Here is a 70,665-nt window from a genome sequence, read left to right on the forward strand (position 1 = left end):
AATGCCCCGCCTCTCGGGCCGAGGGTTCTTTCAGAGGCCCTCGGGGGAGCTCCAGCCCGGCAGGATCTCTTTCCAGGCAGTCGCCTTGGTGGCCAGTCTGGTAACACATCCTTGTGTTGACTTTCCCTCCTTTGCTCACCCTTGCCCCCTGGACCTTCTTCCCAGATAAACTGCCGCGTGTTCACGTGACACTCGGCTGCAGGCTGGGGCCGATGGGGTCTTCTCACCTGCCAGACCTGAGCCCTGGGTCTTCGCCTTTCCTGCCAGACAGGAGTGAGATGGGATGGGGTGATGGGGAGGACTGCTATTTCCAGAAGCAGACGGGAAATAAATTGCACACACCAGGAACAGGAAGGAGAGAGTCAGAGGCAGGGCTATTCTCTCTGTATATACACCTGTGGGAACACAGGACATGGTTTACTGAATGGTCAAGCTGGAAGGTCACCCATAATCGTGCTTTAGTGGTATCCCTCTGTGTTCCACCGTCAGAGGGTTCAAAGCGGTCATGTTTTGCAAATTGTTAGCCCTACAGACACACTTACAGAGGAGATGAGGCTACCGTTCTCATCATGGGGACGGAAAACCAAGGCAAAGGGAGCCCTCAAGTTCCCAGAGCCAAGTGGGTGCTGAGCTTCAGATGACGCTTTGGGCTTCCTGCCTGCTGCAGCCGAGCCCCACCTTTGACTGGAACCGAGTCTCAGCAGGGAAGGAGATTTGTGAGGTTCCCGGGAGGCAGAGGTTGGTGTTGGCACGCCCTGTGCCGGGGCCCTTGCCTGGCGTGGCCGGGGGGATGCTGCGAGAGGCGAGCCTGGGAAAGGGAGGGGAGAGCCGTTCTGAGCGGCCAGCCTGGGATCAGCTGCGTCATCGCTGCCGCCTGCCCATGACTGGACCTGCCATCGCCGGGGGACGGTCTGACTCCAGCCATGGCCGCTAAGGACAGAGCAGAGCTCATCGCTCTGCAGACGTGAGCCGTGCCAGCACGCGTGTGTGCATCCTCACTCACTCAGTCTTGACCCTGTGGACAGCAGCCTGCCGGGCTCCTCTGTGCATGGGATTCTCCAGGCGAGAATCCTGGAGTGGGTTGCCATGCCCTCCTGCAGGGGATCTTCCCGACCCAGGGATCGAACCTGCAGTTCTTAACGTCTCCTGCGTGGGCAGGCAGGGTCTTTACCACTGAGCCACCTGGGAAGCTAAGCCTATTTATTTAGCCGCATTTCCTTTTTATGCATGTAGAAGAGTGATACACGGTTTAAAACATTCTATGTTCAAATAGGTCCAAGAGTTCTTTTAACATGTTTAAAATAAACATTCTAAGTGCTTAGACAGCACTGTGACATGCGCAGTGAGCAGCCAGCATTTTCTCGTGCGTGGTGCTTTATTTAAATAACCCTGTGTCTTACACTGATGGAGTCTCAAAGTCCATGAAATATGGCAGTATTTATGTTTTCTGTTTCAATTGTCATCAATCTGTTTCTAATCTAGTCATGGAAAAATATGTGAGCCATCTTGCCATGGAACTATTTTCAAAATCTCATGGAAGCCTACCAAGTTTTCGTAATTTAGCTATGGAACTTTCTTGCTTTTCAGAGAGGAGGTTCTGGTACCGTAAGGCTATGTTTCTGGGTGCATATTTGGTTCAATTTTGTTAATCCCGGCTTTTGTCTTAAATAAACAAATGAAAAATATATAAATAGATGGCATTAACAAATAAAGAATATACATGTAGAGAAAAACGAAAACGTCCGTATTATAAAACATGCAGTTTGAAGAATGAACAGTCATTTGTGCAAAGTCGATGTGTCTTCCGTAAAAAGGTTTCAGTTGGAAAGCCTGGCCCATCTGTTCTTGTACTGACTGACCGTTAGGTAGAGATACGTGTGTCCTTGAGTGCCTTTGGGTTTGTTTACTAATATAGTTAAATAGAAAAAAAAATTAAACATCATGGGTGCAGCAGGTGTATTTATTCGCAGTATCTTTCCTTTTAGAAAAGCACTATGATATCACGAAAATATTCAACTTTAAATGACTTCCCGCAGGCCCCGAGTTCCATGCGGGACTCGTCTGGACACACAGGGAAATCAATCTATTCAGGCCTGAAGGACGATGAACTTTGGTTTTGTCCCACGTGGAGAGACAACGAACGCCTCCCAGAAAACAGACCCTTCTTTCTGTCTTGCTCCATCTTGTCAGTGCTGGCGTGACCCCACGGGCGCTGGGTCTGGGCTGGTGGAAATTTCCAGGCTGGGAGGAGGCGAAATTTCCAAGGAAGCAAAACGCAGACTCCCCTAATTGTGTACACCTGCTGCCCGAACTAAAACAAGCCCCCCGACCTCGGATTTGGTGGGTTGTTGGCCTTTTGAACAAACAACCCCTCCCCCGCTCTGCCCCCCAATACTGAAGCCGAGATCTCAGGGTCCCCCTCCCTGCCCACCGTCGGGGAGGAGCCCAGGTCCTTCCTCCTAAGCACATGCTCTTCCCTGCTGAGTTTGCACCCACCTTCCAGTCCCGAGGGGAGAAGGGCTTCACTCTGTGGTCAGGGGGTTCCCCGTGGGAGAAACTCCAGATGGTGCCCCATTGCCCTTGAGGCAGATCCGAAGTCCTAAGTGGCTTCTGGGATCCTTCCTCATCTCCCCGATTTTCTGTGTACCTTTCCTCGCGTCCGTCCCCGTTCCCTGACCTCTCTTGTCAATTGCCCCCCCAACTCTGATCTTGGTCTTGTCCCCCAAAACTTCTCAGGCTTTACCCGACCTCTGGTATCCACACGAGGCCTAGAAAGGGTTTGATCTCCTTTAGGGAGTCCTACACACGTGCAGTCCAAGCCCCCTTGTCTTGATGGGAAACCTATTTCAAACCAACTTCAGAACCACATTCAGGATGTAGGATGCGGCAGGCTGGGGCTCAAAGGTTCTGTCACACGAGTCCAGCTGCACTAGGAGGTCTGGGCCTGGCAGCGGCCCCTGGTCCCGGGAGACCACACTTCGGAGGTTTGGCAGTGTGGACAGGGCAAGGCGACCCATTTCTCTCCTCCCCATTCGTCACAGGAGGGCATCTGGACTCGACCTGGGCCAAGGCTGAGCTCTACACGTGTGGTTGTCCCCGGATGCCAGCAGGAAGAGCCCGCAGGCCCTGTCACACTCCGGGTTCTCCTCCGAGGGACAGACTCCTGCCTGGGCTGGCAGGCGGAACGCAGTGTTTTTCGGGGCGGGGGGGTACATTTCCCCACGAGGCTCCTGTGAGGGGCCACCTTCTTCCTAACCTCGCGGGACACCTTCCCTTACTGGTGATTCTAATGCATGAAGAACCTGGGCTTGGCCTCAAGCTGACTGATCCTGCAAGCTGTCTGATTCCCTCAAGGTGTCTGATCCTACAAGGTGTCTGATCCCACAAGCAAACATTTCTATCAGCCAGCAGGTGACTCGACCCTGGCCACGGAGGGGAGTTGGCCCTGAATGGTGGCCAGAGTCAGGACCACCGCAGAGGGACAGAACCCCAGGAGGCTGACCCCCAGGCGGGCCCTCCAGAAGCAGACCCAGGCAGATGGAAAAGGGAGACCTGCATGCACTGCTGAGGAGGCAGAGAGCTCAGAGCAGACCTGGGTGTGTGTGAGGGAGCAGGGGCCCTCTGTGCTTCAGTGTGTGTGTGTGTGTGTGCGTGTGCGCGTGCAGGTGTGTGTGTGTGTGCGGGTGTGTGTGTGGTGTGTATGTGTATGGTATGTATGTGTATGCATACAGGTGGGTGTATATGTGTGTGGATTGGTGTATGTGTGTGCATGTGTGTGGGTGTGGGGGTGTGTGTGTGGTGTGTATGTGTATAGTGTGTATGTGTATGCATGCAGGTGGGTGTGTATGTGTGTGGATTGGTGTCTGTGTGTGTGTGTGCATGGGTGTGGGGCTGTGTGTATGGTGTGTATGTGTATGCATGCAGGTGGGTGTGTATATGAGTGGATTGGTGTGTGCGTGTGCATGGGTGTGGGGGTGTGTGTGTGGTATGCATGTGTATGCATGCAGGTGGGTGTGTATATGAGTGGATTGGTGTGTGCGTGTGCATGGGTGTGGGGGTGTGTGTGTGGTATGCATGTGTATGCATGCAGGTGGGTGTGTATATGAGTGGATTGGTGTGTGCGTGTGCATGGGTGTGGGGGTGTGTGTGTGGTATGCATGTGTATGCATGCAGGTGGGTGTGTATATGAGTGGATTGGTGTGTGCGTGTGCATGGGTGTGGGGGTGTGTGTGTGGTATGCATGTGTATGCATGCAGGTGGGTGTGTATATGAGTGGATTGGTGTGTGCGTGTGCATGGGTGTGGGGGTGTGTGTGTGGTATGTATGTGTATGCATGCAGGTGGGTGTGTATATGAGTGGATTGGTGTGTGCGTGTGCATGGGTGTGGGGGTGTGTGTGTGGTATGCATGTGTATGCATGCAGGTGGGTGTGTATGTGTGTGGATTGGTGTCTGTGTGTGCGTGTGCGTGGGGGTGTGTGTGTGGTATGTATGTGTATGCATGCAGGTGGGTGTGTATATGAGTGGATTGGTGTGTGCGTGTGCATGGGTGTGGGGGTGTGTGTGTGGTATGCATGTGTATGCATGCAGGTGGGTGTGTATGTGTGTGGATTGGTGTCTGTGTGTGTGTGTGCGTGTGCGCGTGCAGGTGTGTGTGTGTGTGCGTGGGTGTGGGGGTGTGTGTGTGGTGTGTATGTGTATGCATGCAGGTGGGTGTGTATGTGTGTGGATTGGTGTGTGTGCGTGTGTGTGCGTGGGTGTGGGTGTGTGTGTGTGGTGTGTATGTGTATGCATGCAGGTGGGTGTGTATGTGTGTGGATTGGTGTCTGTGTGTGCGTGTGCGTGTGCGTGGGGGTGTGTGTATGGTATGTATGTGTATGCATGCAGGTGGGTGTGTATGTGTGTGGATTGGTGTCTGTGTGTGCGTGTGCGTGTGCGTGGGGGTGTGTGTATGGTATGTATGTGTATGCATGCAGGTGGGTGTGTATGTGTGTGGATTGGTGTGTGCGTGTGCGTGGGTGTGGGTGTGTGTGTGTATGGTGTGTATCTGTATGCATGCAGGTGGGTGTGTATGTGTGTGGATTGGTGTCTGTGTGTGCGTGTGCGTGGGGGTGTGTGTATGGTATGTATCTGTATGCATGCAGGTGGGTGTGTATGTGTGTGTGTGCATCCACAGGTGTGTGCGCGCGCCTGTGCAGAGTCTATAGAACCGTGCATGCATGGGATGAGCCCCAGGGCTGGATCGGCACGTGCTGGCGAGCTTGCTCTGCCTCGTGGCCGCTTCCCCGGCGGCCCGATCTGTGGTACCCAGCTCACGGAGCACGTGTCCGCTCAGGTGCCGTCCTAAGGACTGATCTGTCTGGTCTCACTGCACTCTCACTGTAGCCCCTGTGGTAAACACTTTCGCCCCCACGTAACACATGTGGAAACTGAGGTTTGAGGGCTTCTGCTACGTCTCCAGATCCTGAAGCCTGGTCCCTCTGATGCCACTGCCCATGAGCTCTCCTGCCATCACTTGAGTCTCCGGACTCAATGGAAACAGCTATTTTTTTTGACAAAGATGAGGCAGAGGAAGGAACCCAGGAAACACCTCTGCTCGTCTCAGCTGCTACGAGAAGCACGAGAAGATTGACAGGATGCTGAGAGTCAGGGACGGCGGAGAGCTTCCTCCGTCTGCTCCCGTTCGCCTCCTCTGTGTTCTGCCCCATCTGCCCTCTCCAGCTGGAAATCTTCAACTGGCGGCCACTGGGTCAGGTCTGGACTCCTTAAGTGGCTTTCCCAATCCTCCCAGAACCCTTCGCTGTCTGAGCAGCCGACCTAGATCTGTAGCTAGAGAGGTGGCGATGATGCCGGTTCAGTGATCGCCTCTTGGGAAAGACCACGGGACCTGTGTCTGCATGAGGAAGGCACGCGGGCATTACTGGTGGGAGAGGACTTGGTGTGAGTGACTCAGGGCGTGGGACCAGCACCGTGACCTCAACACAGCAGCCGCCTGGCTTCTTGTTATTTCCTGCAGAATCCTCCAGCTGCTTGGCCTTCCCGGGGCTGGGATCAGTCTGGCAGTCTGCGAAGCCCGCCCCCTTTGGACTGCTTCTGATAAGACGGTGGGGCTTCAGGGAGAGGCCTGCGCCCACCCAGCTTCCCATGACGTTCCAGCCTCTTGCTGCTGGGAAAGTAGTTACTGAGGGTCTGGCTAGAGCTAAGAGAGCTTGTGAGGCACAAACAGTCTTTATCTGCAGGATGAGGTTAGTTTCTGTTTGGGCCTGATGTTTTCGTAAGAAGGAAATCGCTTTCATAAGAATCAGATTAGGTCCAGGAAGCATCCACCGGGCAATGAACAGCTGATAGAGGCAGAGCCGCAGGATTTTCTCATTGGTCACGACTGCCACCTCCTGGCCATGCTTGTGAACTACACAATTTGGACTTCTACAAGCGTGCCAAGTCCCTTCAGTCTTGACTCTTGGCGACCTCATGGACCGTAGCCCGCCAGGCTCCTCTGTCCACTCCAGGCAAAAATACTGGAGTGGGTTTCCATGCCCTCCTCCAGGAGATTTTCCTGACCCAGCGATCAAACTCGGGTCTCCTGCATCTCCTGCGTTGCAGGCAGACTCTTTACCACCGAGCCTTCAGGGAAGACTTAATTTGTTATGTGGGAAGAGGTAATTCATACAGTTCTCTAGCTGGTGTTCCCCGTCAGAGAGGTTGTGTGAATACAACCAAGGGTACCTTAGTATTACTGATACACCCAGGCTGGGGCAGCTTGCGGGAAGGATGACCTCCCTGCAAACGCAGTGACGGATTTTGGAACACAGCAGCTGGGGACCTCCAATGATTGTACTCCCTGCAGTCAGAAGTCTGAGAGGCACATTCGCCTGTTGCTGCAGACACACCAGATCGGAGATCACATTCCTCATCCTCTCTTGAAGCTTTGAAGGCCTTGTGTTGGGCTCTGGTCAGTATGGCATTTATGTAAGCTGTATATACAGCTTTTAGGAAGAGTCCTTAAGAGAGGGCTTATTCCTTCCCTGCCCTTTCACCTCTTTTGTTAGCTGGAATGTGATGAGATGACTGGATCTGGGCAGCCATTTTGGTCCACGAGACAGAAACCATCTGGGGAGGGTGATAAAGTCACAGAATAAGACAAACTCAAGCCCTGCTGATCACAGACTGTTTGGGTTGAGAATTGGATTTCTAACTTGTGTAAATCACTACTTGATTTTCTGTTCCTTGAAATGGAACTTAATCCTCATACATTTCATAGGTTCTTTTCAATTAGGATAGTGAAGTCTGAAGGTTAAAGAGGTAAATGTTTCCCAGAGGCTCAACTGTGGCACAAAGAAAGGTGTAATTACCCAAGACTACTGCTGGGAGGTGGTCTTTCTTCCATCTGTTGAGGGAGGGGACAGGTCTCCCCTTCCTATTGCTGGGAAGTCATCTCTCTAGGTTCTCAAGGACAGGAGAAGGAAGCCACAGATACCCATCCTGGAGAAGTCTTTGAAAACAGCATGTGAGAAAGCAGCTGCCCTCAACCCCCGCTGTGTGCCCGGCTAACAAGAGTGGCCCCAGAGGCTGGCAGAGTTTGCCCCATGACGGGACCAAAAGGAAACCAGCTTGATTTTAATCATCTGTCAGAAATGTTGAAAATGAACTTTCTCTCAGCTAATTCTTTCTGAAGCTTTCAAAGCCTGAGAACATAATAAAAGCTACGCTTTGTCGTGTTTTTCATCCATTTTTCTGGCCATGGCACAGGGAGGTAGCTTCTGGAAGTATACGACTGTCCTCTCTGATGACTTTCAAAACATGGATTTGCTCATCCAAACTTTTTTGCTCTATCATCCATAGCATCTTTTTTCTTTTTTTTTTTTTTTGGTATCCAAAACTTGTTTATTGGGATGGTCTCCTGTTCATCTTGATACAGGGTGTTTTTAGTGCTGCTTCCGTCTGAAAGAGCATCCTTCTGTAAGCCTTGCTTTTCCTCCTGTAGGTTGGCAGAGGACAGTAGAGCAGCCAACACACAAAACTACTGTTTGTTCATGGCTAAAGATGGTAGTGATTTTACAGCATCCTGGGCATTTTACATCCATGAAATAGGAATTGGGGCTCTGCACCAGGCGCTTCTTCTTGTGTTTCCTCTTCTCCTCTTCTGGAGAGGGATGAAGAAGATCCTTTGCGAGTTGTCCTGGGAAGTGTGGAGGGCAAATGAGGGCCTTCTGTGATCCCAAATCAGCGTGAGAGGAGCGTGCAGACAGAAGAATGAGATCTCCACGGAAACCTAGCTGGAGGAACCCATCCATAGCATCTTTAACCTTTACGTGCATTTTTGATATGTGACTTCTCAGACTTAGCAACTCCTGTGCTTACTAAGTGTTCCATAGGTCAGGGCGCAGGGCAGACGAGTGGTAAGTACAGTCTTTCAATCTCTGAGACTGTTTCCTCGTTTGCAACATGGGGTTAACAACAGTCTCTAGCTTGCGGGATTGCTGTGAAGCTTAAGCTTATTAGTGCATGAAAAGTCTCAGAGGCTCAGTAGAGTCCTGGGCAAGTGACAAGGACATCGTCTCCACTAGTTACTGTTACTATGACTACCCCGCCGCCTGTCCTGTGCTGTCCAGGGCGGCAGTCACTGGCCACCTGTAGCCGCCAGGCACCGAGTGAGTTGACAGTAATCCAGAGCGAGGTGCGCTGCCAGTGAAGGGTGCAGACTAGACCGTGAAGTCTTGGTACGAAAACAAGAATGTCAGATACGGTCCTGACAATTTTTAAAAACTATTGATTGCATGTTGAAACGATGACATTTTGGCCACACTGTGTGAAACAAAATGCATGATTGAAATTAATTTTGCCGGTTTCTTTTTCCTTTTTAATTTTGCTTGCTGTTTGCTCTCGGCCGCGGCGGGTCTTGGCTGCCGCGTGCCCTTCCTCCAGCCGCAGTGAGTGGGGCCGCGGTGCTCGGCTTCTCCCGCCGCACACGCGGGCTCTCGCGCACGTGGGCTCAGTGGTTGCAGATCCTGGGCTCCCACAGGCTCAACAGCTGTGCTTGGGCTCGGGAGCTCCGAGATGCAGGGAATCTTCCCAGATAGGGGCTGAGCCCGGGTCTTCTGCTTTGGCAGGCGGATTCTTTACCCCCAGGGAAGCCCTCTTCTTTCTGTTTTGAAATACGGCTTACAGAAGATCTAAAATGTCACAGATGGGCTTCTGCATCCGATTTCTCCGGGATGGTGTGGGTGTTGGCCGACAGGTGGGGCGGGGTGGAAAAAGTGAGCCGGGAAATGGTGGTCCACATGGTCAGTACTGGTGGTCAAGATTCAGACAAAGGAGACAGAGATACAGTGGAGGAAGTCTAATTCCTAGGGCACCGTGGACTCTGGTACGGTTTAATTCCACGGATGACGTCTGGGGTTAAAGGGCAGTCTTCACACTGCCCTGTGAGTCTGAAGACAGGCTGAAAATCTGTGGACTCAGATAAGGGGGGATCTGGAGAAGGCACGCCACGATCTCCCGGGGGGAGACCAAGCCCCAGGGTGGAGCATGTACTTGACAGGAAACCACACAGCGGGCAGTTATCAAGGACCTCAACCGAGGGGGTGGTAGTGGAGGGGTAGGAAGCCCAGCCTGGGGTCTCTGCTGCTACGGATACAATTCAACCCCACAGGTGATGGTCACCGTTCACTCAGGGCCAGGCCCTCTGTTAGAAACCAGACTGAACATAGAGCCTGTCTGCAAGGCGGTCCCGGTGACGTGAGGGGCACAGAGACAAACAGGGGGTCGTGGCCCAGAGGGATTAGTGCCGTGATGGGCTGGGAGGGAGCTCACTGGCGGGAGAGCGAATCCACTCCCTCGGATGAGGGACAGCTCCCGGGAGGCAGCGGCATCCCAGCAGAGACCCTCTGTGGGAAGCAGCCAGGGAAGAAGGGAGAAGCCGGTTCTAGGTTGAGGGAGCATCCGCGCAAAGTCAGGAGAGCTCTGTGCTCCAGGAGGTGTGAGCCGACCCCGGGGAGCCTCACGGTACCGGCAGGGAGGGGTGCTGGCCAGCGGAGAGCGGCCGGCTAACGGAGTCTCAGCATCGCAGAGCAGGAGCCTGGGCGCAGGCGGGAGGCTTTGGAGAACTCGACACAGAGGAGGGTGTAGCCAGGTCTGTGCGTTAGGAACAGCTCTCTGATAACACTCTGGGGTTCCGGTTCTGGTTCCGGGTAAAACGGACAGAACACACATTGCTGCCGTTCTAAGCCGTTCAGTCTGTGTTTTTGCTGTAGCAGCCCTAGCAAACATCATCGCCTTATGTTTCTTTCTTAAACCACTCATTCCCATCTCACGGGCTAAGTCACTTCCTCCCAGTTAACTTGCTAGTCTGAACTTTTGCTGTATGTCTTTTGGCTCATGACCCTGAGGTTGAGATTAATATCTGATTTTTGTGGAGCCTAGAGAGAAGAGGACACAATTTCTCTGAGTGGTTAGCTAATAACTCATAAATATTGTCTACGTAGGTAGGACATTGTCCCCTACACAGTTCACTCTTGTCCTATACATAGTAAAGATCTAATATGCTGTAATACATTGTAAAAAGATGCTTGCTCCTTGGAAGGAAAGCTCTGACAAAACTAGATAGCATATTAAAAAGCAGAGACATCACTTTGCCAACAAAAGTCCATATAGTCAAAGCTGTGTTTTTTCCAACAGTCATGTACAGATGTGAGAGTTGGAACATAAAGAAGGCTGAACAACAAAGAAATGATGCTTTCAAATTGTGGTCCTGAGAAGACTCTTGAGAGTCCCTTGGACTGCAAGGAGATCCAACCAGTCTATCCTAAAGGAAATCATTCCTGAATATTCATTGGAAGGACTGATGCTGAAGCGCCAATAGTTTGGCCACCTGATGCGAAGAACCAACTGTTGGAAAAGACCCTGATACTGGGAAAGATTGAAGGCAGGAGGAGAAGGGGGTGACAGAGTGTGAGATGGTTGGATGGCATCACCAACTCGATGGACATGAGTTTGAGCAAACTCTGGGAGATGGTGATGGGCAGGGAAGCCAGACATGCTGCAGTCCATGGGGTCGGGAAGAGTTGGACACAAGTTAGTGACTGAACAGCAACAAGGTTGTGAATTACCCTGGGTTTGGAGTTTCTTCTGCTGTACTCCCCACCACAAGTTTCCTTTGGGAGGAAGGTGAACGGGGAGCCATAGGGGTTGGGGGGGGGGTGTGGTCCAGACCATAAACAGATGAGAGTCCAGGGTTTCTTGTCGGGAGGGGCTGAAGGAGGGAGTCCAGGGTGAGAGCAGAGCATCCTTCCCGTCGTCAGGGAGACGGGAAAACAACAGAAGGGGGACAGCGCAGAGGTTCCAGGGAGGTCCAAGTGGACCCCACGTGTCTGCGGGGAAACTGAAGGAGCCGAGGTGGGAGCACGTGGCGAGGAAATGGGATTCCAGGCTGGGGGGGCTCTGCAGAAGGGACCCCCGCCCACCAGCAAAGCTGGAATGTCTCAGGTGTCCATTTGTGGGTTCCAGTGAAGACGTTCTGACGACGAGAACTGAATCAAACGTCACTGACGGAGCCCTCGACTTGCATGTGAAGGGATCTCTGCAGACTCTCCTCCTGCCGCCCGCTGGTTATTTCTGGGGCCTCTGTCAGCAGAAGAGCAGTTCTTTCCTCTCTCATTCTGGGGCACCTCCCCCGGGCGCTGACCCAGGCTCTCGGGGTGCAAGAAGGCTGAGTACCGCTGCCCCTGTGGGTCCTGGGGGTGCGTGGCCCCGTGCCCAGGCCTGGCACTCCCCTCCCGGCTTGGCGCTGGGACCCCCCGTTTCGTGGAGAAGCCGTGCGGTATTCTATCCTCCCCATTGCCATGGGGACCCCACAGCATGCCACGGGGGGCCTGGAGGCCCTGAGTGCCTGGCGCGCCAGCTTCTGGCCCAGACTCCCGCCGGCGCGCTCAACCCCCGAGGCCCGGTGCACGTCTGCAGGGCCGGGTGGGGGCGTGGGGCCCCAGGCCCCTTCCCCTCGCCCACAAGGCAGAGCCCTCATCACGACTTCCACCCCGAAATATCCAGAAGAGACGACGCGGTGCCCTTGGCTCCAGGGAGGATCGGCTTCCTTCCACAGCTGTGCTGAGACTCGGCTTCTGATTTTAGGGCCGCTTCTCCAGTATCTGGGAGTGAGCTCCCTGAGTGGGGCAGGTGTGACCCCGCTCCCAGGGCTGACCTTAGGGGCTCGTTCCCAAGTCCAGGGTTCTGGAGCCTGAGCATGGCTGTGAAATAGTGAAGTCAAAGCACGTAAAATATTGAACAGTGAGATCCAATTAAAAAATTGAACAAGAAGCAAACAGCTGCAGACAGCCCTCAGGGTGTGTGAGAGGGAAGGGAAAAAACGCAACTCAGACAAACAAACAGTCTGGTACCTTTGGAGGCAACAAAGGGAAAACCCAGCTCGATGATGAAAAACTGTGGACAGGGAACAAGGCAAGAGTGACAGTACCTTTCTCTTCTAAACGACTGCAGACCAGACGTGTGTCACCCAGGATGGTGGAGAGGGTCATCACTGAGAGTGCAGGCATGGGCAGGTGACCGCGGATGGTTTATCCCTTAATTTTTAAAAAAATCAAATATATTGACATACAACTGTGTGTATGTTTAAGATGTACAAGGTATCAAACAATGCAGCCATGTATTGTAATGATTGCTGTCAAAGTGATATTTACTGCTTCGATCACATTGCATAGCTCTTCTTTCTTTTTGGTGGCTGGGATAATTCATTTTCAATAGGGGAGTTTCATCGTTAAGCTGTCTTCTGGCATCTTCCATTTCATGACCAAAAATGAGGTGGGAAAAGGAAAAATAGAAAGGAGGTGTGAGGTCTGAATGTTTGCATCCCTCAAAAATTCAGATGTTGAAACAGACCGCATCCCTGTGCGGGTGTTGCCAAGGGAGGGCTTTGGGGAATGGTTGGGTCAAGAGGCTGGACTCCCCTTGGGTGTGGAGTGCTTATCAAAGAGGCCAGAGGGAGCACCCCCCCTCCAGCCCCCAGCCCTTCCAGCACTCAGGACACAGCGGGAAGACAGCCATCATCCGCCTAGGACCAGGAGCCAGGAGGGCCGTCCCCAGACACCCCGGACTTGCAGCTTCCAGAAATGTGAAAGGGGCGTTTCTGTTGCTCCTAAGTGGCCCATCCATGGTGTTTTTGTTCCAGCAGCAAAACGAACTGAGACAGGGGGATAGGCTACAAGCACGTGGCCCTTTTCTGGGGACAGGCGTGACTTGGAGTGTTTCTGGTCTGGCTGGAGGAGTAAGCGCGGGAAGGAGCCGGCGGACCCCGGGCACCCCGAGGACCCCACTGCTCCTGTCGTGGGCCGCAGGGCCGCTACTGGCCCACCGATCCCTGACGGCACAGGGCTCTGCTTCTTCACCTCGCGAACCCCGACTTCCTCGTCTATGAAGTGGACCATGGCATCATCCCCCATCGGCTCACTAAGCATTGAGACGGAGGTTGGGCTCCCCTGGGGCACAATGGTGAAGAATCCGCGTCCCAATCCAGGAGACGCAGGAGACTCGTGTTTGGTCGCTGGGTGGGGAAGATCCCCTGAGGTAGGAAGTGGAAACCTACCCCAGTATTCTTTCCTGGAAAAATCCCACGGACAGAGGAGTCTGGCGGTCTATAATCCATGGGGCCTCAAAGAGTCGGACAACGCTAAGTAACTGAACACAGAGTATCTAGCACAAAGCCAACACATAGCAAGTGCTCAAAAAATTGTTAGCTTTTAAACTGACAATATTGTTATTGCAGTTGTTCTGCCTTCTCAAACGTTGTTTTTCTATATCATGTATTTTAACCTTTTTAGTCTACCTTTATGTGGAATCCTTGATTCCTGATGTGAAGAGCTGACTCATTTGAAAAGACCCTGATGTTGGGAAAGATAGAAGGCAGGAGGAGAAGGGGACAACAGAGGATGAGATGGTTGGATGGCATCACCGACTCAACGGACATGAGTTTGAATAAACTCCCGGAGTTGGTGATGGACAGGGAGGCCTGGCGTGCTGCAGTCCATAGGGTCACAAAGAGTTAGACATGACTGAGTGACTGAACTGAACTGATGTGAAATCCTTGCTGTAACCCTTTGATTATTTCAATAATATTCTCTGGCCCCATCTCCAGTTTTCTCCAAGCATTTCTGAGTAGAAGAAAAGGAGGGAAAACCACAATAAAATGATATGAGCTTGTGTGGCATGGACTTTTTCCTTCTTTGCATCCTTGGTTGAGTTTCAAGGAATCCATAAAAACTTCAGCTGGAGGAAGAAATTATTGTTTTCAGCTGAAATAACATCGATGTAAATATTCTTTTTTTTCAAGAGTGAGGGGCCAAGAAATTGAAAGAAAGAATTTGGTGTTATACTACCTTTTAAAGGAAATCTGGGTTTGGGGAGAAAAAAAAAATCAGGTTGGTACATTTGAAGGCAGCTGAGGGCTTCAGCTCCAACCGGAAAAACTGAAGTTATTTACAAGCTAGATGTTAAGTGGCTGATCTCCAAATCCCCTGGGACCCCTGCTTGCCCAGATCAAATGATGGGGAAACTAGACAAAGGAACTTATCTGAGAAAGCTGGCTGAGAAAACTGTAGCTGATTCAAACCTGAAATTGAACTGCTGGGATGATAAGTTTTCCCTCCTTAACAAGTCGGGGTTAAAATCAGCATGTGGCCTTTTCCGTTCTCTCACTAGCTATTTTGGGTGATTTTTTCTGGAGGCAGACGTAATTGTTACATTTGCAGATGTTACATTTAGTTCTTCACATCCCCAATGTGTATCTGTTCTTTCTTTCTTTTTTTAAACAGGAAACACGTTTAATTAAAAATTACCTGCATTTTCTTTCCTAGGCCTTTTTTTTGGGGGCCTGGAAAGTTTCTGTTTCAGGGGAAACTTGTCCCTGAATGTTTCCTTCAAATTCTTTTCAGGGTTTATGTAGTTCAGCGAACATGTGCCTAACCCAGATCTACTTAAACCAGCCACACTTAGAAGAAATCAAGGTGCCAATGAAGCGTGTCAGGGCTTAAAAGGCACGCGGGCTTCTGGGTGAGGTCAGGGCTCAGAGACAGTTTGCACCCGGCGATGTCGAAGGGAAATTAGGAACCAGGCCTTCTGCTCCAAGGTGAGTACCCATCTGCTTTGGACTGAATGTCTGTGTCTCCCCTAAGCTCATAGGCTGAGATTCTAACCTCCATCGAGATGCTGTTAGCGGGTGGATCTTTGGGAGGTGATGACATGATTCGTGCTTCTATAAAAAGGGACCCCGGAGAGCTCTGGCACCCCCCCCCCCCCGCCCCGTCATGTGACGACACAGCAGGAGGACAGCTGTCTGTGGTCCAGGAAGCAGGCTCTCACCAGACATCGAATTTACCGGCAACTTGGTCTTGGTCTTTCTGAGCTCCAGAAATAAATGAGAAAAATGTGAGAAACAAATGTCTGTTGTCTGTAAGGCACCCGGCTTATGGTATTTTTATTACAGTGCTCTGAACTGACTCACGCACCTCCTGAACAGAATAATAACTCACATTCATTGAGCTGCATGCCTGGCACTGTTCTTTCATTTACTTCTCAAGGTGTTTCTGTAAGTAAGGCAGCTGTTATTACTGTTGGCACATGCAGATGAACAGGGAGGCTTAGAGAACCTGAGGTTCTTGCCCAGTTAACAGCTGAAAAGATGGCCTAATTCTCGACGCTTCTTCCACAACTCTTTCCTCTCCGTACACTTTCTAACCTCCCCGGTGTCCACTTAGGGGATGGTGTGGTTCCAGCGGGACTAATGCCATTCCAGCGCTCGGGGTGGGTCATGTGACAGAGGCAAGCCAATCAGCACGGGGCAAGGTGACTGGCCAGGAGCGGTCACGTGACCCAAATCATGCCTGCAGAGAAAGTGCAGGGCTTGGGGAGGAGGCCACTCTCCCCTGTGCTTTGGACAAGCGTGAAACTGTTTACTGCTGTGGGAAGGCCTGTGGAGGGTGAAGCCAGTCTTCGGGGAGCCCAGAGGTAAGAGAACCGCACAGAGATAGAGGAGACGTGCTGGTGACCGTGTGAAGCTTTCCAGCGAACCGTGGCTGAAGCCTGAATTGCGTGGCCTCAGCAGTGAGCGCTGAGCCGTGTGTAACCAGACGGAGCTGGTCTCCGCTCCTTACAAACGTTCCAAGCGGGCCGATCACACTGACCCAGTGGATCTTCAGCTTTCTGCCTGAACCTCGCCGGGGGAAGCTCTCCTTGGGCACCGACGTTCCCTTAAAAATAACACACACACACACACACACACACACACACACACACACACACACACACACACACACACACGTGCCCTTAAAATATAAGGAAGGGCCTACAGACACCAAAACGACTGGAGCTCATTTATTTCCACTTGAGTCCCTTGGTTTGGAGGCATCATAGCATAACCTTAAACCAGGGAATTTTCTTTTTTTTACAGAGAGGTTTATTCAGGAGAAATTTTTAGAATACTTGATGGGGATTTTGAAACACTGGCAAATCACTGATAAGAAATAATTAAGTTAAATTCTTTGGCAGGGCCCCCGCTCCCCTCCCCCCACCCCCAACCCTGCCCGCTGGGCACACATGGGTGACCAGCCTAAGAGAGCTTGCCGTGGGTTGCCCACCTGCCCCCTAATACCTCCTGCCTCCTGTGTTGGCAACTCCAAGCTTCACCCTAGTTATGATGTTCTGCCTGAGTTATGATAATTATCCTGGCATTTCTCCTACCAGGACGGTTTGTACTTTTTAATAGGAGAGTCATAAACAAGGAAAAACTTTCTCAACTTGCAGGAATGAAACTCGGTGAAATGTAAGGGCAGACATATCTGGGGGCCGAGAAACACTTTTTGCTCCTCAGATCACACCCTTAGTGCAACTGCTGTGAACTCCTGTGTGCTCGGCCGAGGCAGGGTCAGCCCACGTGTGTGCGGGAGTGTCTGTTTAACTAAACCTAGAGCCTCGAAATCTCTTTCTTTCTCCCCCTGCCCTGTCTCTCCGGTTCTCCCTCTCCCCCCTCTCTCTCTCACACACGCATACACACACACTGTCAATGAATTTTAAGAAGAGAGCAAAGAATTGAAAAAGGAACAGCTAAATAGTGGAAGATGAGACGTGCACTGCTTCTTCTTCCCCGTCCCCGTATTTGGAAGGCGGCGACAGCTGACCTGAGCCATCCATGGAACATGTGAATTCTTCGACTCCACCCGGAGCCCCTGCTGGACGTGGGGATGTTTCTGGAAAGGGAACGGGAATGTCTGGCTGGGAGGAATGGAGAAGGACCAGCAGTCCAGTCTGCCGTCTGGATCCACAACAGTTCCCCACCCTCCCCCGGCCACGTGTGTGCCCTGAGCTTTGCCCCCGAGCCTGGCATGGCCACAGCAAGCCTTTACCCCGGAGCGTTTTAGGCGTCAGCAAGAACACTGCTGTAATTTTGTCTCTCCACAACCCAGGAAACCTCAGATGCTGGGTTTAAGGTTTTGATTCACCAGGCATTTATGGCCTGCTATTCCGGGTAGTTCAACTACAGACAGATGGTAATTAATAGCAACAGGCATTTTAAAACCATGCATTTCTTTCCTCTTTTCATCGCTAACACAGTGGCACCTTGACGGTTGTAAAAGACCTGCAAACAAGACGGTCAACCCCAGTCTCCCAACTCCAGCCCCTTCACAGGAGCAAGAGGGACAGAAACAGAAGCGGGGAGCAGGAGGGTGTGGAGGGGGCAGGGCCCTGGGGATTCTGCTTCCAGGGACAGGGGGCCTCTGGGCGCCCCATGGGCTCCGGCAGCAGCAGGCGACCTCGTCGTTTATGGGGGGTGTTGAAGGAGGCGGCTCTGCAGGTGCGTGATGTGGCCCGGGGGACATGTGAATTTTTAATATTTCAGGCTCCCTGAGGGCAGAGACGAGGTCTCTTTTGCCCCCTGGTGTAGCCTAAGTGCTGAGCAGAGGGCCCGGTACGTGGGTGGCCGGCAGTGACTCGGGGGGTGAATTAATGGGGCTCTCCTCAGCAGGAGAGCCGAGGTGCGCTGGGGCCAGGACAGCCGCACTCCGGGATGAAGTTATCAAGAGGTTAGTTTAGTGGAGACTGTGATGTCTGCGTGTGAGGTTTCACCAGCTTCCGGGCCTCATGTCCAGAGTGTGGGGCTTCCCGGAAGAAGGGACGGCTCACCCCCAGCTCTGCCCTTGCAGGCGGGCCGTCACCTTCCTGCATCTCTCAGCATCACTTACGCTGTGGCAGCCCGTGACTCTGTGGGCAGAGGAGCTCATGCAATAGCTTGCAGGACTGTACCAAGATTCTTAAACGAACCACGAGGCACTCCTTGTGGGCCAGTTTCTTTATTTGATCCTGGGTTCCCAGAGCAGGAAAGAGGTGAGCTTTGTCAGGAGAGCACTTGGGGTGAGAGAGGTCCCTCAAGACTGCTGGGTTGACCCCCAGGAGCTCCTGGGGGGCGGATACTCCGGGGCCTTCGTTGCATCCGTGGAGTGCGGGGACCCCTGGTCCTGGGGCTGACATCAGCGCCGACCCCTTCCGGGAGGCTTGCTCTGTGGTCCGCTGGTCCTCCCTCTCGGCAGGGTCCGTGGAGGAGCTGCTGTTGCCGCAGGACAGGTGACGGCGCTTCCAGACGCTCAGGAGTAGAGGACGGTGGCGCTGGCGCAGGCCACGGTGGCGCGGTCCTGGTTGCGGAGCTCCAGCAGGACCTGGTACTCCCCCTGAGGGGCACGGGGAAGCAGCAGCGGTGAGACCGCAGGGCCGTCGCCTCGCAGCGGGCGCTCACCCAGCCCGTCACGGGCGGCCTCCGCGCTCGACCCTGGGGGTTAGGTCAGCGGGACGAACCGCGCCCGCCCCGCGGGCCCCAGGCTGGCCGGGAGAGTGGAGGGCGCCCGGGATGGCTGGCCACGCCTGAGATGCCCGTGCTCCAGACGGCGCTCCCGCGGTGGGTGGGCCGACGGGGTGGCGGGGCGGCTGGGGCTGGTGTGCGGTTTTGAGTAGCGCGCTCAAGGCAGGTCCCCTGAGCAGGTGACCTCGGGGCCAAGACCTGAAGGGAGACGGGACTCCCGGCAGGAGAGGGGAGGAGGCAGGGGACCGCCCCGCGGACCGTGGGCAGGGGGGCGCTGGCCTCCACTCCGGGGGTGGCTTGTCCTGACGTGGCTGTCGGCAGGGTCCCCCGTTGGAAGGAGACGGGGGGTGCGGGGGGAAACGCGGAGGAAGCGGTGGGCCAGGTAGGAGGCGCTGCAAGAGCCAGGCGAGAGGTGGGGAGGGTTCGGAGCAGCTGGGGGAGCGGGGAGAGGTGGGCGTTCTGGTTGAATTTGCAAAGAGCTGGGATGGTTTGCGGAGGAGACCCACGTGGGTGGGGAAGAGAGGGGTGAAGGGTGACCTCAAGGATGCTGGCCTGAGCAACAGGAAGGACAGGGTGCTGTGTGCTGAGACGGAGGAGACAGCTGGGGGCAAAACTCCACGGCCGGGAACCCGAACGCAGCACTAGAGAAAGTGTTCCTGCCTTTCAGGGGTCCTTTCTGGCCACAGCCGACCAGAGGAGCCCCTCTGCCTGCGGTCGGGGGAGGCCAGCCAGGCTGTGAGCGGCGCAGCAGAGAGGACCCAGGCAGGAGCCCCGTCGGCAGCGCTCGTAGCCAAAGCCGGCGGCTGTGGACGCTCTGTCCCAAGGAGAAAGGCTCTCCGTGGCGAAGGGTGGAGGCAGCTCCTGGAACTCTTGGCCCATCTCTGAGGAGCCGGTCACCCAAGGGAAAGCGTGTTAGTTGCTCAGTCGTGTCCAACTCTTTGCAATCCCACGGACTGTAGCCCGCCAGGCTCCTCTGTCCATGGATTCTCCAGGCAGGAATACTGGAGTGGGCTGCCTTCCTCTTCTCCAGGGACTCTCCCCACCCAGGGATCAAATTCAGGTCTCCTGCGCTGCAGGCAGATTCTTTACCGTCTAAGACACCAGGGAAGCCCCCATCCAAGGAAGGAAGGGTGTTTAATCTGTATCAGCCGGAGGGCAGGGCCAGATCAGACCACCGGATGGACGGTCCATGACTGGTCTCAGGCTAGGAGAGAAGAACTTTCTAGCAATTAGCAGAGGCCCAGGAGTGAGCGGGTTCCCGAGCACTGATGGGGTCTCGGGTGTGAGCGCTGCTGAAGGCGACCTTCAGCACCCTTCCCCTTAAAGACTCTATGACAGTCTAGGCTCCCTGGGTCTGCTCAGATAGCAGCGGCTATGACTGCAGAAGCAGTGTTAGGGGTAAAAGCCAGAGAATTAGGTCTGGATAAAGACCAGCTCACACGTGCACCTGAGTGGGTTTCCTCCTCACTGTCATCATCATCATCACCATCATCTACTCTTCACTGTTCCTGTGCCTTTAAGAACACGCCACACAAAATTGTTGTAACCCAACTGAACCTTTCATCCTTGCTTTACATGCCTGACAAAGGATGCAGTATTTGAAGGAAGGGGTTCGGGATTCTGAGTCCCAAGATGTATTAATACATACTCTGCTCTAAGGGGCGAGAGGGTTCAGGCAGCTGTGCGCATCTGTGGGCAGGAGGAAGGGATGAGGCACAGAACAGGGGCCTTTCTGCGGTCTGGGTTTGCAGGTAGGAGACCGCAGTTGCACCCCTGGCACTAACATGGTTCAGGCCGTACCTGCAAGCTGGCAGCCAAGTTGGAAGCTTATAGAGTCTCTAAATTCTAAGTCAGAAAGCAGCTGCCATAGACAGATGCCGCTGCAGGCGGGACGTCAATGGGGCCAAGGACTGGTTGTGAGAAAAAGAAAATAATACCGACACACAAGACTGGCGGCTGAGTGGAAGTTTTCAGTTGAGCAGGGGTAGAATTAGCGCAGAGCCCACCTCTGGGGGGTTTGGTGGGAGGAGGGGGGCCTGGGGAAGGTCTTCTAAAACCAAAAGTCTGCACACCATTTCTGTCCCACGTTAGGAAGTAGCGTCTCTGCGGCCTGCAGGCTGGTGGCCGGCCAGGGGAGCCTGGGCTGGCCGGGCTGGTCTCGGGCCAGCAGAGGAGCCCAGGTCGGGATTAAGGCCTCCAGCTGCCTGTGCGGCTCACGTGATGGGTCATACGTGTCCGCTCTGGTTCTCTCCCCTGCAGGCCTGGCTTGGGGGGTCAGGATTGGCCAGGTTCCTGTTCCATGGGCCCAGAAAGAGGTAGGAGGACCGGGCAGAGGGCTCCTGAGGATGCTTGAACAGGCAGGCGGGGGCAGGCAACCTGACCACTGTCTTAGCCTCATACTGGGCAACATCTCAAGGAGCATCGTTAGTGGGCCATGGATACAGGTAACGCATTCACCCACGTATCCTACGTGGATGCAATAAACCTCGTTACATCTCTGCTTCATTTCTTTCAAAGCAATCCTATGACTTTTAAGTTCTTTCTCTCTATTTCATTGCAGTTGCTAAGAGTAACTGCTTTTTTTTTTTAAGTCAATAATGCAAAACAAAATTTAATTGCTTGCAAATTTCTAGTTGATAGATTGGGGGGCATGGGGAAGCTCCACAGAAAAATGGAGAAAGAAAAATAATTCAAGTAGCAAAGATTTAAAGCAAAAACTTAGTGGGAGGAATTTGGTCTCACATCCTAGAAGGGAAGAGAGTTTGCAGAACTTGCATGTTACCCTGAAAGGCCCGAGGAGAAGACTCTGGAAAGCTGGACCTGCTCCAGCTGCCAGAGCATCGCCGGAGAAAGACCGAGGTGGTCTGGAGACTTGGCGGCTTGAAGCGGAGGAACCCAGAGACTGGGACAGAGAGGGAACATGCCCGGGGAATGAAACGAGTTCAAGAGATTCTTTATGGAGAAGGAGGTCCTTTTCTAGAGTCATACTCAGGCTTTGGAAGATGAAAAGGATGAAACTGAAAACCAAAAAATGAGACTGACTACATTTCTGTGATTCTCGTGATGTTTTTCCAAAGGATGCTCTTAGGAGTAGCTATTGAGCATGGATCGCTATGTCCAAGCTGCTGGAATTCAGCTGTTTCATAAAGTAATGGTATTTTAAATAAAATGGAATTGTTGGAAAAACAGTGAAGGCGCAAGACGTGGGCATTTTATTTATGGGGTGGGAGCTTGTGAGCACTGAGCAAGCTCGGTAACTGGGGAGCTTAGTGCGTTCTGGGCTGTCTCTGTTGCCTTTTCTGAACGGCCAGCCCGCCTGGGGCTGCCTCCCTCACCTCTAACAGTTCTGGCCACGTGGAGGCCCCTGGACAGAGTCCTCCAGCAGGACAGGGTCCCAGGGCCCCTCTCTACGGGCGCTGTCTCCACAAGGGGTGCCCCAGGGTCCCACAGGACAAAAATGTTAAATGCCAAAACCCGAGCGTCAAGCTTTAATTAGCAAGTGCCCACGATGAAGTAACGGCTTTTCCCAGAAAGGGTCTTCTCAGTGACGGGCTAAGCAAAAACTTGAAGGTTTTCGTTTAATTCCCTCTCCTCCTCCTCTGCTGTCTCTCTCCCCTGCCCACCACCTCCTTTAAGAAACTGCTCAATACAATAATTAAGGAACAAAAGAAAACAGCAAACCAAACCCTTACCTCGGGAATTTCAAATCCAGGATTATTGATAGGGCCAGCATAATAAATCTGCTCTGGAAAAAGAGACAAAACGCACATCACGTCATTCAATCATCGAAAACAAAATTGACTTGCTCTATTACCTGTGCTTACTGCGCCCTGGGGAGCCAGTGATGGAAGGAAAAGGTCTCTGGCTGTGGTACATAAATCCCTAAGTGAGACAGAATCCAGGCCGTAGCAAGCAGCAGGAGACACGCAGGTCACGAGAGAGCCAGGCAGAATGAGGATGCAGGGGCTAGGCTGGCCCTGGGATGCTCAAGGTTAAGTCCTAAGACAACTTCCCGTAACTGATCGGCCCTGGATAGTTACGATCCCTTGGGCTCAGCACCCTCGTTTTTAAGGCGGGTATAGTAAGGACCACAAGAGTTGCGAGGAATGAAGAGAGTTAATCCGTATAAAGCACTGATAACAACGCTTGGAAAGCTTTGCTAAAGGTACGAACAGAGATGCTGCGTATGAGGCAATGGTTGGTGTGGGGCGTTTGGATGACAAGATCTCCCTGAGGCTTCTCGCTGATTCTGTGACTTCTCGGTAGCCTTTCAAGACAATCCCTTGGCTGCTGTTGGCAGGAGTGGGTTTCTGCTGCCTGCAGCTCAAGAACCGTGACTGCTAGGACATGAACCACTTAGAGTCCCTCAGGGAACGGGACGCAGCTGACAGAGGAGCAGAGCCCCAGCACAGCAGTGAGTGCGTCCCTCCCCGTCAGGTGCGGCTGGATTCTGCTTGGACTCCCTTGGACGCGTTTTATACCGACCTCATGATTCTATTTGGTGTTCTAAGGCGGCACGGTGCCAACGGCCGGGCCCTGGAGGCAGGATCCAGCTCTCCTCCCCGCTAAGTGTTGGTGGACGAGTTGCCTGCCTGTTCTGTGACTCGGCACCCGCACTTGCAACACAGAAGCGGGAACGCCTCTCCTGCCGGCCGCCGAGAGGACTGGAGCTGAGTGTGAGCTCGTGGAGGACGGGGCCCCGGGAAGGGCAGAGCCAGCAGGTTTCCCCGTCCAGTTACTCACCTTACTCACCCGGTGTGAGGGAGAGGGACGGGAAGGTGCCCGTGGGGGACGCAGAGAAACACACCAAGGCTGGGTTTGGGAACCCTCTCCCTGAGCCAGTGTGAACAACTGCTAAGTTCTACTGGTGTCTTCTTTTTTTGCTTCCATTTTAAAAAATGGATGAGTGCTATTTTTTGAAGCATACCAAACAAATGCTATTTAGCACTTTGTTACGCTCACTTAATGCTCCGAGATCTGCTGATTTGGGCTTCACTATGAGGGACCTTTGCTGGGTGGGAGATTGCCATGACCTTGGTCTTCACTTTACAGTTTCAACTGGAGCTTTTCTGTGGGCCCATGAAGTTCCTGAGAATTGCTGCAAGTAACTCACAAAACTTTTTTTTTTTTTTAACCTGATGAAACAACACCTAAAATTAAACTCTTGCTCCTTCCGTTTCCAGATCATCTCAGGTTCTGAGATTCCTTTAATTAACATCCTCACACTCCAGGGCTATAAAAAGAGCCGCGTTATATCTGTACCCACTTCTTACTTTCCTTCTTTGGGAATCTTGATCAGTTTTTAATACGGAGTGGATTCACATTTTCACCCTCCTGCTTCTTAATACTTGAAGTCGTTCCTGCCAATCGACTTTTTTGGGGGACCCAGATATTTGTGTGATTGGCACACAGTATCTTTTAAGAGAAGAAATGGATTTTAAAATGTGGAAATAAAAGCTCCCAAAGAGTCGTGGACCAGACGGCTGCCCTTTCACTAAGAGAGGAATCTAATGTTATTTAAACTTGGCCACATTCACTGTGCACTTGCAACGGGGCATTTATAAAACTATGAAATGAGCAACCTTCTAAGGCTTACTCACTCAGGGTCCTGCCACGCCCCCTCTCCAGGCATTTAGAAATGGGCTTGTTAACCCCCGTCTTTCTGCCCTAATATCACACTGGCTTCCTCTCAACGACAAACTCCTATAAGGACTCCTTGACAATCTTAGCCTCTTTCTCTGCCAAGAATGGTTCCGACAGACACATGGGTTGTGTCCCCCACTTCTAGCCAGATAGTTTCTCCACTGGGCAGGGGACTTGGCTGGTGGGAGCTCTTGGGGGTCTGGGAAAGGGCAACAAGAACAGTCTAAGAAGGCAAACCTTTTCTGAGTAGTGGTAGGATCCCCTAACAGAGACACTCACATCTCACCTCAGCTACACCAGCAGCTGTATCACCCGTGAAGTTCTCAGAACTTCTTGGAGGGCCTTTTCATTGGAACCATACAGAGTTTGAGTTTTCCCCTGATGAAGCATAATTACCTGGCCTCGTCACAACGTCAGGGTATGCGGAGGTCAGACAAGTTGTGCTGATTCTCCGTCTGGATGCTGCACTGGCTACTAATGCCCGCTCCCTTCTCCTACAAGATGCCCATGTCCTGATTTCTAGAACCCATAGATACCTTACAAGGCAAAATGAATTTTGCGATTGCAGTCATGTTCAGGATTTTGAGATGGGGAGATTACCTTGGATTGTCTGGGTGAGCCCAGTGTAACCACAAGGGTCCTCATAAGTTGGAAAAGATTGGAAGAAGAAGGGGGTGTGAGGATGGAAGCAGAGAGAAGGGAAGTGGCTACAAGCCACGGAATGCCAGCAGCCTCCAGAAACTAAAAACCTCAAGGAAACAGATCTTTATCCATCCTCTGAATTCTCCGGAAGGAACACAGCCCTCCTGACTCTGGTTTCAGGCCTCTGGTGTCCAGAATCATAAGAGAGAACCTTTGTGTGGCAGGTCACTAGGGTCACAGCAGCAGCAGGACGCTGATACACTGACCTTGGGCTGACCTTGGGCTCAGAGGGGAGACACTAGGTGGTTGACCGCAGAAAGGCCAAGAGTGGTGGCTTACATACACTTGAAGTGAAGTGAAGTGAAAGTCGCTCAGTCGTGTCTGACTCTTTGCGACCCCATGGACTATACAGTCCTTGGAATTCTCCAGGCCAGAATACTGGAGTGGGTAGCCTTTCCCTTCTCCAGGGGAATCTTCCCAACCCAGAGATCGAACCCAGGTCTCCTGCACTGCAGGCGGATTCTTGGGCTCCCAGCAAAGACGTCTTTGGAACCATGACACCCGCGTACTCTAGGATTTCAACAAAAGAGAAGGTACCTGGGCTAGAGAATGAAGTTTCCAACACACATTCCAACGAAACTCAGGACAGGTGGTTAAGAAAAATATAGGGCCACACAGAACCTACCAGGTCAGTGATGCTCAGTACAGCTTTCCACAAACGTGTGACTGTCCTGTGTCTACATCATTAAGTAAAGCAGCCGCTGTCCACACGTAGCCACTGAGAACCTGAAAGGTGGCTAGTGTGGCTAAGTGTATAATTTAATTTAAGTGTAAGTGATTTCAACAGCCCCCCGTGACGAGCGGCTATCATACTGGAACCTGCGGTTTTAGGTCAGCACTGTCTCATGGAAATATCACCTGAGCCACGTCTGTAATCTGCATTATTTTTAAAAAGGAGAAAGAAACAAGTGGAATTAATTTAACAACACATGTATATTAACCCAAATGTTAAAATCATTATAATTTCAATGAGCCTATTTGCAAAGCAGAAATAAAGACACAGACAAAAAGAACAAATGCATGGACACCAAGGAGGGCAAAGGGGGTGGGATGGTGAACGGAGAGCGCGGCATTGACATATGCACACTGTGGATGTTACGCATAAAATAGATGACGAATGAGAACCTGCGGTATAGCCCAGGCAGCTCTGCTCGGTATCCTGTGGTGGCTTAAGTGGGAAGAGAACCCGAGAAAGAGGGGTGGCTGTGTGCGTGTGGCTGGTTCACATCGCTGTGCAGCTGAGACCAACACAACATCATAAAGCAACTAGACTTCAACAAAAACATTTTTGCAAAAAAATGTATTTAATACATTGCATACAAAATGCAAATTTTGAATTTAATTTTTTAAAAAAAATCTAGGTCCCTGCAAGGAGATCCAACCAGTCCATCCTAAAGGAGATCAGTCCTGGGTGTTCATTGGAAGAACTGATGCTGAAGCTGAAACTCCAATACTTTGGCCACCTCATGCGAAAAGTTGATTCATTGGAAAAGACCCTGATGCTGGGAGGGATTGGGGGCAGGAGGAGAAGGGGACAACAGAGGGTGAGATGATTGGATGGCATCACCAACTCGATGGACATGGGTTTGAATAAACTCTGGGAGTTGGTGATTGACAGGGAGGCCTGGCGTGCTGTGGTTCATGGGGTCGCAGAGAGTGAGACATGACTGAGCAACTGAAATGAACTGAACTGAACTGAAAAGCAAAGAAAATGTTAAAGAACTTAAAGCCATTGACAATGAATATTTATCTGGCAGAGTAAGACCAGTTAACAATTAAAGGGAAAAAAAAAACGATGATGCCTTTAAGACGGTGACACGCATATCAAAGTTAAGTTAAACTTGAAAAAACTGATCAAGCCTTTTAAAATCCTTTTTAAAAAATGGCAACCTTTATGATCATATTGAAAGTAAAACACGCATGAATTAAAATATGCCATTAATAATTTTATCTTGAAGTTATGTGAATCATCTCCACTTGAAAGATTTTTTCAACAAAATTTTTAAAAAGACTGTAATTTCAATATATTACCAACATAGAAAGTATCAATGAGATTTTTAAATTCTTTTTTCATACTATGCTTTGTACAAAGTCTTCAAAATTTGGTGCAAACTCTGCACTCAGAGCTCATCTCACTTGGATGGGCCCCATTTCTGAATATGAGGAGCCACACGTGACCAGTGGCTCTTGGACTGGTCAGGGCCAACGACGGAGCCATGGACGGCCCAGGAGGTGAAATGATTTTCTCCAACGTCATTCCTCCTACAAGGACTGTGTGTCTTTGCCGCCCAGGTTTTCTCTGTAAGAGCTGTAACTTCTGGCAGCAAGAAAGGAGGGAGGATTTAAGTTTTTTTTCCTTACCAACCTATTTTTTGATTTCTGTGGATAAACACTTAATATAAGTCTCAAAATACAGCTTGTGAATCAGTGGGCTGATTGCATTGCCAGAAGGAGAAGCGAAGAAGATGGTGATGGGAAGAAAGAGGAGAAACTGAGACGAACTTCAGAAACCCGGGACAGCCACAGGGAAGGGCGACATGACCGGAAGTAATGGGACAGACATCACAGAGGGCGGTCCTCCTCGGGCTGGGGGCTCAGGTGTTCGTGCGCACCACAGCTCTCAGGATGTCTGTTAAAATGCAAATACCAGCAACCCGCGGGGCCCAAGTTTTGGGGTGGGACAGGAGAGCTGCCAGTCTGCCTTCTCAAGTAGCTTCCTAAACGATGATTACACAGAATTGTGAGTACTGGCTTCCCTGATGGCTCAGACGGTAAAGCATCTGCCCGCAACGCCGGAGACCCGGGTTCAATCCCTGGGTGGAGAAGATCCCCTGGAGAAGGAAATGGCACACACTCCAGTGTTCTTGCCTGGAGAATCCCATGGACAGAGGAGCCTTGTTGGCTACAGTCCACGGGGTTGCAAATAGTCACAACTGAGTGACTTCACTTCACTTCAATTAGATTTAATGAAACTCCACAGCAGGCTGAGAATTTGTAAAGGATCCCGTATTACCTTAGAGAATTAAAAACACTGTGGTCCTTTGTTGCTGTTCCGTTGCTAAGTCATGTCTGACTCTCTGCCACCCCATGACTGCAGCACGCCTGGCTTTCCCGCCCTTCACTGTCTCCCAGAGTTTACTCAAGTTCATGTTCAATGAGTCAGTGATGCCATCCAACCATCCCATCCTCTGCCGTCCCCTTTCCCTCCCACCTTCAGTCTTTCCCAGCATCGGGGTCTTTCCCAAGGAGTCGGCTCTTTGCATCAGGTAGCCAAAGTATTGGAGCTTCAGCATCAATCCTTCCAAAGAATATTCAGGACTGACTTCCTTTAGGATGAACTGGTTTGATGCCCTTGCAGTTCCAGGGACTCTCAAGAGTCTCCTCCAAACCACAACCTGAAAGCGTCAGTTCTTTGATGCTCAGATTCTTTATGGTCCAGCTCTCACATTCGTACATAACTACTAGAAAAACCATAGCTTTGACTATCCAGACCCAGGTCCTATGTCACTATTAATCTCAATATTCTGGGCTCAACAAAAAGAACTGATGGATTTCAAAGGACCAGTTCAACGTATTCTGCCTCATTTACAAGAGGCTTAGTTTTGAGGATGGAGGGAAGCTCCCAGGGCTACAGGATTCCTTAGCAGGCAATGTGTCTTTCTCTTCCTTCCTTCCCTTCTTTCTTTCTTTTCTGTCTGTCTTTTCTTTCTTTCCTTCCTTTCCTTCTCTCAGTTTAAAAAAAAAGTCCAAGGTGATCATTGTTTCTATTTTTTTTTTTTTTTGTAGTTCAAGGGTGGGTGTTTTCTGCCAATGCAGTAACAAACCACTGTTTTTCTTGGTTCTTTATGAACTTGCAGCAGCGGCAGCTGCCCACTCGCTGCAAGCAGGAAACCCACAGCTGCTTGAAGTATGCAAGGAATAAAACACGAGGAGAAGAAAGGCTGATGGCTGAGTTGCTGCTGCTTCCAAATTCCAGTTTCGTGAGAACTGCAGGCGGGGGTCTCTCCCCAGAGGTGGAGGCGGGCTGCCGGGGCTCTGCTCTCTCAGCCAGCAGAGGATATACAACCTGGACCTAAGTCAGGCTCCCGCCACCTCCAAGGGAAAAAGGTCTTAAACTTCTAAGCCCCCGAGGCTCTGCCGCCTCTCCAGGCCTTGTTAAAATGCAGACTTCCACTCTGAGATTGATGACTTCAGGGGCTCAGAGCCCTTGGTCGAGAAATCCCTCATCACCTGCGGGCAGCTGCTGCCATTTATCACTTACTGAGTCCTGTGTGCCAGACTCTGTCCTGAGGACTTTGTATAATTGTCCAATTTATCCTTACTAAGAATCCCGTGAGGTCTGTGTAGAGATGTGGAAACTGAGGCTCAGATACACTGAGTAATTCTGCCTGAAGCCACACAGCCATAAGGGACAGCGAAGGTCTGGTTCTGTGTAAGCCTGGCCTCCAACCCTGTGTTGGATGAGACTGAACACAAAAGTCCAGGGACCCGCAGAACCGAAAGCCTGAAAAAGCGAAGCAACTTGGAGACACAGGAGGTCTTGCTGTTGTGTAGCTGCTCAGTCGTGTCTGACCCTGTGCAACCTCACGGACTGTAGCCCGCCAGGCTCCTCTGTCCATGAGATTTCCCAGGCCCGCCAGGCTCCTCTGTCCATGAGACTTCCCAGGCAAGAAGACTGGAGTGGGCTGCCATGCCCTCCTGCAGGGGATCTTCCCGACCTGGAGATCGCATCTGCATCTCCCGGGTCTCCTGCACTGGCAGGTGGATTCTTTACGGCTGAGCCACCCGGGAAGCCCAAAGATAAGCAGGTCCCGCTGAGATGTGAACTCAGATTGCTGGATTCAAAGTCCAGGGTGCTAACCATTACAGCACAGGGCCACTACAGGAGGTCCACAATGGCCCAGAAATCACGGATGTGCAAACAGGTAGGGGACGCTACCCCAGAGAAGATGCATTTTAAAATTGAGGCCTCAGACACAGCCACTTGCTCCCCTTCTTTTAGAGGAGAAATCAGTGGCTCGGGTCCTGGGACCGCATCTGTTACTAAGACGTACCATGAATGCAGAACAGTTAAAAGTGAGGCCCCAGGTGGGGCTGCGGGTGTGTTGACAGAGGCTGTCCGGTCCTCGGCACAGATTACCGGTGGGATTCTTAAGGTGGCCTTTGCCTGGAAGGCGTTTTGTCTTGTTTTCTACTACAGCTGTGTGAGGTATAAGGCATTTTGCAGACAGTGTTTGGGGCATTTTTTCCAAATCTAGGTACTTTCCAAATTTCCTTCGTTTCTTAGACCCACAGAAAGCAGCACTTAGACATGGTGAGGCAGCGAAACACTGGTTGATGAAATGTGAATTGCTGACCTCGATAGAGCTGTCAGGACTCACTTTAAACAGCTAGAGACAGTGAGACTGAGAGGCCTTTGCAATCAGTAATCTCGGGGCATGGCCAGGCTCACGTGCTCAGCGTGAACCCGGACAGACAGGAAACGCCCACGTTTGTGAAAGGGAGGGCGGGGAGGCGCCCAGCCCGAGCGCCCACTCAGTTTCCCGCTTTGTCTTCCTTGCAGGTGTGAGACCAGTGACCTTTGTCGTGGAAGCCCTACAATTCCAGCTGCTGTTAGGAATGACAGCTGCCTCCTGGGCGAAGTCATGTCAGACCTGAAAAATAGCTCTCAGGGGATCTTCTCTGTTATGCATTGAAATTCATCTAATTATGATGTACTCCCCGCTTTGGACAAACACTGAACGCAGGTAAGATCGGACTGACGCAAAAGATGAACCAGGGAGCAATTATTTCTTTGACTAAAGGACTTATCAGCTTGCAAAAGGCGTCAGGGTCATATTTATCTTAACTCCAAGCTTGCAATGCCTTTAAAATTAAGTCCATATCTAATGTTTTCATGTAGCTTATCACACTGGTCATTTTTCACAAGGTGCCACTGCTAACACTTAACAACAATTTTCTCTTTGCAAACACCTGATAAACGCATTTCATTTGATGTCCACACTCACCCTGTAAGGCATGTCCTGTGGGATGGGCTGTGTGGTCATTTTTATACAACATGTGATGATACATGAGGTTAACCTTATCCGCAGGGGAGGGGGCACCCTAGACGTCGGTCTGGATATCATGACCTTGGCCCCAAGCTCCTGTCCACCTCTCTCTGGGCCCCAGCCGGCCATTAGCTGGCCAAACACCTACCTCCTTTCCTTCTTCCACAGAAAGAAAACTTGGGTAGATCCACTTCACAGATGGGGTAGGAGAAGTTCAGGATGGACAATCCTTTACTGAAGAGCGCGATGTCCAGAAACAGCTGCTCGATGTCCTCCCCTGGGAGCAAAGGGGAGGCCAGCTTTCCTGTTAGTATGGGTTTCGCTGAGCGTCAGAGTGTGCAGAAGTCATAAAAGCCTGAGCTGAAGACCTTTCATCGCCAGAAATCTGCGCTGTATGGCGAACAGCTTTCTATTTTGGTAAAACAGTGTTTGGGCAACGTGACTGGGACAAGTCTGTGGATGAAAGACAGCCCTTTCATGGACTTCACCTGCCTGGAGCAGCTAGCTGACCTGCGCCCCTACCCTGATGCCGTGGTCTCTGGGGACCTGCCTCCTACGGATTCTCAGCTATGTGGTCCCAGGTGCCTCCCCCGAGAGCGGCGGGCTGCGGTCCAGCCTGCAACCCCCACCGCTGATGCCCATTATCACCCAGGAAGCTTCTGGCCGCTCTGCACGGCTGGCTCCCGGCTCTCTGCCTTTTTCTCCTTTCCTCCCTGCTTAGATTCCACTCACTCCCTTCCTTCTAGTCCTGTTTCTCCCTACAGCATTCCTGGAACTGTTGGTATGGAGCCCAGACACTGTGCAAGGTCTGGAAATACCGAGATGCCTGAGAGGTCTTGGCATCCGGGAATGTTCCCTCCATTTCTCTGGAAAGAGTTCACATGCTCAATTTATTAAATCCTTCTGCTCTGGTTTTGAGGAAACTGTGAGAAGGGAGAGAGTCTAGCAGCTCTAGCAATATGATGACCAACTGTGACAACTTGGCCACGTAAAAATAAAAATAAATAACCTGAAAGCCTTCTGGCTCATTGACTCAGTGGACAGAGAAGATGTCCTGTGTCTTTGCCCGAGTCCAGGTTTAAGAGCTTAGATGAGCTATTTGTGGAATGAAATAATGCAAAGATAAACCATGCTGCTGGTGCCAGACTTGTTTGTGGCGGAGACAACTAGTAAACAACCTTCTCTTGAGCAAACATTGATACTTAGGCTCGAAATATTTTCTTTTTTTTTGCTGGATATACTGATTCCAGGTGCTTATAGCATCCAAATGAGTGTCTAGGGTCTCTTCTCATAAAAGAACAGCTTTAAATGAGAGTTCTGCTCTATCTGGATATTACCCAGAGAGAGAAATGGAAATGGAAATAGTTAATTCCAGAGAGTGATGGGATGCAGCGGCTCAGCCACTACAGTAAATACGAATAACTGGGTGTCTGAGCCACGAAGAGGTTGTGTCATGTTTTATATTATGACAATAATGTTTACTTACTCAGAACCATTCCAAATCTAATGTTGAGATTTGGTTTTAATTGTCTGGAACACTGGTCGACAGAAAAGCCAAAATCTTGCAATGGGTCTGCCAAGAAGAAAAGGACGGGGTAGACGTGAGGACACCACACGGTCTGCAAGCTCACGCTCAAGACTCACACCCACTCTGTGCCTTTTTTCCACGTGAGTCACTGAAGCGGCTTTGGCAGCATACTGCCCAGCACTCTCCTTGCCGAAGTCCGTGATGCTCTCATCCGCCCCTCCCCGTCTCTGCAAACCCGACGCCGAGTTCACTCTGACAGCAGGTCTCGGGCTGAGAAATGAGCACAACGTCCTGATGGGTGGGTTTCATCTTTTCTTTCTTTTTCTAACTTTTTGGCCGCGCCACGCAGCACATGAGATCTTAGTTCCCCAACCAGGGTTCAAACTCGCAGCCCCTGTGGTGGAAGCACAGAATCTTAACCACTGGACCACCAGGAAAGTCCTGGGTGGGTTCTGTCTTTACTTGTTAAAACTCCGATTATTGTTTGCTTTTATTTCCTGAACTTTTGTCCTTAAAATTGATTGCCTCAGATATTTCACAAAGTATTTTGTACTATATTTCAAGCAAGAGAAAGTAGGTGCAACTTTTCAAAGTTAAGACCTGCCTTTATCACTCCGTCCTACCCCATCCCATTCAACACAGCAATTGTTTCCAAATATCCCACTATCTGAAAGGTATTGTGTCAAATAGAAAAGCTACAAAACCAATATTTTTTACGTATAATTTCTGCTTATTCCGAACGTCCCAGTGGCTTGTCTATGCCTTAGAGGGAGTCAAGAAATGCTCTGCTGGCCCCAAGTTCCATTTCCCACATCAGAGTCCACGCTCCATTCCCCAAGATCTTGGCGGCAATGTCAGCGCCATCCAGCAAGTTTTCCAGCAAGTTCCAGGCGCTTTCTCCTGAGTCTCCTGGTCTTACCGGTTCAGGCCATTGTCTACAAACTAAAGTCGCTCATTCCCACTTGTTTTGTGTGAAGGTTTCTCTGTGCTGTGCCAAGTCGCTTCAGTCGTGTCTGACTCTATGTGACCCCACGGACCGTAGCCAACCCGGCTCTTCTACCCATAGGATTCTCCAGGCAAGAATCCTGGAGCGGGTTGCCACGCCCTCCTCCAGATTTCCCCCACATAGCTTTCTGCTTCTCTAAGCTCTTCAAATAGCTGTGTCTGAAGTACTGTTTACGGCCTACGAGCATGTGTGACTTTGTGCCTTGACGTTTGACTTTCCTCACAATAATTAACCTAAACGCAGACCTCCTGAAAGGCAAGAGCCAGAGTTTTGTTTCATTCGTGTTGTTTCGTTTTTAATTTCCTTTTTCCTTATGTCTCCTTCTGGGTCCCAGAGAAGACAGCTGATTTTAAGCAAGGGTCTGTGTTATGAGTTGCAAGCCATGCACTTCATGGGGTTTCCACTTAATTCGCCAGACTCCCCTGCACCTAGCGCAGAGCCTTGAGGTCAAACATGAAGTAAGCACTCCATAAATGCACATAATGCATGGATGAATGGGTTATGTATTAAGTTATTTTCTCTCAGATTCAAATTAGCCTTCAAGGCTCTGCTGTGTGAAGCTGGGGGCTCTTTGCATTCACATTTCTACTTTGCCACCTGCCAGAGATGCGCCAGAAAGAGACGGGCTGAGAGGGAGAAAGACTTCTCCTTACACTCCTGCTGATGCTGAAGCGTGTCCCCTGCTGAAGGCCTGTCGCCAGCAGTGGTGGCTGGTTCCAGTGTCCAGCTCTCTTTTGTACCTTCCTAGAATCAGCTGAGGCTCAGCTCTGCCAGCCCCAAAGCTTCTGTGGTGATGGTAACTCACCCCTTCTCCGGCTGCCTGCACCTCAGCCCTTCAAGGGCTCTGCTATCAAACTTGCACATTCTAACAACCTTCACCTCTGTCCTCTGCTCACAGGCCTTGGGCGGCAGCTGCTCCCTCATTTTTGTTTTTTTTTTTTTTTGCTTTTCTGGTTCTCTAACAACTGCTTGTGAGAGTTGGACTGTAAAGAAAGCTGAGTGCCGAAGAATTGATGGTTTTGAACTGTGGTGTTGGAGAAGACTCTTGAGTCCCTTGGACTGCAAGGAGACCAAACCAGTCCATCCTAAAGGAGATCAGTCCTGACTGTTCATTGGAAGCACTGATGCTGAAGCTGAAACTCCAATACTTTGGTCACCTGATGCGAAGAGCTGACTCATTTGAGAAGACCCTGATGCTGGGAGAGATTGAGGGCAGGAGGAGAAGGGGACAACAGAGGATGAGATGGTTGGATGGCATCATCGACCCGATGGACATGAGTTTGGGTAAACTCTGCGAGTTGGTGATGGACAGGGAGGCCTGGCGTGCTGCAGTTCATGGTGTTGCAAAGAATCGGACACTACAAAGCCACTGAACTGAACTGAACAACTGCTTAACCAATACCCTGTATTAAATTTTCTGTTGAAATAACTGACGGGGTTTCTGAATTTCTGACTGGACCTGGACTGATGGAATGAATGACAATCTTGAGAGAGAGGCCTGGTCATCCCCAGTTCACAGACGGGAAAATAAAGACTTAGAGAGGTGGTGTTGACTTAACCAGGTTTAAGACCCAGAAAATGGCAGAGTCAGGATTCAAACTCAGACTTAAAAACCAACAAATAAAAAGCTGCCGCCCAGTACTGCACAGAGGCAGGCACAAAGCAGAGCCGTGAAGGTGGGTGTTAGCGATCTGATTAGTGAGATCACCTGCGGTATTCTCTGTGCAGGCCTGTGGCATCTGGCAGTTCTATTTCATGACTGGTTTCAATTTCAGCTTAGCTATGAGCTCACATTTGTTGGTGGGAGCATTCCAGACAGTTTAATCATCCACACTGCTGACCTGGAAGATGCATAATTGTCTGTGGTATCTGCCGTGGAAATGATCACTATGCTATTCAGCCCTGCGAATCTAATCTAAGTGCACTTTTGTTTGATGAAACTCCTATGATCTGGTCACTAATTTCCTGGGGGGATAAGCCATTTTTTCTGATGCCCATTTTACTTGTTCCTCAGCATCTTTGTGCCCTCCTGGCATTTATTTCAGCTTGGAATATGGGAGCAGGGCTTAAGGAGACAATTTTTCCCGCTACATATTTGACCCTCAGTATTGAAAAAGAGGCCAACCAACAGAGGCTTAGGAAAGTGCATCCTCAAGATTGTGAACAAATTTAAGTTGCTATTTGAGGAAAGATAAAAGGGGATAAGCATGTGTCGATTAGCTAATTATCAGGCACAGAACCACACTGTGTTGATCAATATTTTAAAGGCATAGCTGGAGAGAACAAAGTGAGGCCAGAAGAAGGAAATAAAACATCTCCCTGGTACTAGAAAAATATTATTGTGAAGAAAATCATCTTAATAAGGAACAAAGTCACAAAGAAAGCAGCGGGTTGCTTCTCTCTGAGGATGTGACTATAAAACAGAAAGATAGACTGCTTAAAAAGTGATTAGGGCTTTGGTGATATTTCCTAGCAGTTATTTCAATTTTATATTTGAGACTGATTTTTAATTTATTTATTTATTTTTGAGGATGAATCTTATACTTTAGAGTGAACATGCAGTTTGCAGTTGTTTCAGGGAAAATAACATCTGTTCCTTGTCCCCTAAGCCCACCCTCACACACTTACAGCCTTTCCCCTATTGCCTGATATTTTCACTCGGGCACTTAGCTTGCTCTGTAAAAAATATTTTTTATTTTCTTGTAAACCTCTGCCACTCCTCTACTAGATGCTTCAAGGCAAGCTACCCAGCCTCAGAGCCCGGCATCACGTGCTGAGACTATACTATGTGGGACTCCTCTGCTGGTCCAGTGGCTAAGGCTTCTTGCTTCCATTGCTGGGTGCTCGGGTTCAAATCCTAGTCAGGGAAATAAGATCCCACATGCCACTTGGCATGACCAAAAAACAAAATAAATTAAATAAAAAACAAAGACATTCGTAAGAAAAAGATTATACTAGGTTCCAAGTAGTAGTTTGTCAAATGAATAATAGGGATTATATGCAGTAAATTCATCAAGAACTTGAAAGCCAGATTTCTCAACTTTGTCACTATGAACATTTTGGGTCAGAAATCCTTCTGGGGAAAATCCTTCTTCTTTTTTTTTTTTTTTCCTGTGTGCTGTAGGATATTAGCTACACCTCTAACCTACTAGACCCCAGTAGCATCCCAACCCCAAGTTCAACAAAAAAGGTTACGGATTTTACTAAATACCCTCTTGGGAATGAACTCGCCTAGTGAAGAACCACTGCTTTGAAGAACTGCTTTCTCAGCTGCCAGACAAACATCTACAGAATCAGCTACCAAAATAAAGAAAGTGGGCTGCGTTTTTAAAGCAGGTCTCCTTCTATGGTGTGGGAGTTGATTGGAGACCAGGGTGGGGCATTTTTCCTTGGACACTTGCCCCGGGTGATTTTGACCACATAGAAACCGGATTATCTGAATTTGGATCTTCTGAAAGAATAAACCTGGGGAGTTAATGATAGTGGCGTTCCTGGGCGTCAAGGGCAGAGATAAATATTTCCTCCCGACGCTTCACCGTACAGCAGGGAATGAACCGAGGAAAGAGGAGAAGCTTTGGGGTGAGATGTCTGATCTCTTCATGGAAGTTTCTTTTTCCTGAGCCTCTGAGCTCTACCTCTGTCCTGTCTGCTGAGTCCCCCTGTACGGCGCCCGCCCGAGAGAGGGCGGCAGTTACAGTGGGTGAGCTGCCTTGCTGCCCCCACGCCCCGGGGACAGGTGTGCCTGGAAGGCATCCTCCTCCTAACAGCGGACACGAAATCCCCGGGGAAAAGGGTGAGGAAGTGGAGCCAGGAGCATCTGCCTTCTCGCTAAGGGTACTCACACGCCCCCTGGAGCTGGTTCGTGCTCCTTCGTGGAGTAGAGGAGACTTAGACGGACAGGAGCGGCCTAGTGTGTGCAGGGTCTTTGCACATCTCAGCCCCAGAGCCATCCTGGGGCCTTAAGATCTGTTGGCGGCCTGTGCTCTCCCGGGAGGGGCTGGACTCAGGCGGTCATCTGGGGGAGGATGCGCTGGCCTGGGGTGTTTCTGACCGGTGTCGGGCTCTCAGCTGGAATCAGGGCAAGAAAACAAACTCCAATGGCACAGCCTCGGGAAGTGCAATTCCTCTCTGAGGTCAGTGGGGCCTGATGGGGCCAGACGGGTGCACCAGACTGGGCTCCCCACTGGTATGTCTCAGGCACACGTGCGTCCCCAAGTCCTCGAGTCCACGGCAGTCACTCTGCTCCCTGCAGCTTCTGTGCTGCTGGTTGCGAGGTCTGAGGGACACAGGAGGGGACTAGCCTCATGACGCTGGTCCCATTTTCCAAATTTCATAGCTCTGCCTGTTGTTGCTCAGCCACTAAGTCGTGTCCGACTCTGTGACCCAGTTGCCTGCAGCACTCCAGGCTTCCCTGTCCTTCAGCATCTCCCAAAGTTTGCTCAAACTCATGTCCATCGAGTCGGTGATGCCACCCAACCATCTAAACCTCTGTTGCCCTCTTCTTCTTTTGCCCTCAATCTTTCCCAGCATCGGGATCTTTTCAAATGAGTCGGCTCTTTGCATCAGGTGACCAAAGTATTGGAGCTTCAGCTTCAGCATCAACGCTTCCAGTGAATATTCAGGGTTGATTTCCTTTAGGACTGACTGGTTTGATCATAGTGGACACGCACACAAATCACATATCTCAGCTGGTTGGATAAATAAACTGAAAAGAGGCAAGGCTGAGCAGTTGGATGAAAGCAGGAGGGAAGCTGGACTTTCAGGTCGGCTCTGGTGGGTGCCAGCAGTCACTTGGGAAGCTCGAGTTTTGAAGCCAGTGACTGATTTCCCCTGCACTTGGAAGACTCTTCGGAAAGGTGTTAGCACATATTAACTTTATCATCTTCATAACAGAGGTATTTGCTTTGGCACTTAAGATGGAGTTTCTGAGTGTGGATGAAAATCTAGTCTCAGGTCAAATATTAGCAGATGTACCTCTGCAGTCTTTCAGAATTCTTCTGCAAATAAAACAAAATAAACAGATCTTGCTTTTGATTTCTTCCTTTAGGTTGGGTGGTTACTGGTTTTGCAAGCTGATGCTCTGTTACCATACAGGCCCAGTTGTGCATGGATCTGAAAGTCTGCCTTCTTGTATGGCTGTGTTTTGATGGGGTGTTTTTCTTGTGTGATTCCTATGATAACATTCAAGGGTCATTGTGGATCCTTGGAAAAAAAAATACAATGACGGGAAGGCTTCTGTGAGATGCCATGGCTGGAAATCCGTTACCATGGCAACACAAAATTAATTTCCTCTTTTCTGTCCTTGACGTGCTGTGGTGTGTTCCTTTCCCCCTTGCCCCATCCTCTTTTCCTGCCTTTGAAGAGAAAGAAATGACTTACGCGGTGGTAAATGCATTCGAGCTAGTTGTTGTGTTATTTCCCGGTCTCTCCTCTCTCCCCACCTGTCAAATCTTATTACTGCAGAGTTGTACGGCAAAGCTCCCCGATGGGCCATTGTATTTCAAATAATAGCAGTTCTGCCCCCATTCCAGTCTCCTCGGTCAGCATTTCATCGGGAATTGGCTCACACAGCCAAAGGAGGGTATGTGATCTAGATTTTTGTTTCTTCAGCATGGTTATGTAGGAAAGTGAAAGTGTGAAAGTGTTAGTCACTCAGTTATGACCCCGTGGTCTGTATAGCCTGCCAGGCTCCTCTGTCCATATAATCCTCTAGGCAAGAATACTAGAGTGGGTAGCCATGCCCTTCTCCAGGGGATGGTCTTGATCCAGGGATGGAACCCGGGTCTTCCACTTTGCAGGAAGATTCCTAACCACCTGAGCCACCAGGGAAGCCTTGGCTATATAGACTGGGTGTTCAAAACTGCTTAGCATGGTTCCTAACGTCAAAGAGAACAAAACGCAATGAACACCCTCACAGCGGAACGGCTACTGCTTGTAACACAGAGGGCAGGAATGCGCACATCCCACAGCCTGCCTGTAAGCTGGGTGAACGCGTTTTTGAGTGTGAAGTTTTCGGCTGCCAAATTCAACATTCTGTATCCTTTACCTTGTTTGCTTCTAACTGTAAAATAAACAGGATTCATTGGAACTCATCACTGACAGATACAGGGTGTGAATCTGCACCATCTTCTGGCCTCTGAGTTCCACTCCCCAGGGGTAACCAGAGTCTGGCTTCCACGGGCTTAGGAGGAGGTGGTTTTTTATATTAGAAACATTTGAGGCCAAAAAAGAGATAAAAAGCAATGAAGATGAGCTTTCATCGAAAACACCTTGCCAAACGTCTCAAGGGAAATAAGGACCCATCCGAAGCTCTCACGATTGACCTTGTGCATCCCAGGAGTAGGTGGACGACAAACATGAAATGCAGTCACACTGTGTGTTGCCATGGGGGTATCACACACCCCGAGCTCAGTCAGTCAGTCACGTCCGACGCTTTGCAGCCCAGTGGACTGGGGCCCGCCAGGCTCCTCTGTCCCTGGCATTTCCCAGGCAAGAATACTGGAGTGGGTTGCCATTTACTGCTCCAGGCGATCTTCCCAATTTAGGGACCGGACCTGCATCTCTTGTGTCTCCTGCATTGGCGGGTGGATTCCTTGCCACTAGTGACACCTGGGAAACCCTGGGGGCATCACGGTGCCACATAAACCTTAGCGTGAGGGTGCAAACAAGCTTGAACTTGTCTCACCGCTGACAGTGCATACTAGTGGCTGAAGAATGGGAAATGCAACTCAACTTCTCACTCATTTTACCGAGGACCTGATACATGGCCTTGGGGATACACGGACGAACCAGAAAAGGCTTCCGCTTTCATCTGGAGTATAACACTTCCATCACCTAATTATGATATTACACGGCCAAAACATAAACTCAATAAAAGATACACATGTATGCTAAATCTCTTATTTCATAGCCAACATAGAGTCACACGGTCTTTCGTGTGCAAGCTGTGTCTGCCATACACTCACCCCACATTACCCGGCCTGATCCCTTGGCAGGCTAAAGTCAGTCTTAGTGGTGGGGTTGCTATTCATAGCTTCAACTTCCACCACTACAGGCAAGACACAGACATGAAGAACCTTCCTGGTGCTGGCCTTGACAATCACTCCTGACCCCACGTCCCCTTTCCCACCCCAGCAACCATAAACCACTGCCTCAGCAACATAATTCTGTCATCTTGAGAAAATTACATATGTGGAACCATACATGTATGTAAGTGTTCTTCTTAACTTATCATATATATATTAAGATATAAAAATATGTACATATTTATTTTTGACTATAGTGGACTTAGAATATTGCATTGTATTAGTTTTCTGTATACAGCATAGTGATTCAATGTTTTGAGACATTATAAAATGATCAGCACGTATGCAATCTTTTAAGATTGGATTTTTTCTTTCTCCAAGTGGCCCTGGAGACCCATTTAGGCAGCTGTGTATCTCAGGAGCTTTGTTCCACAATATGGATATCTCACAGCCTAACTACACACCTGTCCTTCATGTGGAAGGACATCGGTCCAGTTTGGGGCCATCATGAACAAAGCTGTCATGATCTTTCACACACAGGTTTTTGTGTGAACATAGTCTTCATTTCTCTGGGATACATACCCAGGACTGAGGTTCCTAGGTTCTACGGTAAGCGCATGTCTGGTTTTACAAAAAACAACCTGTTTTCCAGAGTGACTGTGCATTTTACATTCCCTCCCGGTATGGTAGGCAGGTTCTCTTGGGAGAAGCTTGTTCCCTGGGAGAAATCAGGAGAGGGGCTTATGGTCACTATGGGATCAACAACTTCTTTGCCCACTCAACCTTCCAGGTTTAGGCAAAACGCCCTCCATGACATGAGATGAATGTCCCCAGGAAGAGCAAATCCTGGAAGCCATGAGTTGGGCGTGCAGCAGCGGATCATTGCTGTCAATGGGTGTCGGGGGAGGGTGGCTTGAGTGGCCAGACGCGATGGGGGTTTCCTTTCTCAGCCTCCCCTGCTTCCTTCCCATCGTGGTCTTCAAGACCCCCCAGGTGGCTTTGGCCACACTCTGTCACACGGAGGCCGGCAGAATTCTTAAGACTCATTTCCCCTGTGCTTCTAGTATGAGATCAATTTATTAAACATTTCTTCTCCCTCGAGTACTGCTCTCCCCACACTTGGTAAGAAATTGTCCACTGCTGCCTCCAAGTCCCCATCGGAGCCACATGACGAAACATCAATTTACACTTTTCCTAGGAAGCAAGACTACTGACGGAGCTGATGGTCTATCTTAGTCTGTCGGGCTGTCATAACAAAATACCACAGACTGAGTGGCTGAAATGACAAACAAACGCTTTCTTCTCAAGGTTCTGGGGTCTGGGGGTCCAAAGTCAGGATGCTGGCTGATTCGGGGCCTGGTGGGAGCCCTCTGCCAGGCTTGCAGGCTTCTCTACGTGTCCCCACCCAGCAGAGACAGAGAGAGCATCCACTCTGGTCTCTTCCTCTTGGAAGGACACTAATCCCATCATGGGTCCCCACCCTCCTGACCTCATCTAACCCGAATTACCTCCAAATGCCATCACCTTTTGGGCTTCCTCAGGAACACAGTGGTAAAGAACCCACCTGCCAATGCAGAAGACATGGGTGGGGAAGATCCTCCGGAGGAGGAAATGGCAACCCACTCCAGTATTCTTTCGGGCTACAGTCCATGGGGTTGCAGAGGGTCAGACACGACTGAGAACACACACACACACCCCCCATCACATCGGGGTTTAGAGCCTCAACATATGAGTTCTGAGGAGACACATTCAGTACATAACACGGGTGAAGACCCTCCTCTTCGTGGTTAGCATTCAGACAAGGGGACAGAGAGTGACTCTGTTTCTGAGTCCGACCACCCTGATTTAGAATGAGCATGAGTGCCCCACAAAGGCCTTGGAACAAGGAGGAACGTGTTCCAGGGGGCCCACAGACTCATACTTTATCTGAGAATTAGAGGCACAGTGTCTCCAGGACATGCAGTTGACTCTTCCTAGAGAGACCACAGAGCTTTCCTGAGAAGGTGTCTGTTGTTGTTCCATCGCTCATTCATGTCCTCCTCTCTGTGTCCCCAGGAAGCAGGAAGCAGGAAGTAGGCCAGGCTTCCCTGTCCTTCACTATCTCCCTGAGTTTGCTCAGATTCATGCCCATTGAGTCAGTGATGCCATCTAACCATCTCATCCTCTGTCACCCCCTTCTCCTCCTGCCTTCAATCTTCCCCAGCATCAGGGTCTTTTCTAAGGAGACAGTTTTTCCCATCAGGTGGCCAAAGTATTGGAGTTTCCACTTCAGCATCAGTTCTTCCAATGAATATTCAGGGTTGATTTCCCTTAGGATTGATTGGTTTGACCTCCTTGCTGCCCAAGGGACTCTCAAGAGTCTTCTCCTGACAAGGTGGAGAGGTTCCCTAACGTGAGTTTCTACCAGGATGTCTTGTATTGATCAGGGAAGCAAAATTCCTCATTCCCAGAACTAGCTCACCACTTTTTCCCCCTGCATCGCTCACATTATGCAATGAAGCCAGACGGCGTCTGCTGGACATTCCAACTCTGCAAGAGAGCTCTCCCTGATGGGAAAGAGGGAGAAGTTTCTCGTCTACGTGGCGTGGACCACCCCGGAGTAGGATCTCATGGCATGAATGACACAGGTCTGCAAGCACTCACTGCCAGATGCCAGAGGAGAGAAAAACCAGCTGCCTCTGCCAGCAAAATAAATTCCCAGTTGAGAAGAGCAATCACTTCTCTGCTTCCTGAATCAACAAAATCCTATTATATTTTCCTCCTGTTTAGAGGATTAAAAATACTTTTGCTAAAACTATAAAAAGAATTCTGTTGGAAGATGGCAAGTTGAAATGAAAAATAAGACGGGAAAGCGGACTTCAGGTTGATAAACGAGAGCCGTGCGTCTGCTGAATAACCACAGCCCATGAGCCGATCAGAGCAAAGTTTCAAGCAGGCCTGACTCAACACCTTACCCATCTCCTTCACGCCATCGCTGGAACCATTTGGATACCGTTCAGCCTTTTCTTGCCATCTGCTCGTGTGTTTTCAGAACATAGCATTTAAAAACCGTTACTGTATGGAAACATTACCAGACAAAACTGGTGAAACTAGAGAGATGCTGCTACATACCGTTGCCCAGGCTTAAGCCTCAGAGAAATGGAAAGAAAAGTCCTGGGCTGGGAAACTTTTTTCTGAGATCAGGAGACGTAAATTACAACAGTTTGTAATTGTGAAAAATTGGAAGCAACCCAAATATCTATTAGAAGGAGAATGTATATAATTGTAGTCTATGCACAAATGATATGTTCTATAGCTGTGAAAGTGAATTCACCAAAGCTACACATACTAGCTATCTCTTGGAATAATGCAATACATTGATTTCAAAATACACTGTTAATTCAACTGTCCCTAATTCCATACATTTTAGGTTAGACATTTCTATGTTGTCATATTGCATGCCTACAATACTATTTTGCATCCCCTTTCCAGATGCTGTATTTGTTATGCTGGTGACGGCCTTCAGCGCCACGTTGAATATAAGTCCTGAGGGTGGGCACTCTCATTTGCCCGATTCTTGGTTTTAAAGAGAATGCTTCCAACGTTTCACCATTCAATGTGATGCTCACTGTAGAACAGTAATTTTAGGTACATTTCTTTAAAGAGCAGGGAGCTGATTTTCAAAATCCAAGCTGGCAGATCCTCAAAAAATTAAAAATAGAACTACCATATGATTTAGCAATTCTACTTCTGGGAGTACATCCAAAGGAAACACAAACGCTAACTTGGAAAAGAGATCTGTACCACCATGTTCGTAGCAGCATCACTTACAATAGTCCAGACGTGGAAACGTCTTAAATGCCCACAGTGGATGAGGGATAAACAAGTGTGATTATATATATATATATATAAAATGTTATTCAGCCATTAAAAACTGAGATAATAATGTTTGTTGTTTTAAGCTGCTAAATTTTAGGGTAATTTATTATGCAACAATAGGAAACAAATGCATTCCTATTTCAAATTAGATATCTTTATCATCCTTACATTCATCGCATATTTAAATTTATCAATTCTTTTGTCCCAGTCCATCTTGCAATTCAGAACTTATTTCTGGGATCATTTTACTTCTTTCTGAAGTGTCCCTTAGAAAGTTTCATTACTGAGAGTCTTTTAGGGACAAACTCTAGATTTTGTTTGTCCAAAAAAAGTCTTTAATTCCCTTGTTTTGGCATGGTAGTTACCTAAATATATAAGTCAAGGTTGATTGCTCTTTTCTGAGTATACTGATGTTGCTATATTAAAATCTGCTATCATTCTAAATAAAATTTCTTGCTATGTGATTTTTCTTGCTCCTTACACCAGTTATCTTTTTCCTTTGTTAACATGTGGTTTTATTCCAGTGGGTCTAGTTGTAGTATTCCCACATGGAAGTTGTGTGCAGTGAATTTGGTGGTTGAGGTCTTTCATTCATTCTAGAAAATTCCAGTATTTTTTTTTCAGAAATTGCCTTTTTCCTATTTTTCTATTTTGTTTTGTAGCTGAAGCCTGTATCTCTTTATTTCTCTGTGATACAGTTTGAATAACATATCCAGCCCTTTTATCCAGTTCGTTAGTTCTAAGTTAGTGACATATGGATCCTTGTTGCGACAGGCAGGATTCTCTTTTTTTTTTTTAGTTGCAGCAGGCAACTCACAATTGTGGCATTCAGGATCTAGTTCCCTGACCAGGGACTGAATCTGCACTGGGAGCACAGAATCTTAGCCACTGGATCACCAGGGAACTCCCCCTCTCTAAGCTATTTTAAAATCTGTGTTCTAACCTAGCCATGAGACTTTTTATTTCAACAACTAAATATTTTAAGGGCTTCAAACAGAAGAATCAAACAGATTCTTTTTCAAATCTTTCAGATTTTTTTTTGGGGGGACATTCTATTTTTTCCTTTCTTGTGTTTCAGATTCTCTTTTTCACTTCTTTAAACAAATTACATGTTCTCTATTTTATATTCTGTATCTTACATTTTCCAAATCTAATATACTTAGAGGTAGAATTCTGCATTTTGTTTTTCTGCTGACTTTCCCTTATGGTGGTTTATTTCCTTGTGGCTTTAAATTTTGGGTTGTAAGCTGAAACTTCAGAAATCGTGTGAAAGCTGAACTGAGAGTATGTGTTCCTCTGGGGAAAACTGACATTTTCTCCTGCCAACATGTCTCAGGTATTCCCAGGTAAGGCCCACTTGAATGTAATTTCTAGGCTTGGGAGTTCCTGGATCATGAAGGGACTAAACACTTGAGTCTCAAAACTGTGTTGATATCAGGTCTGGAGCTCCTGGTTCTCAGGGATGAGTTATTTCCTCCAGAGGCCACACAGAGTCAGATGAGTTTCTTTGTTTCTCATCCACTGTTTATTGGGGCTATCACTCTTGGCAGGTCCTGGCTTCACGATGGGCTCAATTCCCATTTTGCACAGCACGGGCCACGGCTGCCCGACGCCTGCACAGCTGCTGAAGCCCCGCTCCGGCTCGTGGAGGCCGACGCAGGGCCTGAGCGCAGACACAACCTCAGAGCCCTCTTTCCACTCTGCTTTTGTGTTTTCTTTCCGTTTTGGCTCCCAGAGAGCTCCCGTTCTTTCAGGCAAGCTCAGCTATGTGTATAAAAAGACCTGTGGCACGTTTTACCCACAGATCTTATAGCGAGACAGCTTCCCATCGTGTGGAGACCGCAGCATGGCCATTCCAGGATGCGCTGGTCACTTTTCGTGGGCTGTCTCGGCCTCTTTCACCAGTGTCCTATTTATGGAGGCTTTTGTGGACAGGAGAGACTTCAGTGCGCAAGGATACTGCAGCAGAGCATCTATTCTCTCCAAAGTCCTCCTGGGAATGCCTACGGCTCTGCCGGGGGCTCTCTCTGGCTGTGGGGTGAGCTTGTTCTGTTCACAGTCAAGCCGGACGAGCTGGGAAACGGCGTGCCCAGGAACCACCATAACTCGCAGAAGTCGCCAGGCCAGCACTCCAGTTTCTCCTCCCTGCAGATCTGACCGCCCCGAGGCAGGTCTCCCGGGTCTCCCAGGAGCCCAGAAGGACTGGGCTTCGGCTGCCCACAGTGGTGACCCGGATCGGCCTCCCTGCCTTCCCTGACTCACTTCTTCACTCTCTTCCGGTTCTTCCCAGAATCGTTTCTCGAATACATTTGCACTTGATTTCTTGTGTCACTGGTCATTTCTCAGGAAACCCTTTAACTTAAACCTACTCCTCTAAGTTGTAACAACTATCGATGACACATATGGTGCTAAATGTTGTGAACTCAAAGATAAGAGCAAAGAAATGGTTTTATCTTCGGAGTCGTTCGTATTCAGACCTCCTGCTTTCTTGCCTTTTTTTAATAGAAATACACATTTTAGTGATGACTGTAGGTAGCAAGAAACAGTTCAACAGATTTGGGTCAAAATCTAGCTAGCAAGGTCGGGTGTCGGGATGCTGACAGAAATAGCATGACTTGACATGCTTGAACACTTGATTTTTGGGCTAGCAAGAACACTCCAAATTGAGGAAGTCAATTCCTTACCTTGGGGGCTTTTCACTAGTGGTAAAGATCTGCCTGCCAATGCAGGAGATGTAAGAAACACGGGTTTAATCCCTGGGTTGGGAAGATCCCCTAGAGGAGGAAATGACAACCCACTTCCATATTCTTGCCTGGGAAATCCCACAGACAGATGAGCCTGGAGGGCTACAGTCCATAGGCTCACGAAAGAGTCGGACATGCCTGAGCACACACACATATACCTAACTTATATATTTATAATACTTGGGGATTCAGGTGGAGGTCTTGCTTTGATACAGAGCACAGTGATGGTAAAACTGAACAGTAAGATTTTTTTTTCCCAGATATTCTACATCCAGGAAGGGAAGCCCTTCAGGACTAGGTTTCAAAAAATAAAAATAAAAAAGTGTGACCAGGCCAACATCTCCTCTCTCTACAGCAGAGGCTGTAAGTTGCTACAGCCTGATTTGCTCCTAGCTTTCAGAAGTGTTTCGTTGCCCTTCACAACGTTAAAGAACTCTCAGGCTGGTTGCCATGTTCATAAATCAGGAGGCTGAGCTTCTAGATTAGGAGCTTTTCTTTCAAAAAGTAGAAGGGTGGATGTCTTAGGTCTCCAATCAAATGGAGCGGAACAGCAGTTTCCTCCGTGAGATGAGATGAGCTCTAGTCCTTGTAACCTTTACTGTATGTTACAGCTGACCCCGTTCCTTCACAACTCGCCTTTTCCATGGAGGTATCTGAGCATCTGACTTGGGCTCTGGAGCGGGTGAGAGGTAAGGAGATGACGAGTCTGGCAGGCAGGGAACAGGGGTCTCTGCTCTCTGGCTTCTCCTGTCACTGCCTTCCTGAAGGTCCGCTCCCCCAGGAAGGCGGCATCCCTGAGACCCTGGGAGCCGGCAGCATCTGCATAGGCGCCTCCTGCTCCTCGTTTTGGCGACTGGCTCTAAAACCTCAGACACGACTGGACACGATACTTGCTGTTCAACCGCTGCTTCAAATAAACCAAGAGCCACTGGCAATGCTCTGTTCTCCTTGGGGACTTTTTTCTGAAATGTGCATGTTCACTGACAGAAGAATTGCTCTTCCATTTAGTTAAAACCGAAGCTAAGTGTGAGGCAGAAAAGCTGTGCACCCTGGAAGAGGATCTTCCTGTCCACTCCCCATCCGGCTTGGATTTCAGCAGCGCGGTGCTGGTCAGGCTGGAATTTGGATGCCAGAGACCCAGGGCTCCAGTGCTGTGCTTCCAGAATAGCACCATCCAGGATCTAGACCCGAGCCTGCAGATCCCCGGGGAGGCGGGGGGACTTGGGCGTTTTCCTTGATGGCAGAAGCAGGCTGCTCTCAGCAAGCTTCCGTACACATGGAGAAGGGACGGGAGGAAGCCGGCTGCCGGCATCCAGCGGTGGGGCTTCAGGGGTCCTAGTCACCTGTCCTATTTTCATCAGCTGTCCTCCGTGATGGTCATCTGTTTCCTAAGCGCTGCTAGAACCCTCGACGGGGCTCATGCCACAGAAGGCGGCAGCTTGCCTTCACTGCTGTGTGAAACCTGTCGCTTCTATGTGCAGTTGGCAGTGACAGAGCTTTACGGAACTAATGGTCCCCTCAGTATTGTAAATGAGCCCCGTAGGTCTTGCAGACACAGAGGCTCTTGTTTTGCCCAGGCCTGGCAGGAAGGGATGTGGGCACATCGCTTTCAGAGGAGGCCCGCCTAGAATGAGGATCCTTTGCACGTTGGGGGTGTGAGGAGGAAGGAGAGGGTCTGGTCGCAGTGTAGGTGGCACCCTTGATCTGAGATCGGGTGCGTTCACACCGTGGCGTTCACACAGGAGGCAGGAGGCAGGGCTGCCCCGGGGGTCCAGGGACGGCCACGCAGCTCTGTGGCTTGTGCTCGGGACACGCTGCTTCCCTGGCTCGAGTTTCCTCTTCTGGATGAGGAGGCGTTTGGAATGAAGCCCTGGGGTTGTGTCTGGCCAGAACAGTTCCCAGTTCTGTAAAGGTCCGCTGTCTGCCCCGTGCTTGCGGGAGGTGCGGGGGTGGGGGTGAAAGGATGCTGACCCCTCCCCACATGCCTGCAGAGCAGCAGGCTCGTGGAGAAATAGGTCGTCATGGACAGACCCTGGCTGCTGGGCTGCTTTCGAGGCCGAGTCTCATGCAGGACCACAACAGACGGCCACAAGGCCCCGTCAGGGACGGATGCCTCAGTCCCACAGAGCGTGAGGCCGAACCCGGCGGCTGCTCCGGGAACCCCGCCCAGGCTGGAGCGCCTCCTTCCACTCGCCTCCAGCTGCGCAGCCTCTGCAGACCGCGGGCGGGGAGACCAAGTTCTCTAGCTTGGAGCTGGAAGCAGAGTGCGGGCCAATGCGGGGGTGGGGGGCTGTAATGCCCTCTCTGGCCGGGAGGGGGCGGCTGGGAGGGGGCCACCAGGGCCTTGCTCCCTTCTGCGGATTGGGGTGACACCAGGCAGTTTCTGGGACTAGGGAGAAAGGCAATGCCGGCCGTGTGGGGCTCCTGAAGATGTCATCTCTGGGGATTCTGTCTTTCAGAGTCACTTCACAGGCCTGTCTGGGTGAGGCAGCCTGAGCAAAATGAGAAGGAAGTTGCGTCACATCACAAACTGGATGAGCATGAAGCCTTGTTCTTAGTTCTTTGGGGATCAAGAATGTTTCCACCAGTTTGGATAGGCTAGAGAGAACCAGAGATTTGTTTCTATCTTTGTAAGGAGGTAGGAGTGAAGACAAAGCATCATGAATAAACCAGGAAAAAATATATATGTGTATATATATATATTATATATATATAATGTGTATAAATATATATATGAACACAAGGGCCTGGAAAAAATTAGAACAGAAGGATTGATCAGCTCAAATGGTCTTATATAAAAACTGGATTGAAAGCTGGACGAGAGTCAAACCAGAACCAGCAAACACACAGAATATACAAGTAAAAAGATAACCCAGTGCTGTTCTAAGAGAATAAGTTTGCTAAAAATGGTAAAGGTGAGCCTCAGCTGTGCAGAAGATAAAATCCATCGTGGCTTCTAAATGATCCCCTCATTGTATCTCTGACATTAGGGTGCTGGGTGTATGTTTCTAGCAATGCTGACAGGCCAGGTTAATGCATAATGATGCTAGGATGCTTCACAATGACCTAGAGAAACATGCATCAATGGCTGAAAAAGCAGCAGGACACAGGGAACCCTGAGACAGGAAGGGACTGAAAAAGTCTTCAGGATGTAATAGGTCAAGTTCAAGTTCAGAGATGTCAACTTGCTGGCCAGCCACCAGGTCCAGGATCAACTGATTGGTAATTCAAAACCTATGTCCTGGCTGGTCTCAATGATAGGCTTCATGTTTGGTCTAGAACATACCCTAGGAAAATATTGACCTAGGTATTGCTATAATTGGGCTTCCTTCATGGCTCAGATGGTAAAGAATCTACCTGCAATGTGGGAGACCTGGGTTTGATCCCTGGGTCGGGAAGATCCCCTGGAGAAGGGATTGGCTACCCACTCCAGTATTCACGCCTGGAGAATTCCATGGCTGGGGAGCCTGGCGGGCTTACAGTTCATGAGGTTGCAAAGAGTTGGACATAACTGAGTGACTAACACTTTCACACTTTCATTGCTCTAACTCCAAAAAAAGTGAGAATACAAGGAAGAATAAATATCAGTGTAGAGACGATTAAGTAAAATCCACAGTAGGGATAGTTGGGTGGCATCACGGACTCAAGAGACATGAGTCTGAGGAAGCTCCGGGAGATGGTGACAGACAGGGAGCCCGGTGCGCTGCAGTCCGTGGGGCTGCAAAGAGTCGGACACGACTGAGCGACTAAAAAACAACCAATATCTTGACACCAGTTTGAGAAAAGGGTCCTAGGAAGCGAACAATCACTGTGATACCCTGTGCTTGCTTTGTCAGATTTTAAAGCATTTAAGGAAATCTGTTGTGCTTGTTTACCTGCTTAAAACAATTCTATTAGTAAGTTTGTGACCCATGGATGTACGCCTGTGATAAAACCAATTTTTAAAATTTACAGTTTTATTAATTATGCAAGTAGAGTTTAATTGTTTAAAGGGATATTTTCCATAGAACTTGATGGCAGTTTAGTCACTACAACTGTGTCGGACTCTTGCGACCTCAAGCACTGTGGCCTGCCGGGCTCCTCCATCCATGGAATTCTCCAAGCAAGAAGACTGGAGTGTGTTGCCATTTCCTTCTTCAGGGGATCTTCCTGACTCAGGGACTGAACCCTCATCTCCTTCATTACAGATGGATTCTTTATTGACTCAGCCACCAGGGAAACCCCTTAATAGAATATGAAGCACAAAACTGAACGCTAAACACACAGAGATGCCCCCGAATATGAAAGACCCCAGCTACAGGAAAGGACGCTAAGGGTGAACAGTTGAAGGGAGCCCTGATCGTTCTCTGGGTTTCTACTGGGGGCTGATGCAGCTCCCACCCAGCAAGAGGAGAGACGCCAGGCCTCACTCAAGGGAGCCCGCTGACCTCACTGTGGCTCCTGGCAGCCGGGTGAACCCTCCAGTGGGAGCTTGGAAGCTTGGAAGCAGTGCCTTCTGGGCCCCGGATCTTTTTCTTCCTCCTCCGGGCCATTGGCTGGTTAACCCTCCCCTCTGTTCTGGAGGCGGAGAGGTTCTGCGGGGGATACTGGCGCAGAATCTCAAGAAGGCATGGAGGCACCGCTCGGTCTTGTTGGGTTCCCCGCAAGGAGGCAGGTCCCCCACAAGGAGGCGGGTCCCTCACAATGCCGGCTTGCCCTCTGCCTGCTGCTCAGGAATGCCCCCCGGGCTGCACCCAGATCCCAGACAGACGGGTGAGTACCATAGCGCTGGGTCCCTGGAGGACTCTAGAGTGCTCCCTGGAGGACTACAGAGGGCTCCCGAGACGCTCACTCGGCTGCTCTACGTCCTAGAGGGAAGTCCTGGAGCATCACAAGGCTTCCCAGAGAAGGACCAACACCCAGCCAGATGGCGCGCAGTTCCTGGGCGGGTGGCCCTTTCCTTCAGCTAACCTCCTCTCCCAAACCATTGTTTGGGGTTGAGGTTTGGAGGGGAGAACCCGCCCCCCACCTGTATACACGTCTCTTACTTTTTCTGACCCCCCCATCTGCCTGCTTGATGTCAAGGCATGTTAGCTGACAATACCAGGATCTACACTCATGGCTGTTGCCAGAAAATACAACTTAGATCTCTGCTCTCCAGCTCTCACCAAAACCCCATCACAGCAGTAACAGCAGCAATGGCCACAACAGCATTTATGGCCGGAGGAGTCCTGGACCACGCGCCACCCGCTCCCAGGGCACCCAGCTTCTCCACGCGCAGCCCAGGCCTGCAGGCGCCACGCTCAGAGACGCTCCCACTGCCGCCCTGCGAAAAGTCGCTCCCAGTGGTTTGATTTTGTAATGGTCTAACGTTAGTTGCTCAGTCGTGTCCGACTCTTTGCGACCCCATGGACTGTAGCCCGCCAGGCTCCTCTGTCCATGGGATTTCCCAGGCAAGAATACTCGAGTGGGTTGCCATCCCATTCTCCTGGGGATCTTCCTGACCCAGGGATTGAACCTGGGTCTCGCATATTGCAGGCAGATTCTTTACTGTCTGAGCCATCATGGAAGTCCCAACTTCTAGGAAGCTTCCCCTTGGACCCAGCGAAACTGACTTTGGACTCTTGGCCTCCAAAACTCTCAGGATTTAAGAATCCTTTAAAGCCGCTCAGTGCCAAGTGGCACCTTGTTATCACCCCTGCAGGAAACTCTCACACCCTATTGACTATCACAGAGAGGAAGCAGGATTGCCCAGGGGCTGGAGTGAGGTTTGCGGACTCCCGACCCCAAGCTCACCCCAAGGCTTCACGTGGCCTCCCCTGTTGTAAGCTTCCCGACCTCCCTGCTCCCACATGCTGGTTTCACTATTCCCCTCCCTGCTCTGTATCGCCCAGTCTCTAGTTCCTCTTCCCATCACCAGCACTCTTTGGTCCACCTCCGGTCTTTGTGTGACAGAAGCAGCAAATAACCGCACTGGTGGACATTTGGGCAGGTATGCCGGTGGGGTGGAGGGGTGGGGGGCGCGGGCTGGGCTTCCTCTAGCCTTGGAAACGGTCTTAGGATTTAACAGAAGAAAGGCCCCCCGACTGCTTTCATTCCCCCTTTTGCTTTTGTAAAGACTGTCACCGTCTTCTCTGCGGCAGCACCACCATTTGGATGGAGCAGGACTTCTGCTTTTTCAGACACTTCTGCTCACTTCCTGGTCTAAGCCCAGCACCCACTAACTGCTTGTGAAGTTCCTTCTTTCACCTTGAGGATTTTTATGTTGTTCAGAACAGTTTCTAGCCTACGATCTCCCCTTCCCACTGAGATCATAAAACGAACAGAGAAGGGGGAAAGGAAGCGCTAAACCCGCAAGACAGCGAATCCTTGATTGCTGATTCTTCCACATCTGGACGAATGCGATGTGAACACACCTGTACTGGGATTCTAGGAGCCCCTGTGCCCAAGGACGTCTGAAGCCCAGGCCTGGAAGCAGCATCACAGCACACGGTCTTTATGTGCCTCACTGGTGTGACGCCTTGAGAGGCGGTCCTGCAGTGAATGCAGTAGCCGAGGGGGGCATCTCCATCGGGGAGGGGGTGCAGCCACCTGGTTCCCCGCAGCTTGATGGCTGGCAAGACAGGAGGGAGACCCATCTCTGGAGGAGCTCCCAGGACACCACTTTCCTATCTGCTGACCCTGGCGTACACCAAAGTCTCCCTCTGACATTAAGGCTGTTGAAATGAGGCTAATTTAGGTTCCCAGCAATTCCTTCCTGGATTATTGATTTTTTTTTTTTTCCTTTTGCCACACCATGCATCATAGAGGATCTTAGTTCCCAGGCCAGGGATTGAACCTATGCCCTCTGCGTGGAGTCCTGTACCAACATCTCTGGAACTGACAGAACCCATAGCAGCTGCTGCCATGAGCCTCTGGCCAGTGGCCAGGTCCCTGACTCCATATTAGGTAACATTTCTACCCTGTTAGCATCCATCCTGCAGCATCCTAACCCATCACCTAACGCCACCCTTCCAGTAGGAATTTTTTCTGTCTCGAGGCTATAAACATTGGCTACTAGCCCCTGAAGGGTTGGCTCTCCCTGGAGCCAGCCCACTGTTCTAACAGTGTCTCCCACTCTAATAAATTTTATTCTCCTTTCACCCTGCCTGGAGATTCTTTTTCAACCCCCGCACAGGCCATGACATGTTGGTGATCATACCCCATGTCTGTACCTGTCCTAGAAAGAGGCCTTGTTACACGGTGTAGGTTTATGTGACGACAGAACCTGAGACGTTCAGAGTCTGCTGTCTGCGAGCCGGAGCTCCATGAAGGCCGGTGGTGTGGCCTGAAGGCCTGAGACCCAGGGTGGGGGGGACGGCAGGTGGGAGACGGGCACCCCAGCCTCACAGTCGGGCAGAGAGTGAGTACTCCCTACCCCCGCCTTTGTGCGGGCGTCAGGCCTCACTGCTCGGGAGCTGCCCGCCCGCACCGGGAGGACCATCTGCTTTACTCAGCCCACTGGTTCAGTGCTCATCTCCTCTGGAAAGATCTCAGAGACACCCAGGACACGAAGTTTACCCAGCCATCTGGGCATCCCATGCCCTGGCCACACTGACACATAGAGTCACCCATCACCCCTGGGCTCTGCCCACCCTTCCCACTGCATCGCTCACCCTCCCCCGGATCCCAGCCCTTCCCCAGCCCGAGTCTACGCCTCCTCCCCAGCCTTCGCTCACACGGTCCTCGGCCTAAACGCTCCTTCCCGCTCCCACCCCTGCGCCATTTGCCTTCTGACAACACTCTAGACGCCAGGTGATTCAGAGTGGGCCTGGGATGAATGCATTTTAACCCCACAAATATTTACTCCAAGCCCGTTCTGTGCCCTGGAGGTGCCACTCTGCTCCCTGGTGGCCTCCGAAAAGTTGCCTGACGTCACTCACCCTCTTTGTTGTTTCACTGCTCATCATGTCTGACGCAAGGGCATGGCACCCCACTCCAGTATTCTAGGTTTCCCTGGTGGTTCAGATGGTAAAGAATCTGCCTGCAATGCAGGAGACCTGGGTTCGATCCCTGGGTTGGAAGATGCATGGCAACCCACTCCAGGATTCTTGCCTGGAGAATCTCCATGGACAGAGGAGCCTGGCGGGCTACAGTCATGGGGTGGCAAAGAGTCGGACATGATTGAAGTGACTTAGCATGCACCCTCAGTTTACACATCTGTAAGTAAAAATAATGCTTAGAAAGTACTTAGTGTGACGCCTGACACACATACCCTTCGTGAACATGAGATGCTGTAATCACTATTCTCATCATCCTACGTGGCTGAACTCAAGCTTGAGGACAGGTTCCCTGGTGGCCGAGACTCAGCCTCACCCTCTGCAGCCATCACCACATCCCTGGTGTAGGACACCCGTCTCCAGTCCAGCCCTTCCCACGGGGCGTTTACCCAGATGCTTGGCTCCTCCTCCCGCCGCTCTTGGACCAGAGCTGCGGCTCCTCCGTTCCTTCCACTGTGTGCTTAGAGCAAGGCTGTGGCCCACTCACTGACTCCAAGGAGCAGCCGCCCCTTCAGAGGGAGGAGTTCTCCCCGGGTGGCAGCAATCTGTTTCCCTGGAGCATCTGCTCCTGGCAGCAGCGGGGGAGATGGTTGCCGGGCTTGGACGCAGGCTACAGGCTGGTCTGAGGGGTGGACCAGCCATGGCAACCGTTTATGGGAGGGTGAACTGGAAAAACATATCCTGAGCAGGGCATTCATCTCAAGTTTTGCTTCTCATCCTGCCCTGAAAATGAACAGAGGCCAGCAGAAGGCATCCCATCCCCAAGGGAAGAGCAAGAGGAAGGCGATGAACACATCCAGCACCCAGCCTTTCCTTCTCGTCTCCATTAAACAAAATTGGCGTGTGTGAAAAAAAAAAAAACTGGCGTGTGTGTATTTCAATCTTCAACGTTTCCTCTTTTCAAAAGAGTCAAGTCTGGACATCTGTGAGGCAGCTCCTTGGGCGGCAGTCGGAGGGCCCAGCTTCTGCTTGGTGTAACACTGACGCCCCCCTCAGCTTATTGTGGGGCTGACGTGGAGACTCAAAGGGCATCTGCTCTCCACCGCCTACAGTCTGAGCGGCATTTTCCCCCTGTCTACCGCCAACGTGTCATGTTTCACAAGGTCATGGCATCGTGAGCCAGTCCCTCTCATCTTCATTCAACATGCAACCCTGAGACTGGGCTCATTTCTCCCCACTCAAGCCCCCTTTATGAGCCGAACGTGTGTATATGTGCCCAGACGCTCAGTCCTATCCGGTTCCTTGCGACCCTATGTCCTGTAGCCTGCCAGGCTCCTCTGTCCATGGGATTTCCCAGGCAAGGCTCCTGGAGTGGGTTACCACTTCCTCCTCCAGGGGATCTTCCTGGATGGGTGGGCCCTGATCCAGTACGACTGATGTCCTCATGAGAAGGGACACAGACACCGAGGAACATGCGGGCACAGAACAAAGAGCAAGTGAAGACAGGAGGAGGAGGAGGCCGCCGGCAAGCCCAGGAGAAACGAGGCCTGCCGGCACCTTGGTCCTGCAAGACTTGCAGCCTCTACTGTGGAAGCCCCTCGGTCCGCGGGGTCCGCGGTGTTTTGATGGCCCCTGCGAACAACCATACCCCCCAAAGACTCGCTTCAGACCCTGACCACGGCGGCTCCCTGCGCTCTATTCACTAGGTTGCAGAGTTGGTTGGTGTCTACGCTTGCCCGGTAGGGTAACAGCCGTGGCTCATTCCCTCTTATCATGTCCAGAGCTAGAGCAAACCATGGCATCGGCAGCTGCCGGTAAGTGTTTGTTGAATGAATACATGATGTTGCAGCTGTGAGAGGCACTCTGGCAGTGTCATCAGAGGGACAGGAATCTTCTCCTTTGTCGTAAATGATCTTTTCACTCAACTTGCAAATGACATAACCTAGAGCGGTGCCCCAGGCGAGCAATCGGGGGAGGTCATGGAAGCTTCACCATGATGGCATCACCGACTCAATGGACGTGAGTTTGAGCAAGTTCTGGGAGTTGGTGGTGGACAGGGACACCTGGCATGCTGCAGCCCATGGGGTCGCAGAGTTGGACACGACTGAGCGACTGAACTGAGCTGATGGCACCTTCTCTTTCTGATCCTGAAGTGGCGAGGTTTCACGACTTGGTAGACTCACAGGTCGGTCTGCTCTTTTTGGGGCTCTGTGAGGTTAGTGAGGTTATGCATGGTAGCCCCCTAGGACCCTCTGTCCATGGAATTCTCCAGGCAAGAATACTGGAGTGGGTAGCCATCTCTCTTCTCTGACCCAGGGATCGAACCCAGGTCTTCCGCATTGCAGGCAGGTCTTCCTTTCCCTTCTGATCTAGAGAATCACTGTGCTTTTCTGGCCCTCTGGCCATGCTCTTCAGCTCTCTCCTGCCCAGACCGCGTCTCCTGCCCGGGGCTCCCCGTGGTCCACACCTACCCATTCAGCCGCTGTGTCCCTGCCCTTCCCCCCCGCCCCCCCATAAAGCGCTCAAGCATCTCACACAAGTGGGCCTTGCCTTTCGCGTAAACAGAAACCGAGGTTCAGAAAGCACTTACCGCAGCTCTGGTAGAGCACTTGCAGATTCCCGTTCCTGCAGGCTGTGTGCGTGGGCCAGGCCTCCCCGCCAGCTCTCCGGGGGGACAGCAGAGTCCAGATGAGGAGGGCGGCTGCGAACCTTTTCATGGCGCGGAGACCCTGTGTGTGACCAGCACGGTAACAGGGCCCAATAACAGTGCCGTCCATGTGCTTCCTCCCCCTCATCAAGGGGTGACATGATCAGTTTCACTTCTCCTATTTTATGCTCCTGGGGAACCACTGAGAAGCAAAAGACAGTTGGTGGTGATTTAGTCTCTAGGTTGTGTCCAACTCATTGCGACCCCAGGGACTGTATAACCCGTCAAGCTCCTCTGTCTGTGGGATTCTCCAGGCAAAAATCCTGGAGTGGGTTGCCATTTCCCATTTCCTTCTCTAGGGGATCCCGCCACCCCCCCACCCCGCCCCAGGGATCGAACCTTGGTCTCCTGCATTGCAGGCAGCGTCCAGATTCTTTACCGAGCCACTAGGGAAGCCGAAAGGCAGCTAGCAGTGGCCTTTGAATGCAGTTCCCTGAAACTTTGGAGCTTGAATCAATAGGAGAGGCTATTCTGGGTCTGGGGTGGGTGATGTTTGACTTTCTGTTCTCAGAGAGTGGGGGCAGCAAGTAACGCATAACCATTTGGCTGGGCCCCCAAACAGCCCTCCTTGTAGCCCCGCCCTCCCCACAGCCCGCCCTTCCTTATAAGCAGCCCTTCTTTGCAGCCTTGCCCCCAGCACAGACCCACCCTCCCTAGAATCCCACCCCCAGGTAGGGCAGTGAACTCAGGAGAGCGGAACCACAGGCCTCTATGCGTTTTCCATCAGCGGCATACTGTCCCAATGGGGCTCTGATGCGGGGTTATGGACCAGGGCTCTGGCTGGGGCCGGCCCGTGGCATCTGGCCTTTGGGGGCTGCAGAAGGACCTCTGAGGTCTGCAATGAGGCTCTTGCCCTGTCGGCTTCCACTCCGGGATTCAGACTTCAGCTGGGGGAGCAGGGCTGTGCCCCGAGGGGCAGCTGCTGTGGCCTCTGGGGAGGAGATGCAGGCAAGAGCCCTGAGACGGGCGCTGGGTTCTGTTTCTGGGCTCAGCTTGGTGGGAAGGGCGGAGAGGGGTGGAGAAGTCAGGGCTTCCCTAGGAAGCCTGGGGCCTGATGGTTAGGGTCAGCAGCAGGATTACTGATGTCACGGCCCGCTTCCTATTCAAAGTCAAGAGTCTCCCTCCCTGCGCCCGTCCTCCAGCGTCCTGGATTGTGACAGCGAAGCTGCTCACCCCTGGTCCCCAGCCCAACCCCATCTCCTCCTTAGCGTGAGGAAACCAGAGTCAGGGCTGGGGCCGGCAGATTTTAGAAGCCGCAGCGAACACTATTTCCCCTGGGAGAAGAAGCATTTCTCTGAGTGCACTGGGTAAATTGACTGTTTCTGCTGATCGCTTAAATAAGAATTAAAGTAACTTCAAAACTTTCTTTTCCGCAGTAAGTGGAACTTAATTACCAGTGAAATCAGCTGACTTCATTGATGGATACTTTGGATTTCTTGGGAGAGGAAAGGGTGTGATCATTTGGGGACTGGTTTTTTTGTTTTGTTCAATGATGTTGCTTTTCAACAGAGTTGCTCAAAGTAGGATTCTTGGACCACAGCAACAACTTGCACCAAGAGCTTGTAAGAAATGCAAATTCTTCCGCTGCAGGCCAAGAGAGACCCACTGAATCAGAAACTCCTGGGCGGGGCTGGCACTGTGTCTTAATAAGCCCATCAGGCAGGTCTGACACCCATTCAAATTGAAGAACCACTGGCTTTTTTGTGAAAACCAAGGGGAAATCTGAGCCCCAGAGGAGAGGTTAGTTAGTTCAGTCGCTCAGTCATGTCCGACTCTGCGACCCCATGGACTGCAGCACGCCAGGCCTCCCTGTCCATCACCAACTCCTGGAACTTACTCAAACACATCTCCATTGATTCAGTGATGCCATCCAACCATCTCATGCTCTGTCTTCCCCTTTTCCTCCTGCCTTCAATCTTTCCCAGCATCACGGTCTTTTCCAATGCGTCAGTTCTTTGCATCAGCTGGCCAAAGTATCGGAGTTTCAGCTTCAGCATCAGTCCTTCCAACGAATATTCAAGACTGATTTCCTTCAGGATGGACTGGATGGATCTCCTTGCAGTCCAAGGGACTCTCAAGAGGCTTCTCCAACACCACAGTTGAAAACCATCAATTCTTCAGTGCTCAGCTTTCTTTATGGTCCAACTCTCACATCCCTACATGACCACTAGAAAAACCATAGAGGAGAGGGGAGTAAACTTCTGGGAGAACAGACAAGGTCTCGCTGCAGGGTCCGAGTAGGCAGGAGGGTGGCGTGCTGTGAACGGAGTTGAGGAGGTGAGAGCTGGGGGCCCTGGGAGCCTGCGACCAGCAGTGACTCCAGGACAGGGACATGGAGCCTTTCTCTAGGGACCTCTGAGGTCTCCTCCTTGAGAGGGCTCTGAACAGTCAGGGTAAAGAGCAGCTGAGGCCACGCCCCTCCACCCCTGGGAGCAGCCCCTCCCACCGGGTGAAGGACCAGGGGAGCCCCGCAGGAGAGATGCCCCACGAGCAGCCCCAAGAGGGAGGCCAGCTCATCTGAGGACTGGGCTGCAGACTTGAGTAAGTCAAAGGACCTTGCTATGAAGAGAGTCATCATTCAGAGGCTGTTTCAGCATCTAGGGGCTTTCCAGGTGGCGCAGTGGTAGAGAATCGGCCTGCAAACGCGGGAAACGCAGGTTCAGTCCCTGGGTTGAGAAGATCCTCTGGAGAAGGAAATGGCAACCCACTCCAGTTGGTGATGCCATTCAAGCATGCATCTCATCCTCTGTCCTTACGTGTATGTAACTGTTACATGTATGTATTGTTATCTGCATGTAGTTACCTGCATGTAAATAGTATGTGTATGTAAACAGTGACCTGGGGTTGACTTCCACGCCCTGGACCACGCCCTGCTGAAGACCCCGCACTGTTGTCTCGTTCAGATCTCCCTTCTACTCTTCTGAATAACCCTCTTCCTCTCTGTCGCCAGCTGCTTTCTTTCCACAGAGGTTCGCTTGGCGATGGTGGGTTCTTTTCTTGCCAGGGAAGAGTGTTCTCGTCAGGTGGCTGTCAGTGTCCCGCTCCTTAAGAAAACTGATGTTTCAGGAGAGACTTGAAGGATGAGAGGGAGACGGAGGGCAGGAGTGCAACGACGGAAGTGGAGTGAGGGCGACGCCCCACAGGAGAAGGTAAGGTGACAGCAGGTGAGCGGGCTCAGCTGCAGAGCGTGAGGGAAAGGAGAGAGGAGTGGGGGGAAGAGAGCGAGGCGGGAGCCGCCGACAGGCCGCCGCTGCCGGGGAGCGAGCCCCGGGCGGCCGGCGGGGCGAGCCCAGGGCCGTCTCAGGACGGACTGGATGCTGGAGTTCGTGCTGCGGGGACCGGATTCTAAGGTGTTCCTCGCCACCCCGTGACCCTCACGGGTTCCCTAGAGACTTAAACACCCCAGGAATGCATGCGTGTGCGCAGTGCGAACAGGACAGGGTTTCAGCTGGTCTCAGCTCATGTTCCCCAAAGCAGTACAGCGCCCTCGGGAACGCGGATCGGCCTCGGGGCGCACACTGCCCCTCTGCGGTGCCCGGACGGGGCTTCCGGCCGGCTTACGCCGTTAACATATTTCACGTGCCGACAGCGGGCCAGCAGCTCTGACGACACAGGACTCGTGTCTCCCCACGGGCCACTGCACTCCACGGAGGCTGCTCTCCGGTATTCGTGACACTGGGCGATACTTCCCCCTCCTGGAGCCCGGCCGCTTCGCTCCCTGCCGCTGTGGGCTGACCCTGGTCCCTGCCACGCTGCGGAGCGAGGGGACAGGCGTGATCTCGTCTCACTCTGGCCTCCAGACTGAGCGCAACCGAAATAGCAGCCCCTCTCCTGTGCAGGCGGCAGGAAGCCCGGCTACTTCCGGTGTAACACCGTTTAGTGCCCCCACCCACGCCCCCCGCCACTCCAGGGCCGAGCCGTGAGGTTTTGCTCTTCAACTCTTTTCACATCCACTGTTTGCCGTGTGGGCAACACGTGCATCTCGTAGGGTTGGTGCCAGCCAGCGAGGGTCTTCAGTAGCGTCTTCCCACGTTCTCCCAGGCCTCTGGGAGGGTCACCCCTAGGGAAGTGTGAGACCCCACCTTTTTAAAAAAATTAATACATTTTTAGAGGAAAGCAGACACGGGGAGAAATGCTACGTGCTAGGCTCAAAAGTTTCTCAGTAATTAGTTTGCAGACACTTCTTTTCAGCCAAAGCCAGGCCCTGCATCCCATGGCAGGTGACTGAATGGATGGACATAAATGCCTTCTCATGAGAGGAAATCTCTTCCCCACCAGAAATGCGAGGTCTGCATGGAAAACAGGCTCTTGAAAGTTCAGAAGAGAGACCCCGCAGAAGGCGGCCAGTGAGCCGCCCAGCCCAGAAGGGGTCTAGTGAACGTTAGGCCCCTTTTCTGTCACCACTGGACGCCGCTGAAACGTAAGGGTCAGACCATCTCTCGGCAAGCCGCTTAATATTCACAGACTGAGCCCTTTGCTTTCGCTTTGAAGCCTGGATGTGTCAGCTCCGATTGTAGGGTTATTGATGAATAAAGCGGGGGAAAGGCACTTTGTACTTTCCAGGCAAAGCCATGCCTTCCACGGTTGTGGCCTCTGCTCACCTAGAATTTAATTGTGTTAGGAAGCCACAGCCCACCCTTGTCACTTGGCGCTCAAAAAGCTGGTCTTTCCTTTGTTCGAGCTTTTGAACCCTAAGATCGGAGACTTCCTGGCGGGGAGTCAAAGATGAAGTCACTTAAAAATAGTCTGTGCATCACCGGGCGATTTCCTTGTGACTGCACGAGGATCTCTCTTCCCGCTCATGTCTGCCCGCCGCCGCCCGGGATGGGGCCCCTCGGGGTCTCCTGGGACGCCCCGGCCGCTCTCAGACCCAGAGCCCTTCAGTGGGGTCCAGAGCCCTTCAGTGGGCCCCAGAACGTGGCCGCAAGGCTCGCCGGGGCGCTGGTCCCTTCTGCTCCAACCCCTGCCGGCCCCGCCCTCTCTGTCGCTATAGCAACCCTGCTCCCTCTGGAGCCCGCGTCTCCAGGCCGTGCTGTTACCTAGCGCGGGCTGCTCATCCCTCTGTCTCGCCTTAACGCCTGAGCTTCCTTCAGAGCTCAGCTCTGCCACCCCTGGCAGCTCCCTCCGGAACGAGCTTGTGCGCCCGAGGGCTGCTCCTGGCAAGCAAGTGGTTAAGGTCAGAGTCCCTCACAGTACATTAGAAGTCTTTCTTCTTCCCTCCCTCCTTCTCGTCCCCTCTTTCTCCTCTCTTCTCCTGACTGTTGTACTCCTAGTGCCTAGCACAGAGCAGGTACTCAGTAAAACACTTTAGACTGAATGGATGAAATACAGAGGATGGGTGCGACCCAATAAGCTCCTCTTTTTGGCCCTGGAGACTGGACTTCTGGACTCAGTGAGTCATCTCCCAGGGAGGGCAAAGCAAGAGCTCGCCCTTGCCTGAGAGTCTGGGCTCCCCAAGAAGCTAAAGTGTGATGTCATTGTTTCTCGAAAATACATCACAGTTTCTTTTTCTCATTCTTAAAGTAATACATCCTAATTGAAGGATTTGGGAGATAGCCCTCCCCTGCAGGGAGATGGGGCAGGGAAGCTGGACAAAGAAGAAAAATAATCATCCATAATTTCAGCATCCAGAGATAAACACTACTGACATTTTGTGAAATGTTCTTTGGTATTCACACACACAATCACAGTGCACAAACTGCAGACACTGTAACACACTACAGTATTTACACTGGTCGTCTACAATCCCTTAAATGGCAGCCCACTCCAGTACTCTTGCCTGGAAAATCCCATGGACAGAGGAGCCTAATAGGTTACCATCCATGGGGTCGCAAAGAGTCGGACACAACTGAGTGACTTCACTTCACTTTCCATGACATGACTTTTAGTAACTGTATAGTATTCTACTGCATTGATTGATCATGATTTACTTAATCAGTTTACACTTTAGGCATTTAGACTATTGTTAACAGCAACATAATGGGAGATACTGCTACAGTGAATGTTCTTCTTTCTATATTTTTGTGCCGCCATGATTATTTCCTCGGGGTAAATGCCTAAAGGTGAAATGCTTTGTGAAAAGAATCACCAGATTTTTTTCTTAAAATATATATCTTTTCTATTGGATTATAGTTGATTTATAGTATTTCAGATGCACAGCAAGGTGAAGAATCACCAGATTTTAAGGCTTTTGATACATTCCATCATACAGTTTTCCAGAAACAGTGTAATGATCCCCTCAGCAATAAGGTATTATTATTTTTAAATGGTTTTTGTTGATTTAGTAGATAAATATTGGTTTCTCTTTCAATTTATTCATGTTTATTTCAGCACTAGTACAGTTAAACACTTTTGATGTTATTATTATTGGTCGTGTGTATTTATTCCTTTGTAAATTCTCATGTATGTCTAGTGCCTATTTTTCTATGATGAATGTCTAGTTTACACAAGAGAAACAGAAAGTAAGAGGCTGCTGAATTTGATCTTCATGAAAATCCAATCAACAAACATTTACCGCGACCTCCTTTTTTGCCCAGTGCTCTTTATCTTTGGGGTAAATGGGTATGTTAGCTGGTACAGGTAAGGAAGACCCTGCCATGAGATTTGTTTGAGACTTAGGTTTGCCCAGAGGACAACACAAACTGTTAAGAAAATATAGAAATACTTAGTGCTTGTAATATAGAAAAATGAGAATTCTTGATATAAGATATTATATTAACATGAGTAATTTCTTTGTAATTGTAGATGATTAAACTAGAAGTCAGGTTTCCCAGGCGGTGCTAGTGGCAAAGAACCCTCGTCCCAGTGCAGGAGACATAAGAGATGTGGGTTTGGTCCTTGGGTCAGGAAGAGTTCCCTGGAGGAGGGCATGGCAGCCCACTCCAGTATTCTTGCCTGGAGAATCCCATGGACAGAGGAGCCTGGCCGGGCTACAGTCCATGGGGTTGCAAAGAGTCGGACATGACTGAAGCGACTTAGAACCCACGCACGCAACTTAAAAGTCATGTAGAGAATTCTTCGGGGGTATCGCTCTGGCTGCCACTCTTGACAGTGAACTTGGGCCCTAGACCGTTGCTGCTGCCGTTGGTACTGTAGCTTGGAGCATATGATTTGCTTGGAGAGCCTCCAAATATTTGGTAAGAGCAACTGAAGATGTGTGACCCATTCCTCATACTCTGAACAAATTGGGAATTCTATTGCTCAACCTATCCCAAGCACCCACCAGGAGAGGAAGCGTTAACAAGGGGCGGGTGGGATCAGGCTGACCTTCATCCACATTCTGGCCCCACCACAGACCATTGTATGACCTTCGCAAGTCCCAGACTTTCATCTATCGAAGGAAGCTTGCTAAATCCATGTTCCAAGCTTGAAAACAAAACTAGATTAAGTAGGTATATGAAAAAGTGCTTGTTATATATTTGGCATAGAAAACTTGGTAATCTTTACAGAATAACTCTCGCTTTATAAACTAGGGGCTAGGTAAGATACATGAATGACCACAGTACTTTTGTAAAAGGATGCTGGTGAAGAAAAGTATCAATAAAATACTAGTTCCCAACAGTACGATTCAGAAGATTGCAGCTTCCTAGTGAACAAATAGAGACTGCTCTTTTAAGTTAAGTGAAAGTGTTAGTCACTCATTTGTGTCCGACTCTTTGCAACTCCATGGACTGTAGCCTGCCAGGCTCCTCTGTCCATGGGATTTCCCAGGCAAGAATACTGGAGTGGGTTGCAATTTCCTTCTCCAGGGGATCTTCCCGACCCAGGGATTGAACCCAGGTCTTCTACTTTGCAGGCAGATTTTTTACCACTGAGTCATCAGGGAAGTCTTAAAGGAGAATAATTTGCTCCTTGTTCACTTGTAGAATAAAGTCTGTTAGTTTTTTGAAATAATGACCAGAACATAACTTTATTCATGATTATTCCAGGCTCCCTGGATACTGTATTTTGTAAAAAAAAAGTTTACACATCACAGTATGAACACTGACATAAGGAGCACGTGTTTTTACCTTAATGCGTCTCTCTGTGTTCCTACTGCAGCCTCATCATAGCCGTGTTAGTAGGCAGTCAGGTAGGTGTCTGGCGTCTCTATTGAAGAAAGACACTTTGCACATTCACCTTGAGTCATCGCTGCCTTGAATGGTGTCTAACCCAGAGTTCATGGTCCTAGCTGGCTCAATAATAATAATAAAACAACTTAACATTCTCGAAGGCTTCGAAAATGATGGACACTGTGTTTTATGTGGATTTAAGGTAGGTGTTATATAATACCCATTATGGAGAAGAAAGAACTGAACTTTAGGGCAATTAAGCAATTTGCCTAAAGTCACATGAGGGCAGAGTCCAGACTCAAATCTGGGGCCAACATCCAAATCCGCTTTCTAAAATGTAACTTTTATTACTGCCATAAACAGATACAAGTACATGATAAAGAAATATATGCAAATTGGGAAGGATGAGGTCTCTTGTCTAAATCCCCAGAGATTATCAATGGCGTGTTTAGGACTAAAATTCTTTCACAACCTGAGCCTCCGTGCTCGCCTTTCCTCCTTCCTGGGGGTGAAGAATTAGTGTGGGACATCCAAATGTGTCATTCATGCCCCCGCTTCTCAGCCTGTTCTTTTCTTTCCTGACATCCTCTGGGCTAACACAGGATTTCTTTGGTACTCCATGTTATCTCCGTCCACTGTTCAGCCCTCTCCTTGCTTTCTGTGGGTAGTGCTGGTTTTAGAGCTGTGCTGTCCAATAGGTTAGCCTCTAGCTACGCTAGCGTTTGAAATGGGGCTAAAATGAAAAGATTACGCTGATGGTTTAAGTATGCACTCATTTTCAAAGAATTAGTATAAGAAAAGAACGTAAAATACATAACTGAATTTTTTTATGTTGATTGAATGTTGAAATGATAGTGTTTTGAAGACACTGGGTTAAAAAAAATACTAACATTAACTTCCTCTTTTTTATGTTTCTAATGTGGCAGCTAGAGAATTTAAGGTTACATATATGGCCTGCATTTCTGGTTTATGATATATATCTGTTAGACAGCATTGCTCTTGGGATTATAACATGCATCCATAAAAACTTGCAATAAATGCATTTCCATTTAATCTCTTTCATTGTTTATTCTATCACAATCATTTAACTTCTCCATATGTTATAAACTTCATAGTGCATTGATTTTTTCCTTAAACAATTGTTAATAACTGTGAAGATTCACAGACTTTACCTTCCTTGCAAGCTAAGGAGCTTAGCTGTTACTGTTTCACGGATGTGGGCTCAAGAGGTGAAACTCGGGGTCAGAAACAAAGGACTTGGTTACTCACAGTATAGTGAGCAGAATAAGCATCAGTGTACCGGCCTTGACTCCTCTTGCCCCAAAGCCCAAGCGGACAATGTGATAGCCCAGATGGAAGCTACACACGAGGTTTGTGATGTAGCTAGGGAAGCGGTCAAGAAGCTTGTATGGTTTGAGCAAGAAGTGAACACTGTATCCTTGGAATATATACTATGAATCTTATGCTGAAAGTCACATATGTAATCATCACAGCAGTCCAATAATCTGTGGTAGGCCGTGAAGGAGGGAGAGTCCAGAAGTGTGTTTCTACAGCATTTGTGTCTTTTACAATGACTACATAGCACTTGATCAATTTAAAAAGAAAATTTAAAGGTAATGTTCAACCAGTTGGTGCCAGTGGAGATCATTACTTTCATTTTTAATATAATTTCCTCAAAACATAAGGAATATCTGCAGGGTCTCCAGTCAGCTTCCTGTTCTGATGCAACTATTTTGTGTTTCTTTAATTTTTGCATTTTCCACAGCAAGAGCAACTTTTAAAGTGATCAGCTTTTTTTATTTTTGTAAATGTGTGTGTGTGTTTTCCTGTAAGTAAGCAGGGGATGTTTTTCTGCAGCTGTAATGAGTTGTCTTTGGCAGATTAATATAACATGTTAAAGCTGCCCTGTCAGGAAATATTTAAATAAATCCACATGTCTTTGTTGCAATGCAAATTGTGGAAATACATAAATAGTTTCTCCTTTACCAAACAGGAGAAATAATCTCTCTTGAGAATACACCAGTGTTGAAAATTTCCCCAAGGATGGAGCTTCAGACAGTTGGAGAAACTAGAAAACACACACGTGCAAAAAGTACTCACATCCTTTGTGTCCACGGCCCAGCCACGGGTGGAAAGGCAGAGCAAACCCCTTTCTGGGAGGCAGATACAGAGCCACCTAGCCCTGGATGGCTTTACATCAGATCCCCCAGACTTTCCTCACGGGGGGCAGGGAAGCCTGCCTGTATCACATATTTTTATTTAGAAGGTCAGTTGCAACAAGGAAGAAAAGCTGAAATAAACTGCTTTCTGCAACCTTATTTATTTTTTTTGCAACAACTTTCACATCCAAGACTGAAGATTCCACTTAATTCAAACTGGAAACAGATTTTAAAATGTCAGGGACAGCTGCAGAGTGATTCTCTCAAAGTCTCAGGGCTCAAAATACTTGTCAGGCTGGGAGAACAAGGACAAAGATGCTGTCCTCCAGCTGTTCAAGTAGAAATATGCCTCCAGAAGATTCTCCCTGGATCTTCCTGCCCCACCACCACCCTGCTCTCTGACAGACGGTCTTCAGCCTCCTAGGGGTGAAGTCAGAAGCTGTTCTTGACTTGGCCTCTGCCTGTGCCCCGGGGCCATGTGGGGTCTGCAAGGAGCACGGGCTTGAGGGGGATAGATCCTGAGATGCCACGCCGAATCCTGGCTGCCTGGCACGGCAGGGCAGCTCTTCCTGAGCCCTGCTTCCCTAACCTGTGTCTTGAGCATGACGGTCTCCCTTATCCCAGGAGAGTTTGAGGAGTCAATGAAGTGGTCCATGAAAAGGCGTCTGCTATATAATAGGCGTTCAATCAACGTTAAAAACAGCAGCCTGTCCCCAGCAGCCTCTATTTTGTGTCTTGTCTCGGTCCCGCACCTCCTCGGCTGTTTTCACCCCGTCCCCCGAGCCCTGGACCGTGCACCCCGCTCCCTGAGCTGGTGGAAGCATCTCTGCTCTGGTCTCCTTGCCCAGGGTCTCTCTTTCCAAGACCTCCTCCTGCCGCGGAGACGAGGCATTCTGAGCCCCCCACACACGTGTCTCCCCAAGGACAGACCCATGGTGCGGTCTTTTCTCTCCTCAGGGTAGAACCAAGCTCCTTGGTTGGGTCGCCTTGGCTTTCCTGGCTAATGATCCCAAAGCAGCTCCGAGCGTGCCCTTCAGACTCTCCTGTCCAGCCTTCCTGCTTTCACCAACTGGCTTGCCCCTTTCAAGCAGGTCAGGTGGGTTCCCACCTGCATCCCTGGTCCGACCCAGCCTTCCCCAGCCTTCTCTCCTTTCCTCTGCTCCGGAGCCTCGTTTCCATGAACGTGTCCCAGCGACCTCGCCTGGCATCTCTCTCCTCTGACATCCATCCTGTGACGTCCCCTCCCCAGAGGCAAGCGTCAAAGGGTGCGTCTGCCTTCCGCGGGTTCCGTCTGCCCTCCTGGTGCTATAGCTCCGGCTGGGAATTACTCACATTTTTGCTCATAGCTTCACTCTTCATTTGTCCTTTAACAAGTTTTTATTAAAGGCCTACTGCGTGCTAGGTGGGCTTCCTTGGTGACTCAGTGGTAAAGAACCCGCCTCCCAGTGCAGGAGACACCGGAGACTCGGGTTTGATTTCTGGGTCGGGAAGATCCCCTTGAGAAGCAGATGGCACCCCACTCCAGTGTTCTTGCCTGGAGAATCCCATGGCCAGAGGAGCCTGGCGGCCTGCAGTCCATGGGGTCACAGGGAGTCGGACACAACCGAGGGACCGAACATGTGCTGGGCGCTGGGCATGCAAGAGTAAAGAAACCATTTCCTAGGTCCATTTGCTTAGAGAGGTTTTTCCCAACTCACTTCATAAATACCTGGAGAAGGACAGGAGTAAATCCAGGCTTTGTGGAGCCTAAAACTCACAAGTTACAGGTCTTCTTTAAGAAAAAATTAGCAAAATTGTAAATAAAAATATTTACATTGACTATTTCAAGTGACAGGAGAAATGATATATCATTAAATTTAAGATCATTAAATTAAAAATAATAAAATCATTAAATTTTAAATGTCAACAAATAGCAAGACACTGCAAAATTTGTAAAAGTAACATTTTAGTTGACTCTTGATATCTGCTTTTCCTCTGCAAGTGCTTGTTCCTCCTGGATTTTTGTGAGATTCACTCTCTTCAGATGGCTACTTTGTCATATTTTTCTATGAAGAGACTAGAAAGATAATTTAGACCTTCCTCCAGCATTGTTGATTGGTGTTGGTCTGGTTTTTTTGAACTATTGCTAGTTTGCAAAAAATGATTATGTGGTTTCTCAATTTGTTACTGGTTAAGGTTTAGGGCTATTGTCAAATTTGGGAAAACATCTATTGAGTTTCACTCATGGAATAAAGGATTTTCTGTTTTATTATTTATTTGTTTTTTTCTTTTTTGAGAAATAGCTTCAGAGGTGAGACTTTTTTTAAAAATTATTAAAGTATTTGTTAAGTCACTTCAGTCGTGTCCAACTCTTGGCGACCCCCCCAGACTGCAGCCCACCAGG

The 70,665-nt window shown here is 50.2% G+C and overlaps 2 protein-coding genes across 2 annotated transcripts; both read right to left on the bottom strand.

The window, feature by feature from the left end:
• Window positions 1-7,850: 7,850 nt before the first annotated feature.
• Window positions 7,851-8,174, bottom strand: LOC136151657 (small ribosomal subunit protein eS27-like). The gene has a single exon (XM_065912959.1). The coding sequence runs from the start codon at window positions 8,080-8,082 to the stop codon at window positions 7,924-7,926; it is 159 nt and encodes a 52-aa protein (XP_065769031.1). The 5' UTR covers window positions 8,083-8,174; the 3' UTR covers window positions 7,851-7,923.
• A 10,168-nt stretch (window positions 8,175-18,342) lies between these two features.
• On the bottom strand, window positions 18,343-58,133 carry LY86 (lymphocyte antigen 86). Its single transcript, XM_065913001.1, has 5 exons — window positions 57,956-58,133; window positions 32,733-32,819; window positions 31,395-31,523; window positions 22,544-22,596; window positions 18,343-18,723 (listed from the first exon to the last, which is right to left on the bottom strand). The coding sequence occupies exons 1-5, from the start codon at window positions 58,080-58,082 to the stop codon at window positions 18,640-18,642; spliced, it is 480 nt and encodes a 159-aa protein (XP_065769073.1). The 5' UTR covers window positions 58,083-58,133; the 3' UTR covers window positions 18,343-18,639.
• Window positions 58,134-70,665: the final 12,532 nt, after the last annotated feature.

Source organism: Muntiacus reevesi, chromosome 20 (assembly GCF_963930625.1).
Source record: "Muntiacus reevesi chromosome 20, mMunRee1.1, whole genome shotgun sequence".
NCBI lineage: Eukaryota > Metazoa > Chordata > Mammalia > Artiodactyla > Cervidae > Muntiacus > Muntiacus reevesi.

Bases quoted from the DNA above. Each gene is read 5' to 3' on its own strand.
- LY86 (XM_065913001.1), bottom strand. From the start codon at position 58,082: ATGAAAAGGTTCGCAGCCGCCCTCCTCATCTGGACTCTGCTGTCCCCC. The intron at 31,524-32,732 runs GTAAGTAAACAT...CTTTGCTCCCAG, and splicing joins TAGATTTGGAATGGTTCTGA to GGGAGGACATCGAGCAGCTG. The intron at 18,724-22,543 runs GTAAGGGTTTGG...CGTGCCCCTCAG, and splicing joins CTGGATTTGAAATTCCCGAG to GGGGAGTACCAGGTCCTGCT.
- LOC136151657 (XM_065912959.1), bottom strand. From the start codon at position 8,082: ATGGATGTAAAATGCCCAGGATGCTGTAAAATCACTACCATCTTTAGC.